At 41.6% G+C, this 72,089-nt stretch overlaps 1 protein-coding gene across 2 annotated transcripts; it reads right to left on the bottom strand.

Annotated features, from left to right (window-relative positions):
* Nucleotides 1-42,960: 42,960 nt before the first annotated feature.
* Nucleotides 42,961-69,640, bottom strand: LOC132820777 (T-cell surface antigen CD2-like). 2 transcript variants are annotated; one of them, XM_060833074.1, is made up of 5 exons: nt 69,450-69,640; nt 67,626-67,940; nt 53,502-53,747; nt 51,724-51,852; nt 42,961-43,692 (listed from the first exon to the last, which is right to left on the bottom strand). In XM_060833074.1, exons 1-5 carry the CDS (start codon nt 69,508-69,510, stop codon nt 43,241-43,243), a joined length of 1,203 nt encoding a protein of 400 aa, XP_060689057.1. In that variant the 5' UTR covers nt 69,511-69,640; the 3' UTR covers nt 42,961-43,240. The 2 variants fall into 2 exon arrangements, with proteins under 2 accessions (XP_060689057.1, XP_060689058.1); XM_060833075.1 differs by lacking the exon at nt 69,450-69,640 and adding an exon at nt 68,763-68,808.
* Nucleotides 69,641-72,089: the final 2,449 nt, after the last annotated feature.

The raw sequence follows: 72,089 nt of genomic DNA, 5'->3' as shown, positions 1-72,089 counted from the left end.
TCTCATTAGAGAGAAGAAGGTTGAGAGGTGACTTAATAGAGGGCATGCAAGATAATCAGAGGGTTAGAGAGGGTGGACAAGGAGAGCCTTTTCCAAGTATGGGGGCGGCAAACACGAGGAGGCACAACTTTAAAGTGAGGGGAGATAGGTATAAGACAGATGTCAGAGGTAGTTTTTTTACTCAGATAAGTAAGGGTATGGAATGCTTTGCCTGCAACGGTAGTGATTTGCCAAGTTTAAGCGCATTTAAGTCGTCATTGGACAGGCATATGGACGTACATGGAATAGTGTAGGTGGGATGGACTTCAGATTAGTATGACAGGGCGGCACAACATCAAGTATTGAAGGGCCTGTACTGCGCTGTTATGTTCTATGTTCTATATTCTATGAAGTTATGAGAGTTCCAGTGAAACACAAGAATCACAATGCAAGGAAACAAGTATCTTGTTTTGATCGTTAGCTGTGGCAAGTGGCCAATATCACAAAAGACACAATTGCTGAGGTTTTTCCAGTTGACTCAGACATATGGTTAACACCACCGGATCAGCCAGCATTGAAACAGGTTGTAGAAAGATATGTAGAGATTGTGAAGCAAGGTGACATTCGAAGTGTCAAGCCAGGCAGTCCGTTTCATCTTCTGTTTTGACACATGGCTAGACAATTTTCTATTCTCTTACAGAGTCACACAATAGTCCACAACATGTGCTCAAGTTACAAGTTTGTGTTCAATCATGATAATAGGACAAGTTTGCCTTGTAATGCTCAAAATTCAGCCCCAGTATGACCAATATATTCACTTCAAGTTTTGCTGTTTCTTTAACTTTCGTTTCTCTCCGCAAACCTGATATCAACAGCAAACTAAAGGAAAAGCAAGGCGAAGTGAAGATGAATTGTGATACATAAGGTATGAAATTTAGAAAGTTCAATGGTGCTCAGGAGGTCATAGTGACAAACTGTGAAACTGTTTTCTGTCCCAGTCAAAACCATCTGCCACTGAACACCACACAGGAAAGGGCACAAGATTCTGCCCTGAAATTGTGGCAGCGTAATCAATCAGTGAAGCAAACTGAGGCAGGGTCTTTGGTTAAGACAAATTAATGACTGACACTGTCCCAACCATTCAGTGGAGTTGGTAGTCAAGGTTAAAAGTAGAGGTTTGACACATTCCGGGAAATTCTTATCAGAACTTTGTTTTGTTTCATGTTTAGAATTCTTCCAGATAATCTTTGCAATATTTGCAAATTTTTTAATACTTTGCAATGAAACTCGGCATCTTTGTGGAAGCACTTCTTGTTAATGTTTTACAGAAGATGACAAAATTCACACATGAATTGTTGCAGAATGCAAAGCAAGGAAAGTATGAGTCTATTCTTTTCCCACAGAGGCAATGGAATAGCAGCTGAATTACTCATTACTATCTTTCTATATCCTTACCTTTCTCTATCTTTATCTTTCTATCTCTTTATCTATTTCTATTTCTATTTTTTGACCTTTCAATTGATCTTTCATTTTTATATTTAAGAATAACTGTGCTCAGGTAAAGAGACAATCTATTAAAGCATTCTATCCTGAGCTGGTCCCCACTCTCTATCCACTGTCACTTTTTCCACCAGTAACCACACACCGTTGGTCAGCAGCAGGAAGCTATGCTTGTTGGGAACTGTTGGGGAGAATACATCATCAGAGGGCCTAGAGTGGGGCTAGGGAGGGTAGCACTATTGCTACAGCAGACATTACCAGTTCCAGTCCCCAAACAGTTAATCACAGCCATGGGGGAGAACCTAGCAACTGCAGGGCTACCTGTCTGAAGCAACATTCCTCGCTGATTAGATCATGTCAGCCAGTATCAGACTGTCCCATTGAGAACTCATGACTAATAAAGGAACCGGTAACTGTCGAACGGTGTGAATTGCGCTATCGGAGTACATGATTGTTAAAGCATCTGTTAATGTACCTGCTAGAACGGATTCCCATCGAAACCCATGATGAATAATAATGCTTGTTAATTCGCTTGCGGAAAACCATTGACTCTGTTACGGAAAGCGCCTAGCCTGTCAGACACATAGTAATGAGATCGATACTCTGTACAATGGACTATTGATTGCAAGGTCGGAACTGCCGACCCCAGGATGGCTGTACCATTGTCCGGCACAGCGGGAGCTGGACAGGCACCTCGATGCGGCCAATAGAGGCACAGACCCCCTCGCTCTCAGGTGTACTGACCAATGAGGGGGACGAACGAGGGAGAACTGACCGGGAACTCCTGGCAGCGCGAAGTATAATTGAGCCAAGTCCGAAGGGGAAAGCAGAACGCCTTCTCCAACGAATTGCATGCTGTAGAATTCGTTGTATAGTTTGCCAGTTTTGATTCTGTAAATAAACGGTGTTCCGCTCCAAACGAAAGAAGCCGGTGTGGTCTCTCCTTCCAAGGACACGTGGCGACGGGACCCCCGAGGGTCTGTCCCAACATCTGGTGAGCCTGACGCGGGAAGGGAAGAGACAACAGCAAGTTGGCTACGTTGGCGGATCAAGGGGCAGACAAACCTTCGGCCGAAACTTTCAAAAGGTGAGGAAGCGCCTGTTAAATCTAAGACTTCCAGCAGATAATTTTTTTTCTTAGTTAGTCTTTGTCTGCTCATTGACCCTCACCAACCCAAAAAACTGATCAGTTTGGCAGCAGCATCGCAGAATCCTGACTGGTAAGCTACCACTAACCTTTTAACTAGTACCGGTTTGATTTCGCGTGGCTTTCGGAGCTGAGCGCGCCCCTGTTGTTTGATTTCGCGTGGCTTTCGGAGCTGAGCGCGCCCCTGTTGTTTGATTTCGCGTGGCTTTTGGAGCTGAGCGCGCCCCTTGTTGTCAGTCTAATCCGCGTGGCTTTCGGAGCCGAGCGCATCCCTTGTTGCCTGTTTAATCCGCGTGGCTTTCGGAGCCGAGCGCGTCCCTTGTTGCCTGTTTAGTCCGCGTGGCTTTCGGAGCCGAGCGCGTCCCTAGTTGCCTTTTATTCGCGTGGCTTTCGGAGCCGAGCGCGTCCCTAGTTGCCTTTTATTCGCGTGGCTTTCGGAGCCGAGCGCGTCCCTGAGATTACCTATTGCAGCGCTGACCGTACTTGACTGCTTGGATCCACGTTACAAAGCACTTAAGACCGACGAATCTTGCTATACACACTTGCTGCTAGCATCTACCAAACCCCGGGGTGACAGAGGTCGGATCTCATCTTCTGGACAGGGTTTGTCCGCACAGACGTCTGCCTTAGACCGGTTGTTAAGAGCAGAGATCTGCCACGCGAAGGTCAGGCTTTGAAAGACGCTCTGTACTTACAGCGGCACCCACCAGGGGAGATCCGGCATGAGGGACTTGAATTTTGGACCACCAAAACTAACTCACCTCAGGACAGCACGTCCCGAAGTGCCCTGGTGGCACCTCAGGGTGGGTACAGACGTAACTCTGCATGGTCAATTGCTGTTGGACAGTGTAGCCGTACAGAAAGCAAGCCTAGACCAGGTGTTTAACCAAGCGCCAGGTCAAAAGGAACTTATACCAACAAGACTGAAGGAGACCTTCACAAATACCGCATTAATGGTCAAAATACTAAACGGTCTCCATGGGTCACCACAATATCCGGTCCGTCAAACAATTGCGCTAGGGAAGCCCCCTACTGGCTGGGCGCCCCCGAGCACCGACAATTCCCTAGGGTGGAAAACGAAACTGCTCGTGACCCTTACCCCTCTTTGGCAAGGCGGCCAGTTCGCCTCCCCCACTGGCACAGCCGTCTCGGACACCTCCACCCGAGACCTGCATAATCTAACTGCAACTATCACCATCCCACCTGACGCATCCACCACCGAGTACACCCCAGTCCCAAAGACACCAGAATCACCACCACTTACTGGGAAGGTATTAGAGGAGATTAGGGCTCAGTTTAGGGAGAATAACACTGCCAAAGAGGCTCAGAGAAAACTCCGCAACCTGGACAGCAGTCTCAAGCTGTGGCGGAGCAAGGACTGGTTCCCTCAGGATGACTAACCCTACTTTGCAGCCGGGGATTTTGAAAAATTCCGGACCAACATCCAGACCTGTCTAAAAGAAAGAAAGGACGCGGCAAAGAAAGGTGTTTTCAATCTGTCCAAGCCGTCCACTAAAATAGAGGATGAAACTGTCTACCTACGGGAGCTCTTGGTAAGGTTCCAAACCCATTTGCCAACCCCGCCTGCTGACATACCAGTTACAGGTGAACAGGATCCCCTCCCAGAATACGAACCCGAATGGGTTCTCAGCCAGACTCCCCTCCACCCCCCTTCCCTCTATACACCCCCTATTCCGGAGCCGGTCCAAAACGATAGCCACAAGGGAAGCCCGCCGCCCCCCTACACCAGTCCACTGTCAGGGACACCTGGTCCCGAAGTACCCCCTATGACCCTGCCTGCAGTGAGCACCGCACCAGCGGCTCCATTTTCACCACGTCACGGGGGGCCGACTCTACAAGCCCCTGTCGTCAAGGTATTAGAAGGGAATTTCACATACGAGGACCCGGTCGCCGACCGCATGACGGAACGGTTAGAGAGCGTACTCAACAACCATGGACAGAAATTAAACGCCCTCACCAGAATGGTTGCAGCCGGGACAGGGATAGTACAGCCAGGCACCGACCTGTGTGACCTTGGCCAGCCAGATACCTTGCCACAAAAATGGGAAGTCCGGCCAGTGAAAGTCCAGGGGGACGGGTACACTCCTGCCCCAGGTCACGGCGGCCCCCCGGTGTCCCAATTTCCTTCTTTAGGAAGACATGACGAACTGACCATCATGAAAAATCACTCCATCAGGGCCGAACTGCTGCCCCATAGAGTTCACAAACCCCGACGGGGGTGTCCCCCCCCTCACTGCTGAGGACGACACTTTAATTGTCACAGGAGCCCACCTCCAGGGCAAACTTGTGAAGGGGGGAAGTAAGCTCGCCTCCCCACCCGACACTACCTCCTCGGACGACGAGGGTGAGATCCTGGGGGATTTCGATGAAGGGTCCTACACCTCACTCCCACGCGCTCACTGTAGCCCATTGCCAACAACCGCTGGCACTGCCCCACTCCTCCAGGCGCCCCTCCTCGCCACTAGTGTGGGGGTAGAGAAGTGCGTCCCTTGGTCACGAACAGACCTAGACGCCTTGGTCAGGAGGCTTCCCCCGATTACTTACGGAGCGTCTGCTTGGATAGCCACTTTCGAAAGGGAAACCTGTCATGAGAAACTGGCTCTAGCCGATTTCAGAACCATCATGGTGCACATCCGAGCTGAGGAGGCACTGATAAGGGCAGAGAGATTAGCCAGGTGCTCTAGGTCAGACGAGACTGCCTCTTTTGACCTTTTCCGAAACATAATATGGCGGTCCCTGCGGGACAGCTTCCCCACCAATTTTTCCCTCGATGCGCTCGGGACCCTCAGGCTAAAGGACGATGAGGACGTGCATGAATACCTAACAAGGGCCTGGGACCTGTGGGAGACTGGGACAGGTGAAAGGCCAGATAGCTCTCCATTGGCCACAGCGCACTTTCAGAAGGGTGTCACCGAGGGACTCCCTGCCCCAGTGCAAAGCAAATTGCGGGACCTGGTAGGGGTGGACTCAATGAAAGATGACTTATGGAGAAAACAAGTACATCATTTCCTGACAAGACACCGTACGTCTGAAAAAATGAAAGCCGAGGGGCAAGCCTCCAAGACGACGGTGCAGCTCATAGAACAATTTGGGAAGATTTTAGAGCAGGTGGGGGCAAAGACCGCGGCGCGAGACCTCGTCTCGCCCGCCACCCAGATGTACAGCTCTCAGCGACCTAGTTCACAAAGGGGCCCTGCCACATCCCACCCCTGACAAGGCAGATTTAGGGGCCCACGAGATGTTACCCCACGATAGGCAAGCACAGCTAACTGCAGGCGCACCTAGGCGATCCCGGGGGGGCCAGCAGCCTGATCGTTGCTGGATATGTAAAGAAACTGACCATCACTCCAATGACTGCGATCATAGGGTGAGGTGCTGGTCCTGTAACAAACCTGGACATTTTGCCCGAGAGTGTCGTACGCTCGGGGGGAACCACAGTATGACCCGATACCCGGCACGTCCTTCTGGAGAAAGAGACAGACGTGACCATGATGACGGACTCAGGGACACAGGTAGAAGGGGGGGCTGGGTTCAGACCAGAGACAGGAGGATGCAAGGGGTAGCACAGGGCGTAATGGCAAGGCACGACGGGGGGTACGGCTACTCCCAGTGGTACGAGGAAGAATACTGACGGTGCCCACGAGAATCTTGCAGTCCCCTGGCCTCCGAACCAACACCTCCCAATATGCCCCCTATGATTCGAGTATTGGTGTGTGGGGAGACCTTCCAATTTCTAGTTGACACAGGGGCATCTGCATCCACGATTAATAAATTGCCGAAGGGCCTGACCCTGTCAGGCATGGTGCAGGAGACTGTGGGATTCTCGAGGACGATTGAGCAACAGCCTTATACGGTGCCAGCCACAATAACCATAGGGGGACAAAAGATCACCCTGCCCCTGCTCCTAGCCCCAAAATGCCCAGTGAACCTACTGGCGCGAGATGCTCTCACTAAGCTAGGGGTCTACATCCACTGTTCAACTGGGGGGTTGCGACTCCTCTGGCCTGGGGACCACTCCCCGGATCTGGGGGGGAGGGGGACAATTTTTGCTCACCCCCACATCAGAGGACTCACGTTCCACATCTGTAGACATATATTGGATTCGCCTGCTGTACGCTTCGCAGGGCAAAGGCATAATTGCAGAATTTGAGGACTGGCTCCCGTCCATCCCAGCCTCCCAGACTTACCACCCCCCCCAAAGACCCCTACCACGTCACGTTAAATTATGTCACCCATTATGACCTTGAGTATGACGATCGTTTCAATGCCCACCTGAAGGATAGAAGGGACATGGTTAACGACACATATCTCATTGCCGGCAATGAGGGGATTGCCGCTGCGGTCCGTTTGCATCCGGACCAGGCGGAATGGTATCAGCTAGGAGAGCGGGCCGCCCCACATATCACACTCGCAGTAGCACCCACGTCCGAGGCCCGCAACCTGGGACCTATGGTCCTTGCCTCACTACAATATGAGTACCAAAAGATAGGGGAAGGCCCCGATGAAGTGTCCCTTGACGGACGGTTTCAGAGGCGACCTGTTAACATGTCAGAGGAAGGCATTTATGAAAAGATAGCTGTAGACAGGTCCCTCCTGTTAGACAATACCGACCACTGGAAAGCGGCACAACTGCTGCAGGATACGGACCCCGCCCTCTGGACAGTACACCCACAGGACACTGGTCGGTTGAAAGGGGCAGTTCATCTACAACTAAAGCCATCTGTGCAACACTGCATTTGGATAACACAATACCCCCTCACCGCTGAACAGAGAGAAGGGATTCGCCCAACAATCAAGGGGCTGCTAGAGGTGGGGGTTCTCAGGAAGATCAAGGGGGGAGTTACTTCACGCACTCGCGGTTGCTTCTGTGTACACTCCTCGAGTCGGCTTAACCTTGGCGGTTTCAACGATTTTTGCATCCTGCTCACCACTGCCGGTCAAACGCTCTCTCTAACGGCAAGGGGGACTATTGTTGTACTAATTCTAAAACAGTGCTCTTGCCTTGACTAATGTACACACATTGGCGACTACCTTTCATGCTCCTCTGTTCCGGACAGATAGCAGGGTTCTATCTGTATGTGTTTACTCCTACTCCTCCTACCCCATACTAACCCTTCAACCCCGCACCCTGGGGTGGGTCGGTCTGCTGTCCAGGGACCCCTTCCATCATTGGCAACATGCACACTAGCACTGTCTGCTACATGCCCGCATCAGGGAACACTGTGTGCCCCAGCGACTCGCCTAACCATCATAGCGCACGGCATTTATCAACGGATTCGCATACCGACCACAATGAACAACCACTGGCCACCACCCTGCGTTGTAAGGGTTAATGACTGGTTAGCCAAGGACGGGTGGGCCTCCTCGGATGAGAGGCTACCTAAAGCAGGCACAGTCACACCATGGGGCCCTACGTTCGAGTCGTACTCAACGCTCGCACCAATGTCTGCGACTCATGATGGTTCTATGAGACATTCTTCTCTGCACCAGACCCAGGCCACAGTACACCTGTTCGCTGCGTTTTGATTACTGCCGAGAACAAGACCGCTGCTAGTGTCCCATTTCATATCCCTCACAAATTTACACTTGGGTGTTCCGTGGACTGCAGACCTAAGCCCCCAGCCGATTTATTGCTCTTCTTTCTCCCCTCTAGAACTCTTCCGCCCGTTACTATACTAATCTGTGATACCTTCATACCTTCACCACTTCCCCGACCTCTGTCTGTCGTTTTACCATAATTGATTAATTTGTCCTTTTGTTAACTTTGCAGAGGAGCCCTCCCGGAGCGGGACCTTACTTTAGATTTGCATGTTTTTGTTTAATTCTCTGTATATACCTTGTTACGCGGGCATCACGATGGGGGGTGTGTGGCCTTTAAAAGAGGCCAAGGGAGGGAATGTTGGGGAGAATACATCATCAGAGGGCCTAGAGTGGGGCTAGGGAGGGTAGCACTATTGCTACAGCAGACATTACCAGTTCCAGTCCCCAAACAGTTAATCACAGCCATGGGGGAGAACCTAGCAACTGCAGGGCTACCTGTCTGAAGCAACATTCCTCGCTGATTAGATCATGTCAGCCAGTATCAGACTGTCCCATTGAGAACTCATGACTAATAAAGGAACCGGTAACTGTCGAACGGTGTGAATTGCGCTATCGGAGTACATGATTGTTAAAGCATCTGTTAATGTACCTGCTAAAACGGATTCCCATCGAAACCCATGATGAATAATAATGCTTGTTAATTCGCTTGCGGAAAACCATTGACTCTGTTACGGAAAGCGCCTAGCCTGTCAGACACATAGTAATGAGATCGATACTCTGTACAATGGACTATTGATTGCAAGGTCGGAACTGCCGACCCCAGGATAGCTGTACCATTGTCCGGCACAGCGGGAGCTGGACAGGCACCTCGATGCGGCCAATAGAGGCACAGACCCCCTCGCTCTCAGGTGTACTGACCAATGAGGGGGACGAACGAGGGAGAACTGACCGGGAACTCCTGGCAGCGCAAAGTATAATTGAGCCAAGTCCGAAGGGGAAAGCAGAACGCCTTCTCCAACGAATTGCATGCTGTAGAATTCGTTGTATAGTTTGCCAGTTTTGATTCTGTAAATAAACGGGGTTCCGCTCCAAACGAAAGAAGCCGGTGTGGTCTCTCCTTCCAAGGACACGTGGCGAAGGGACCCCCGAGGGTCTGTCCCAACAGAACTCCAACTCAGCAGATCCAAAAATGTCTCGCTAAGACTCAGCAATTTAGTACCAACTGGAGACTGAAGACTGAAACCTGAGATGCTTGGGTGATGTCATGTTCACGGTGGCATCAGGTAATTTATTTCAAGTCCTGGTGAACTACACTAGTAATTCTCTCAGGAGATCTTTAAAGCTCTTCTCTGCAGCAGTGGAATACAGACCAAAGTCTCATTTGACTTTTATAGAGGTTTTAGGGAGATTCGTGACAATAATCGCTAGTCTTCTCACCCCTGAGTCTAGACTGACATTGAAGTGCAGCACTGAAGAAATACTGCTGTGTTAGGTGAGACTAACAGAAGCCTCTTCTGCCCCTCTTGGCTGGTCATAAGAGCTCCCACGACGCAGATCAAAGACGAATTCTTGCTCAGTATTCAGCTCAAACTTTATCCAACGCCCAATATCACTGAATTGGTTAAGTGTTCATTATCCCATTGTGTTTGTGGTTCCTGCAGTGTAATTTTACCAGTGACTATATTCCAAACAGCCCACCTATTGAATCTTCAAGCATCAGAATGTACAGATTATACACTGGATTAATCAGTCATCTCAGACTACATTGAACTTTAGGGCGGCACGGCGGCACAGTGGTTAGCACTGCTGCTTCACAGCACCAGAGACCCGGATTCAATTCCTGACTCAGGCGACTGACTGTGTGGAGTTTGCACATTCTCCCCGTGTCTGCATAGGTTTCCTCCAGGTGCTCCGGTTTCCTCCCACAGTCCAAAGATGTGCAAGTCAGGTGAATTGGCCATGCTAAATTGCCCATAGTGTTAGGTAAGAGGCAAATGTATGGGTGGGTTTCGCTTCGGCGGGTCGGTGTGGACTTGTTGGGCCGAAGGGCCTGTTTCCACACTGTAAGTAATCTAATCTACAGTGCAAGCAAATCATAGTCAATCACAATGACTGGTAAGAAGGAGAGCTTCCAAAGTACTTTAAGGGTTTTAATAAAGTCACAAAGTAACGAAAAAGACATATAAAAAGATGTGTGTTTTCTTTGCTTCCTTCAATATACCATGTGTTTATCTTCTTTCCATTGGTATAATGATATATTAAGAAGTAATTATACAGAACATCATGCTAAAGATCTACATTTTAGCAGAGATTTTGGAATATACTTGCACAACAATTTTAATTTCTCAGACTTTATTTTGTCATACCTTATAGTATAAATACAGCATGATGTACACATCACAATGCATAAAAACATTGCACTGTTAAACATAAAATGTTTTTCCCTGTTGAGTCATGAATTTTTCCAATGAAGCAGGAAAATCAACAAAATGTTCCCAGGGAGTCACCGTGTTGGAAAGTTATCAAGAACATGAGAAACGGTCTCAGAGTCAAGAAAGGGACAGGTTGTCAATGGTCCACCGGATATGGATAAGGAAATAACAGCAAGCGGTGAATTGATAACAGGACAGGTGAGAGAACTTGTCGTGGCAGAGACACAATTTTCAGCTCGGGGTCAGTCAACAGATCAGGAAGGAGTAAAATAATAAACCAGAGACATGAATTGAAGTCTACTCAGTTTTTATTGCCAAGTTCATAGTTTACTTATGAACTGTTATAATTTCATTCTGTCACTATCGCTCTACAACAATAGGAGGCTGAGGCAAGTATAAAGCAGTGTTTATTACTGACAAAAAGAGAGCCAGTGCTGTTTTGTTGTTTTAAAACAGGATATATATTTCCAATATATGTAAATGCAATCATATCTCTGACTTTTAACTATGTAAGAACAGTTTATTCAGAAACAGCGTTCTCCTTTGCAGTCCAAGTCCTAGCATTTTTCTCAAAGATAAAGCAATCTAACTGAATCTATTCTTGCTGAATGGTCTGGTTGAATGTTTTCAAGATTATCCCCTAGCTGACAGACATAGAATCATAGAATTTTAAAGTACAGAAGGAGGCTGTTTGATCCATTGTGTCTGTACCACCTCCAGAAAAAGCCACCCACCTAATCCCATTCTCCAGCCCTATCTCTGTAACCCTCTAACTACATCACTTTCATCACATGTACACACAAGAAGGTCAGATAACTTATTCTATGATTGCAGGAGCCCATGATAAGACTGTCCCCAAGCCAAAAGTAAATGCAAATAATAGAATGGCATTGTTTATCCTACAGGAGAAATAAAATGTGGACCATTAAAAATGAATATTTCTGTTAATTAGATTCCTTGGGAAAGGTCCTTTGTGAAAATCTGGTACTCATTACTGTCGGACATGCCACAGATATCCCTTAAGTAAACTAAGAGATGAAATTGGAGTGAAAATGATTATCATCAGATGTTTATATTATAAAATAAAGTTAATTTTACTTTTGGTGATGTCCTAGTCCAACAGGGATGTAATATGCCTTGTTAGCAAGTCCCATGTACCTTTTAACTCTTGTATTTAGCAATGAAAATGCACAGTATTAAATAACCTATTTTCAGGGCTTTCCAGACAAACATTCAGTGCTTGAGAAGGATATGTGATGGAAATAAAGTCGCATGCCATATCAATAATTTAGCAGAATTGCGGCTCCAGAATGTATAGGTAGATTTTTAAAAAAAATCTTTGTTCAAAAGTGCATATGTTGGAAGAACAATTTTGGATTCATCTGTGATGTCTTCATGTCAAAAGTAGTTATCAACATCCTATGACTTAATAAGTTGTTGGATGGAATACCATCAGCAAAGGTCACTGCCTAATGAGGCAGAAAGCCTTGGAGAAATAACGATCAGATCTTAACATCCGCTTTTTGTTCCTATCGTATAAAATGAAATAAAAACCATGAGTGGGAGGAACAAATGTGCAATAAGAAGATTGGTTGTTGCTGTGTGAGTAGTCATGAGGAGTTAGGTGCACTGCTTTAGTAAAGAGGTCTCTGGAATCTGAGTCATTTTTATTGGAACTGTTCACATTCTAATAACAATATACTTAGATTCAGCAAGAAATCCAGACTTTCACTTCTCATTTCAGAGAATCTCCACCATCATACTCACATGATATATTATATTATTGCTGACACAGTTTTTCTATTGATTTGACTCCTGTACTGTACGCACATGAACCCACACAGCAGGAATCTTGATTCACAGCTGGTGTCTCGTCGGGTGCTATGTCTTTAAATTCTTTTGTGTTTTTATTTCAGGTGTTCAACTATTCATTTTTGCCCATTTTGATTGTTACCTTCTGCTGTCGGTCTTTTGAAAGTATTTCATCTATGTCTATCCAGCTCTATATTCTTTGAGCTGCATTTACCATCTGAATCATTTTAGCTTCTATAAGCAATGTGGATGCAGTAAAATGCAGTTCCTGGTCCAATTTGGAACCGCCTGAATGTAAATATAAAGAATCAAGAGCTTAAACGGGCAATTTCCTACAGTAATGATATTTTCTCAAAAGTTAGCAATTTATCACAATGGAGAAGAACCATTCTATCCAGACTTTCAAGGTAACATGGAATATAAATGAAGAACTGGAGATGTAAGAGGCTTTTGTATCAGAATGATAATGTGAAAGCTGCTCATTTAATGGCTGATAAATAGTGTTTTTAAATAATTCTGTTTCAGTAAATAATTCAATACAAATAATTTTCTTCAGAAATTTTTTACGTGGGTAAACTCAAAACTCAAAAATTACAAGTCCAGATAATAGCTCCAAGATACATTCAGAGCAGGGGAATGGTGTGTGATATCGGAAAGATATTCAGAAGGTTAGTCTGTGCCATATTAATACAGCCACCTCCAGGTAGGTATTACCTTGGCACATTTATCTGCCCATTAGGATAGTCAGAAGGTTCCTTCCTTGAAAAAAAGCCTAAATTGACCCCATAAGCCACCACCCAACCAAGGTATTTCTCCCTTTGAACATTGTTGATATAGTGGAAAGTGAAAAAGATTACCTAAGATGATGGAGCAATCTTGATCAATTGGGTCAATGGGCTGAGGAATGCCTATTAGAGTTTACTTTGGATAAATGTTTTGTGCGTTTTGGTAAAACAAACAAGGAGAGGACTTCTACAATGAATGGTAGGGCCCAGGATAGATTAGAGAGAACTAGGGGTCAAGATATATAATTTTTTAAAATTTGCATCACATGTAGATAAGGTGGCTATGAAGGTGTTTAACACACTTGCCTTCATTGCTCAGGCATTTGAGTATAGGAGTGGGATATCATGTTGAGGTTGTACAGGATGTGGTGAGGCCACTTCTGGAGTACTTTTAGAGTTCTGGCCATCCTGCTACAGGAAGGATATTCTTAAATTGGAGAAAGTTCAGAAAAGATCTACCAGAATGTTGTTGGGAATGGAGGATTTGCGTTATAAAAATAGATGAGGACTTCTCACTGGAGTATAGGAGGCTGAGGGGTAACCTTACAGAGAATTCTAAAGGTGACTGACAGGGTCTTTTCCATAAGGTAGAGGAGTTCAAAACTAGGTTGCACATTTTTAAAGTAAGAGGAGAAGGATTTAAAAAGGACATGGGGGCAATGTTTTTACACAGAGAGTGGTTTGTATGTGGAATGAAGTGCAAGTGGAAATGATGGATGCAGGTACAGTTACAGAGTTTAAGAGGCATTTGGATAAATACATGAATGAGAAAAGTTTAAAAGGTTCTGGGCCAAATGCAGGCAAATGAAACAAGTTTGGTTTGGGAATATGGTCAGCATGGAATTGTTGGACCAAAAAGTCTGTTTCCTTGCTGTTCACTCTGTGATTCTATACTACTTCACCTTTAACTTGTCTCACTTCCCCAAGAAGTGAAAATTAAAAACTAGAGGGCATAAGTTTAAGGTGAGAGGGGAAAGATTTAAGAAGGTCCTGAGGCCAACGTTTTCACACAGAGAGTCTGTGCATATATGGAATGGGCTACCAGAGAAAGTGGTTGAGGCAGGTACAATAGCAACATTTACAAAAACATTTTGGCAAGTACATAGATGGGAAGGGTTTAGAGGGATATAGATCAAATGTGGGCAATTGGGACTAGCTTAGTGGGCACCATGGACCAGTTTGGACCAAGCAGCCTGTTTCCATGCTGTATTACTGTATGACTCCATGACTGTCAGTCAAGGGTGTAGCAATGGCCTGGTGATATTATCACTGGATGGTTAATTCAAAGATTCAAACAATATTCTGGGGACCTGGATTCTAATCCAACCATGGACGATGGTAAAATTTGAATTTAATAGAAGAGAGGGAATTCAGAGTCTAATGAACACCATGAAACGATTGTCAATTGTTTTAAAATGCCAACTGGTTCACTAATATCCGTTAGCGAATGGAACTGTCATGCTTGCCTGGTCTGGCCTACATATGACTCCAGACCCACAGCAACGTGGTTGACTTTCAACGGAACTCTAGGCAATTAGGAATGGGCAATGAATGCTGGCCCAGCCAGTGATATCCACATCCAATGAATAAAAAAAACATGTGTACCCATTGTGCCTTCCAGCTATGTCTGTCTCTTCTTGGGGTATATGGAAAATCCCTTGCTCCAGTCCCACTCAGAACCCCAACTACAACTCTGTCTCCAATACATTGATGCTGTCTATGGTACTGCATTCTGTTCTCAAACAGGATTAGCATAGTTATAGAGTCATAGAGATGTACAGCACAGAAACAGACCTTTTGGTCCAACTTATCCATGCTAACCAGATGTCTGAAATTAATCCAGCCCCATTTGCCAGCATTTGGCCTACATCCTTCTAAGCCCTTCCTACTTATGTACCCATCCAGATGCTTTTTAAGTATTGTAATTGCATCAGCCTCTACTACTTCCTCTGGCAGTGCATTCCATACCGGCACCCCCTGTGTTAAAAAGTTGCCCCTTATGTCCCTTTTAAATCTTTCCCCTCTCAAATTTTGCTTCTAATTTCCATCCTTCTCTCATTTCCCCCAGTTGATCTTTGACTTTTCTTTCCCTTCCTTGACTTCACTGTTTTCGTTTCTGGGGATAGGTTGTCCACCAATATATTTTACAAACTCACTGATTCCCACAGTTACCTTGAATAAACTTCCTCACATGGCTGCTTCCTGTAGTTTCTCTGTCTTCATCAAATTGTTCTGATGAAGCCACCTTCCACTGGAATGTCTCTAACACCATCTCTTTTTTCCTCAAATGAGGATTTCTCAGCTGTGCCCACCCTGTCTCCCATGCCCTAACTCTTTTCCCTCCTTCTCAAAGCAATGAGATTGTCCTTGTCCTAACTTTCCATGCCACTAGTCTCCCTATTCAAAAGGTTATCCTTTTGGGCATAAGATTAACTTGCAAAATCAGAGGCTGTGCCTATGGATGGTCTTACAAAGCTGCTAGGTCTTGAGGGGAAATATGGATTCCCATTTAAGTGGTCACGGGGAGGGGGGGGGGGGGGGGTGGGGGGAGGGGGCTGTATTTTGGTGTATTCATTCCTCCAGTTCTGCATCAGTTGTTCAAAGCTAATTTTGTTCAATTATTTGACAAAATCAAACAAGACGTGCAAAGATGGGAGACGCATCCGGTCTCGTGGTTGGGTCAGATAGTGCTTATTAAGATGCATATTTTCCCCTGTTTGTTATACCCTATAGGGATGCTTCCCCTGATTTTTGATAAGCAAACGTTCAGGAGACTGAACGGCTGGTTCAGCTCTTTTACCCTGGCCCCTCATTAAATTAGCTAAACTGCAATTGCCTCACAGATTAGGGCGAGTGGATCTGTCAGACATTAAAAACTATCAGCTCAGCTCGCTTTTATCTTACGTGAGTGATTGGGCTTGTGGGGACCCCCTTTCAATATGGTTAGATATTGAAATCTCTCAGGCAGGTGCCCCCTTACTAGCTTGCTGTTTTTGGACAACATGAGGACAGTTATGGAATATTGCCATAACCCAATAGTTATCAATGCTGTTAAAGCATGGAGGGCAATTCAACTGAGGGAAGGCAATATTGGCAAATCATCTTCTCTTACACCTGTAGTGAGTATGCTGGGCTTTCAACAAGGAGTGATAGATTCAGGATTCAAAAATTGGGAAGCTAGAGGTGTGTCTTGCATGGGTGATTTATTTGAGGGACACAATGATGATCAATTAGCACAGAAATATGAACTATTTAACAGGGACCTCTTTAGTTTTTTTCAAGTTAAGGGATTTTATTCAAAAAAGACAACACTTTTGACTGATCCCTACAAATCTGACATAGAGAAGAGGGTGCTCAGTGCTAAGAGTACATGTTCTGTCAGCACTTAATATCATTTATTGGGGGGCGTGGCCTCAGATGAGTTTGATCGACTCTGCAGAGTGTGGGAGAGAGCTAGGCATTGAGAAATTTGATATTTGGGAAAACACAAGAAAGATATCTTGCAATAGGAACCCCGCTTTACAGTTGAAGATTCTCCACAAGGTCCACTTGACTCCAGATCGTTTATCAAAATCTAAACCAGGGGCATCTTCAATATGTCCTAAGTGCAAGGTTTGCACGGGCACCCATTGTCTATGGTCCTGTGGTAGACTTCAAACACACTGGAGTGCTGTGGTGGGTGCAATGGAGAGGAGTTTGGGTGTAAGGGTGGAGATGGACACAATCTCTCTTCTGCTTGGCATGCCCAGTGTGTCCCCTGCAGATGCACAAAAGAAAAAAACTTCCTAATATTCTCACTTTCTGCACAAAAAAGAATATCTTGTTAGGTTGGGTATCCGAAAACCCCCTGGCCTGTCGGGTTGGTGTAAGTTTGTTGTGTAGCATATCCCCTTAGATTTTCTTACAAGTATGGTACACCACAAGACTGAGAATTTTTATAAGACATAGTGGCACTTTTTGGAATACCTAGACACAGATTTATCTGCTACATTAATAAAAGCTTTTATATTGCTGTTGTGTTTTATGAGTTCAGTATCCAGAGAGGAATAACTGCAAACGTATGTGTGTTTTGTTTGGCTGAGCTGAGTTATTACTATTTATTAGTTTGTTGTTGGTTTTTATTTATTTAGTTAAGTAGTTAGTTGGGTTTTTTAACATATATTTTTCTACATATATTCATATATTTGTACATGAGGGCAGGTTGTTTTTTTTTACTTTTTTTGGCATTCTTTCATTGTATTGTTTTAAATTGTATTGTTTTGTATTTGTTGTAAATTTTAAAAACCTATTTTTCAATAAACTATATTTAAAAAAAGATTATCCATTCCCATTTCTTCCACATCCAGCAAGGAATCACTAGCCAAAATATCTTCACTGGTCCACTCTTTCATTATTCCGAATGTTCCTTCACTTCCCCATACAGTTGAAAAGGTGTATCACTTACCCTTTTAACTCCCCATTGTCCAAACCCACTAGTCAGTTGAAGCAGCATTTCATTTTATTTCTTTCAGTCTAACTTACTGTATTCACTGCTCACAATGCAGCCTCCCTATATTGGCAAGACTAAATCCAGACTGGGTGACTGCTTCACAGAACACCTCTGCTCTGACTGGAAAAACAGCTCTGATCTCCCACTTGCTTGTCATTTCAATAAACCATTGAGTTCTCATGCTGATATTATCCACCCTGGGCTTGCTTGCTGCAGTGTTCCAATCAAGCACAATGCAAGCTCAAGGGACAGCATCTTATTTTCCACTTTGGCACTTTACAGCCCCAAGGATTCAATATTGAGCTCAACAACTCCAGAGTGTGACCTCTGTACCCTCAAGTTTTCTTACATCCTTTAACTGCAACCAAACATTCCCTTACACGCACACAGACAGACACATAGACACACACACACACACACACACACACACACACAAAACCCAGTCACATACAACATAGACAGTACACATATTTGCACACACATATACGCATGAACATATATACACACACATCACATACACATAAAATTCCATGAACATATATATACACACATAGACACATACACACACATACACATGTATATATAAATGCACACAAACATACACACACTTCACACGTTATATATGTACATGAACGTATATTACATATACATAACAGACACATACACACACAACATAGACACACATACGCATGTACACACGCACATATATAGACACACATACACATGAACATATACATACACATGGACACATACACATATATATACACACCTACACATGAACATACACACACATGCACATAAACATATATACACACAGCATAAACGCATACACACATATATACACAAGGGTATGTATATACGCACACATACACACATGCTTACACACGAACACGATCACTCACATGTACACACACAGACACAAGTCATGTCTTGAATGGGTTTGATTGACTCTGCATTTAAAGAGTAGCCTCATTTTCTGCTCTTTGCATCTTCATTCACATGCTTTTTACATCTCCCTATCTTTCTTTTGCCACCATTAGCGATGCCTTTGTATTTGACTCTGAATGCTCTTAAACTTGTACTAGCTGCACCCCTTTCCCCCTCTGTCTAGAGCATTAAAACTTAATTTTCCAATCTCTTCCATTCTGAAAAGTCCTACCAGGTGTGAACCGTGAGTTCTTTTTCTCTTTTCCCAGATGCTTCCAGACCTGCTGAGTTTCTCCAGCATTCTTGGTGTTAGTTTCAGATCTCCAGCATCTGCAGTATTTTGCTTTTATCACTTGTGGATTTGGTTTCAATTTATTATGATGTTGTCCCACATGATGTAATCTCAACTGTGTAAAGGGCCATCTAAAAATGAAATTTGGACAAATAAGTGATTTGAACTAAGAGTGAAAGAAGTCTCATCCTTTTGGACTATCAGTGGCTGTGTCTTGATGAAAGGCTGCATTGTTTTATGTACTAGTTGCTGAAGCATGGGGTTGGATACAGCCTACTGTCTACTGCATGAGAGAAGGCCTGGCTGAACATTGTCAAGAAGACCAGCCCGAGGAAACATTGTACCATGATACCAGCTTCAGTGCTGGAGGTGTCTTCATGACTTGCAGGTCAAGAAAGGCAAGTCTGAGCTCCAGCATCTGCAGTCCTCTCCTTCTCCCAGGAAAGGTGAGTAGCTGTATATTGTACACTTCACCCTGAAATGACATGTTGCTTTCTCGTCAAGTTGAGTCCATCACATGGCACCCATGCTTTCTTTCCATATACTTCTTCCCCTGCCTTCCTTTCCTCATTCTCATTTCACTCATCTTCATTCCTGACAGTCCCTTTCATAATCACTGCAGAATTACCATTTTGCTCTCTTTCTCCTCATTAGAGTAGAGAGCAGAGCACAGTCAGGAAGGGGGAGAGAACAGCAGCTGCTCTCCAGAGACTGAAGTTGACAGCTGTGAATGAAGAAGGAATGGAAATTAGTGCCACTTCAGTGTCCCAGACCACCTGGGGCTGCAAGCTCATAGCTCTCTTGTCAAAAACGCTCAGTCACAGGGATTTGGTTTCAACAGCAGGTGAAATCTAACCATTTTCATAAAGCTGAGGCAGGGAAACAGAGAGAGGGGGGAACAGACAGAGGGAAAGCGAAACAGAAAAAGACAAGTTCAGAGACTGGGAAGTAGGGAGAATGAGAGAGTGAGATGATCAAAGACAGGGAAATAGAGAGGGAGGGGATTAGAGAGAGGGAAACAGGAGAGAGAGAGAGAAAAGCAAAGGGAATCAGAGAAAGGAAAATGGAGACAGAGAATTAGAGAAAGGTAAATAGAGAATCGGGGAATGGGATAGAGACAGGGAAACAAAGAGAGAGAGGGGATCAGAGAAAAGGATACAGAGAGGGAAAGAGAGAATTAGAGACTGAAAAACACAGAGAGAGAAGAAGAAAGAGAAAAGAGAGAGAGAAAGAGGATGGGACAGGGAAAGAGAGAATGCGAGTGTGAGTGGATCAGAGAAGAGTAAACACAGGGAATTACAGAGAGGAAAGGGGGATCAGATACATGAAAGAGAGGGAAAGGAGATCAGAGCCAGGAAAGCAAGCAGAGAGGATAAAATGTGTGGAATAGAGACAATTAATCGGAAAATAAAGACAAAATATAAAAAGGAAATTTACAAAATTATCCAGCTAATCTTCCAACTGCACCAATTATTGATTACTTAGACATTACTTGGTAGTAATGATTGTGATTGTTGGAGGTCAGTCATCTCGGCTCCAGGACACCACTGCAAGAGTTGCTCATAGTAGTGTCCTCAGCCCACCCATCTTCAGTTTCTTCATTAATAGCCTTCCCTCCATCATGAGGTCAGAAGTGGAGATGTTTACTGATGATTGCACAATGTTTAGCACCATTCACAACTCCTCAGATACTGAAACAGTCCATGTTGAAATACAGCAAGGCCTGGACAATATCTTGGCTTGTGCTGACAAGTGGCAAGTAACATTCTCACAACACCGAAGCCCAGCTATAACCATCACCAATAAGGGACAATCTAACCATTGCCACTTGACATTCAAAAGGGAATTCCCTCCCTAAGGGCATTGTGGGTCAATCAACAGCACATGGATTGCAGCGTTTCAAGGAGCAGCTCAAGGGTGGATAAACTAAAAAATAAAATTGGTTGAAGAGCAGCCAGTGAGGACCATTTCTAACCCAATTGCTCAGTGGGTGAGGTGGTTAACTTTCCTTTAAATTCTCCCCTAGGAACCTATTTGCAGTTAAACTTGAGAGAAGTAGAGGAACTACCAAATAGGATTCTACTGTCTTAACATCCTAGTGTTTTCTAACTTCTGCAAATGATAGGAAATAGACTATGTGGACACAGTAAAAAGCCTCTTAGTGAAAAGAGGAGAGCAACAACAGTTTGCATTCAAACGATATTTCCTCATGGATAACTGATAAGCCCAATTGGGTTGATTTACAATTTTTGTTTTTATTTCAAAAATATACTTTATTCATGACAAAAATCTCTTTGTATATATACATTGTCACAAAAGCAGCTCAGTACTGGACAGTTGCATATCAAGTAACAAAACATTGGACCCTGACTCTGTGCAAAAAACCCAAAGGCTATTAAACATACAATACTCTTAACGTACATATATTTGAGGCACTAGGAGGAGCCAATAACGGAACAGACACCCCCATTTACATTCAGCAGGAAGACCTCAGACAGTGGTCTCTCCCTGCTGAGTCTTGACTGTAGGCTACCCAGCCTTTAGTGCGTCCCGCAGCATGTAGTCGTGGACCTTGGAATGTGCCAGTCTTCATCAGTCAGTTGGGGTCAATTCCTTGTTCTAGAAGTTTCAGCCAGACCAAAGAAGGTCTTTCATCGAGATGATGATCCTCCAGGCACAGTTAATGTTTGTTTCGGTGTGCATCCCAGGGAACTGACTTACAGCACAGAGTCCCGCGTCACGGAGCTGTGCGGAGCGAACCTCAACAAAAACCACTGTGTCTTCCTCCAGACTCCCTTTGCAATGATACATTCCAGAAGAAGATGAGTGACAGTCTCAATCCCCTCGCAGCCACTTTGAGAGCAGTGTGCAGTGGTGTAGACTGACCAGGCATATGTAAAGGTCCTCACCACCAGCCAAGTGATGTTTTGGTGCTTGTTAGAAAGCTTTAATGATGAGGTATTCTGTCAAATGACTTTGACAGTCTGCTCAGGGAACCACATGACAGAATCCACCCTCTCCTTTTCCCTCAGGGTCTCGAGAACAATATGTGCTCACCACTTTCTGATAGACTAGTGGTCAAAGGTGCTTCTATTTGCAAATTTCTCGACAAAGGCAAGGAGATACAAGCAGTTCAATTATTTGGAGTGTTCCACAGCAGCGAGGCCAGTCCAATCCTTCGCAACACTGGGGACAGGTAGAACCTCAGTACATAGTGACCCTCAGTACCGAGGGTCTGTGCACAGTTTGATGCAGCCACACACAAAGATGGCCATCAGGCTGAGGGCAACATTGAGTACGTTCCTCCTTTTGTACATGGAGTCCCTGCAGACACAGTCTATCATAGGCTTCCAGATGAAATGGAAGATGGCTTGAGTGACTGAAACAATGCGGCTTCGGGGATGGGTCAGACCTGCACCAAGTACAACAGAGAGAGCACCTCATACCCGATGACCAGGTTTTTACTCTCAATGGAGAGGGAGCGGTGCCCCTAAAAGATCAGTTTCTGCTTCACTGTGGCATTCCTCCCAAGATTTTGCGCATGTCCGGCCCCTCTGAACCATATTCCCAGCACTTTCAGATAATCTGGCTTGACGGTGAAGGGGATAAAGGATTGGTCGGCCTATTTCCCAAAGCATATGACCTTGCTCTTGCCTTGATTTACCTTGGCTCCTGACACCAGTTTGAACTGGTCACAGATGTTCATGAGTGTGTGCACTGACAGTGGGATCCAGGCAAAAAAATGGCAATGTCATCATAATCCGATAAAGTCATATGGGAACTGGACAGGGTAGAGATGGAGAAACTGTTCCCACTCCTGAAAGGGTCAGGAAGAAGAATGCACAGTTAAGTAATTAGTCAAAGCAGCAATACTACCATGAGGAAACGATTTTTCATGCAGTATGGAGTTAAGGGTCTGGATCTGTGTGAACAAAATTCTGCAGTACAGACAAATTCACCTCCTAAAGCCCACAAAACACCAGGAAAAGTTCAATCGTGGTTAACCAATTAGAGAGAGGTCAATTCCCTCTCTCACCTACATGCATGAACGAGACAGAATCCAGGAGGTGCTGTTCATTCAGATACAGATTTTGTCTCTTTCAAACTACTGTCACAGATTCCCTTGTCCAAGAGACAGAATCAAAGGATGGTTCTGGGTGCAGAAGGAGGCTATTCATGCTAGTATATCTGGATTAACTCCACAAATGAGCATTATAACTCAGGGCTAATCTCTTGCCATGTCCCCAAACACATGAGCTTGCTTGTGTGAAATGACAGAATACAAATTTAGATAGACTGGGTCCCAAGGTCACAAGTTTTGAGATACTTCGCTTGTACATTATAACATAATTCGGATAGAAGGCACCAAAATTATGAACAATGAATCAAACAATTGTCTAATGCCATCTTCAATGCTTCAATTAAACCTGCCTCTGCCAACTTCCAGACATTGCATTCCAGATTTGAAGTACCCATGTGAAAAAGCTTTTTGCACATCATATCAGTTTCTTTTGCAAATAATTTAAAGTTTTTAAATCTTTTTTACGAGTGGGAAAAATTTCTCCTCAACCACTCTGCTCAGCCCCCTTGTGATTTTGAAAATCAACAAGGAGTCCAAAAGAATCTCTCACCCTTAAATATTTCTGGAATGAACTGCCTGATGATATGCTGGAGGGAAGATCAACTGAAGTACTAAAAAGGGAGTTAGACTACTTGTTGAAAGGAGCAATCTGCAGCTTTATGGGAAGAATTCAGGAGAATGACAATAAGTGAAATTGTCAATCAGGCCACAAATGGAGATTATCTTTTTCAACCTTAAGAATGAAAAGAAGCAAAAACACAGGGGGAGCCTACAAAATCGAGCATCAAACAGCCCTTATAAGGAAGGAATGATTGCATTGAAGCAAATGTGTTGCAAAGTATGAAACTGAAGCCAACTATCTTTTTGCCTCTAAAAAGCAGCTCAATCCAAAGTCCAGAATAGACTGGGTCCCAAGGTCTTTGGTTCTGAAATACTTCACTTGTATATTACAACTTGTAAAAGATACCAAAATTACGATCATGCTTTAAGCTGAAATTAAAAAGCAAAATATTATAAATGCTGGAAATTTGAAGTCAATTTAGAAGTCTGGAAACATAGCGCAAGGTCAGGCAGCATCTGCTAAGGAAGGACAAATGTCAGATCGTATTTATGTTTTTGACCTTTTGTATAAGAACCCAGAATGTGATAACGCTGTTTTGAGTAATCTTTAATAAGAAGCTGGAAAGAAACAAATCTATTACATAACGTTTCTGCAGAAATATGTTGCAGTTCTTTGAAACATGTGACAAAAAGGATGAGTGAACATTGACATTCAAGCTGAACTTGAAGAGTCACAGTTATTCTTTTGAAAATAATGCCCTTTTATATATGCGCCCACATGACCAGGTTGTAAATGAGAGCTAGTTTTGAAAGTTTGGCTCCATATACTTTCTGAAACAGGAATGAACGCCCACACTAGATGTTTGCTCTGTTGTGCTATTTGCAGAAACTATCATGCTGGGATTAAAACTAGTGCAAAACCTTTCAGATGCATAAAAGATAAATAACATAACTTTTCAGTTCTGAGTTACTGTCACCTTCTTATCATGGCAGCTGGATTCTAAATGATTGTAATTGCAGAATACATTTTTACAAATGAGAATGTTTTAATCAGTGATAATGTTGAAATGTTGCATGGTCCATACGTTAAATTCTTGTTGCAAGTGAATGGCAATGCATTAATTTAATTGAGAGGATTCAACTGTTTCATAAAACTTGAATGAAATTTCAATACTCTTGAAAATTGCCTAATGAAGTCTGGAATGAAGACTTTTACAACCAATAAGCTCTGCTTCACTAATTTTCACATACTTAACCTAATTTATTTACTTCCCTCATAGAAGATTCTGCTAACATCCTCCAGCCTGCCACCACATCCTATGATCTGATTAAAGTTTGTACATCCCTGTCCCTGTGCATTCACTTGTTGAGTAACCAATACCAACTCCCCACCCCTCCCTCCAAGAATCAGTCAGCAACCTCCCTCACCTCCTTAGCAACGTGGCAACTCATCATCTCCTGGCAAAATATCTGCTGGTGATACAATACTGCCCTCAATGCTTGAGGTATCAAGAAATAGATGAGTCAAAAATTTTCCAATCTAATATAAAGAAAAATAAAACCATTGGTTTCAATACCACCAAAACCTGTTTTTTTGCCACTGTGGTGTCGATATATCCCATAATTATAACATTGCAAGACGTCAATTGGCCCACATTTCTTTGCCACATGAACAGTAGTCCCAATCTAACATGCTCATGCTGTTTCTATATCCCTGTCTTCGGGTTCCTTCTGTACAGTCCCGCGATGGGGTTCTTTAATTTATTATGGTTCAAACTGCTGAGCCCCTGGGTGAGAAGGGGTACATTGGATCTGCTTGCTAATCCACCTTCACTTACTTACAAAAAGATTAATCTTTAAAGGACCCCTTCCTTGTGTATGTTATGATTTAAAAGAAGGCTTTCTTAAATTAGCAAAACTGAGAGTTTATTACTGACCAAATGCAAGAAGAAAACATAATGTAACACATTTTAGGAACAAGAGGTGAGTCCAAAGAGATAAAAAGCTGAAAGAAAAGAGAAACAGATTAGTATCTGAATTGTTTATTAACAGTATAAAATTGATCATAGTAATTGTTGCATTAAATGTTACCACTCAGCATTTATGCCTGTAGTTAAACAACCAATTTCAAATTTTTGAAGTTGTACATTGATTGAAACTCTTTGGTCCTGATTCTTGTTGCCAGTTGTGTCTGGCCACTGGATGGAAGAGAGATACCTCCTTTCTCTGCAGTGCAGGTGTGTTTAAATGACTGTTCTCAGAGCTATGCCCCATACACTAGTTCACACAGTAGGAGGTCAGATCACTAACTTGCACAATCTAGTGTCAAAAATTGTTTTTTAGAAGGCCAAAACACAAACATTCTGCTAAAGGTGGCTGATGTGGAAGAGATAGTCAACTCTCTCATTCTCTCTTCACCTCGGTCTGATGTTTCTCGAAATGTATGTTTCTTTGTCAGGCAGCAACTGAATTTACATTGACAATCTTTTTTGTAAACTGTCACTATTTCCTGGTACTTTGGGATTTTATTCTGTTCTCATATGAACTTCAATCATCTGCCTAATTTGTTCTTTGATGCTTACCTGGTCTCAAACTTAGACTTTAAGTCTAACGGTGTTCCTACTGTGATAAACAATGCTCTGTACCAACTTCATGTCTCTGATCTATTATTAAGTGAAGTTGCCACGAGGAGGAATCTCCAAAAGGAAACTGAAATGAATGCTGCAGCAAACAAAAAAGGCAAGAACAGAGTTAATGGGCCCAGAAAGCATCCTGAGAACAGCTGGAGCTTCGGTTCTGCACAGGCTGTTGTATATGGGTTTGAAATGGTTAATATTGAGGAATGCCATAAACATCACCCACTATGATGCAGACTTGTGAGGAGATGAAAGTGGGTCCTAGCATCCTGACTTCCTCAAAGGCTCTGGGTAACAATGACTATCTGACCAATGCAAGCTGTAATCATTTGTTAACGCATAATAAACTATATCTTATTGCCCACAGGAGATACTTCCAGTCAGACCAGTCAGTGGTTTTCATCTCTCACACTAGACAACATGGTAACATCTTGTGGGAAGGGATGCAAGGTTTGAAAGTATAACTACGTTCTGTAACACCTTTCGCAGACTTGAATTGTTAACACCACTTCCTGTGACAAAGCAACTAGTTTTAATTTGACCACTTGTCACATAGTCTGGCTATTACACTGGCACTGTGTGAAGGGAGCAGACTGGGGAACAAATGAGCTATGGATTGTCCCCGGAAAAGCAGTAGTCAATCATAACCTTGTCCCTTTCCTATGTTTGGGGCGCTGGGACATCGTAATACTTTGATCCAACTACATTTGATATAAATTAACAGTCCAAGGATCAAACCTGAAAACAACTAGGCAGTAAAGTCATGGAATTATACAGCATGGTGTCAGACACTTAACATTGAGATGGGATGGTCGCCCAATCCTTTTGAGTGAATGAGCCTCTTGACTGGAATTGGACCTAATTGGTACTTGATAAGACAGGTCTATCCTACACAGGGCTCTCACCAACACTCCAGCCAGTGCCAGAAGTGCATTTACCAACTGAGACACGAGGAAATCATAATACATTTTAATTATCGTTAATCCACCTGTTGGAATATGTTATGAATACTGGCTCAGGATGGGTGCCACGCCCTCTTTGCACTTTCCCAATGTCTGTGTAGGTCTACTTCCATTCTGGTGACCCATACTGTGTAGTGTCTGCTATTTTTGTCAATAACGTTCTGTTATGCTCTGGGGATTTTTGAAACATCGTCAGAAATCATATTTCCATTTCAGAAAACAGAATCACTTCTTGTTTCCATTTGAATATCAAAAGGTCAGTTCTTTATACATTGTTTTGTTGTGAAAATGTAGAGAAGTGTGCACGTTAACCTCAAACTGACAGTCGGATTTGTAATTTACACTCAGGTATACTTCACAAAGATTTCCACATCCTTTAATACTTTTCTGAATTTTACAGAGGCAGAGATTGAGATCTCACAGTACCTTTAAGAGGCTGGATGCACTGTGAGCTGACCATTTAGACTGCCTCTCATATCGCAAAGCCAAGGTAAGTCTGAAATAGGCTGGGTGAGAGAGGAAGAGAGCTGCCTACCCTAATGGGTGTGGAATATCGACAAGACCCCTGCAATTCCTACATGGGATCCACCCTCTGGCAAGGAGCCCAGAAAAACAGCCCCAACACACATTTTACAATATTCCAGAAACCAAGCAACAGACATCAGGAGCTTTTCTAAGACCCAATACAGGATCAATGTCTGTGGGGCAGCATCACAGGCCCAAATAATCTATGCTGGATCAGACCGGCTTGAGTGTTGGTGAGAGCCCTGTGTGGGATAGACCTGTCTTATCAAGTGCCAATTAGGTCCAATTCCAGCCAAGAGGCTCATTCATTCAAAAGGATTAGGCGACCATCCCATCCCAATGGTAAGTGTCTGACTCCATATTGTATTACTCCATGATTTTATGACCACAGCTGTTTTCAAATAGCAATTGAGGACATGTATGGCATCTCCCAATTCTTCACACGTAACCGTATCTGTGATGTAAACTATACCGTTTTGTCCACCTTCCCATCCTTCCTCCATGATGAGGAGAGTCAAGCAGCTTGGCATTGCATTTATCTATCATCGCTGGCTTCCCTGAGGGTCCAGGGCACAATGGATTGCACCAACATTGCTTTGGGAGCACCTTGACACTGACCTGTAGTGTTCAACAACAGAAAAGGCTTCCAGTCCATCAATATTCAACTTATACATGACCATTGATGCCAAAACTTAGAAGGAGATGTTCCAGATATACTGAGTCCTGCCATAAACTTTATATGCTAAAGACCTCCCAGGTTACTGTGTCCTTCCAAGCTCCTTGGACCATACAGGGATGGCCGCAGGAAACAAGGGCTACCCCCTCCAAACATGGTGTAACACTCAGATTGGTGCAGAATGAAGATATAATGCTGCTCACAATTCCATGAGGGTCACTGTGGAACAGACCATTGGTCTCTTTAAGATGAGATTTTAATGCCTGGATCGTTGCAGCAGGGCCTTGCATCATAACCCAGAAAGGGTGTGCCACCTCATTGTAGTGCCTCAAAACTGAAGCCAACAAAGGGAGAATGCACTGGATGCAGGAGAGTTGGAGCAGTGACAGCAATCTTCTGAGGATGAAGATAAGAATAATGATGAAACATTGATATGGAAGGCTGTCCAAAAAATTATGACAGAATAACGCATTGTTGACTAAGAGTCAGTGAGAAAAATCATTTCAGGCCATGGCAGACCAGGTGTTATGGTTCTCACTCAACAAAATACTTTAACTGAAAATGGGAAAATTCCGCCCTTATAGTTTTTAACATTTAGGTACCATCCCCTGCCACCAAAGTAAACCTGGATCCAAAATGGTCAGTGAGACAGAAACAGACATCTTTCTTTGTGGATAGAGTTTATTAAGTGCTCAATTTCACAGCTCCTTCCACACATCATTCCCAGCTTTATAGATGTTTCTAATCATTCTGTACAGACATTGTACGTTACACCTTTGGAACACGTGGGACTTGATCCGAGGTCTACTAAACCAGAGGACATTACCATTGCACCACAATAGCTCCAGTTCCATCTTTATCTATACATAGTCAATTAACCAATCCATTAACATAAATCATTTACTTACATATTTCCTAAATTAATCAGAGGCATTATGAATGTACATGCCCTTTAAACTTTGTAAGTGTTGATGACTGTCAACAAACCTGGTTTTCACTAGATATGGACAATTCTAATTGTGTTGGCTCAATTATACTGTTCTGAATAATTTTAGACTTTAGAACTATCATATCATAAATTAGATTTCTTTAAAAATTACTTTTCCTTGCTTTCTCTTTCTCTCTTGCCTAATCCTATTTTTATTTCATTTTTATTGCAGTGTACCTATGTATCATTTACTTCATCCTCTTTAGTTTACCCTTCTGCTCAACCCTTTTGCTGTTTATTTACCAATGACTTAGTCCTGTTGTTTAAAGAGATAGTCTATGAATGTAAAGGGTCAAGAACAATTCCAACTCACAGCAAATTTCATTAAATCCTAATTTGCACAAAGTTCTGTTCCTTAGTTTCATTTTCTGTTAAGGAAGCTTTATAAAGGAATTTTTCATGCATTTTGAAACAGAATATTGTGGCATATTGATCACATTTTTAGTGCTAAATAGACTATTTCCAAATATGTAAGCAGCTGTTTTCATGTTTTGCTTTTATGTATTCTGGTGACAAACCACAGATCACACAATGTCGATAGCAACCAGTTACATAGATTCAAGCACAGACCTGCTCACTTCGCAAGATCCGTGTGTATCAGACTGCACATTTCCTGTGTGGTGACTCAAACCTAAATTTTACCCTTTTATACAGCACTTTTGGCATTCAAACGGACGCCTTTTCTGAGGCAAAATGCAAACAGGGTTGTCATGGTTAAGATGGTGACAATGATAAGTTCTGCAGCTTTACAGCATGCTGTGCAGGAAGCCTCCTTTTTGGCAATTAAACCCTATTCCTACCAACACGTTTGGTTTCACCCCAGTTTCCTCCAGGTTAAGTGACAACAGATGAACTGAATATTTTGATGGATAGCAACCAGACTATTATTGAGCATGCATCACCTCCCCTCGCACATTGGAAGAAATGAACCCCTCCCTTACAGCAGTAACTCAGCAATGTAAATGTCATCTTACTGTGAGGCACCCTGTGTGAGAATCCAACAATGGAGAAATATTGCTGTGCTCTGATAGTAGTTACACAAAGATGAGAATCAGATCAGAAAACAGCAACACATGTCCTGAAATCAGCTCTGAATGTTCTGAAATTCAGAATCTGGGGGAGAACTTGAGTTCAGATTTTGAGGACAAAGATAACTGTGGGAGTGATCCTCCTCAAATCCCTGCAGGCATTGGCATTTAAGGAAGAAATCTGGTGGCTTTCTGGTTCTGTAAAATCTACATACAACACATGTTGGGGTCCTAATTAATGCAGACCAAAGGCTGCAACTTTCTAGGGACTTCCACTAACGGTCCAATTGGAGTTTGTTAGATGTGTAATTGGATCACATTTTGGATATAGTGGGTCTAAGCCTTATATCAAGTATTTGTCAGGTCCAATGAACAGTCTCACAAGCACACATCCAACCATCAAGTGGCATTTTTTTAAAAAAAAACTAGAGTAAAATGGGAAGACTGACCTTCATGCATTATCTCTTATCAAACATAATGTTGAAGGAATAGATGGTAAAACATGCAAATGGCACATACTGGTTTGTCTCATTTTGTATATTTCAAAATGGAGGCCCAATGCAGCTAGTTTGTCCATTTCCAATTCTAACAGTTTCTAAACAGGTTTTTAATCTCAAAAAGCCCTTTAAATTCAATGACATACTTATAAGTTTAGTCACTGCTGTAGGAAATATGGCTAAGACAAAAAAAAAATCCGTAGATGCTGGAATCCAAGACAGATAGGCAGGCAGCTGGAAGAACGTAGCAAGCCAGGCAGCATCAGGAGGAGGAGAAGTCGACGTTTCAGGTGTAACCCTTCTTCAGGATCCTTATAACATTTAGTCATTGCTGTAGGAAATTTGGCAGCCAATTTGAGCAAACCTTAACAAACAACAATGTGATGATGATGAGAAAAACTGTTTTTGTTATGTTGATTGAGGCCAGGATATTGACTGGGACAATGGGGATAATTCACTTGCTTTTATTTGAAATTATGCCATGGGTCAGAAATGGCTCTAGTTTAACATCTTATCCAAAAAACAGCAGAACTTAGCGTCATAGAGACATAGAGATGTATAGCATGAAAACAGATTCTTCAGTCCAACCGTCCATGCCGACCAGATATCCCAACCCAGTCTAGTCCCATCTGCCGGCACCCAGCCCATATCCCTCCAAACCCTTCCTATTCATATACCCATCCTGATGCCTTTTAAATGTTGCAATTGTACCAGCCTCCACCACTTCCTCTGGCAGCTCATTCCATTCATGTACCACCCACTGCGTGAAAAAGTTGCCCCTTAGGTCTTTTTTATGTCTTTCCCCTCTGACCCTAAACCTATGTCCTGTAGTTCTGGACCCCCCCCCCCCCCCCCCGCCGACCCCAGGGAAAAGACTTTGTCTATTTATCCTATCCATGCCCCTCATGATTTTACAAACCTCTATAAGGTCATGCCTTAGCCTCCGACGCTCCAGGGAAAACAGCCCCAGCCTATCCAACCTCTCCCTATAGCCCAAATCCTCCAACCCTGGCAATATCCTTGTAAATCTTTTCTGAGTCCTTTCAAGTTTCACAACATCTTTCTGATAGGAAGGAGACTAGAATTGTGCACAATATTCCAACAGTGGCCTAACCAATGTCCTGTACAGCCGCAACATGACCTCCCAACTCCTGTACTCAATACTCTGACCAATAAAGGAAAGCATACCAAACACTGCCTTCACTATCCTATCTACCTGTGACTCCACTTTCACGGAGCCATGAACCTGCACTCCAAGGTCTCTTTGTTCAGCAAAACTCCCTTGGACCTTGCCATTAAGTGTATAAATTCTGCTAATATTTGCCTTCTGAAAATGCAGCTCCTCGCATTTATCTGAACTAAACTCCACCTGCCACTTCTCAGCCCATTGGCCCATCTGATCAAAATCCCTTTGTAATCTGAGGTAACCTTCTTCACTGTCCACTACACCTCCAATTTTGGTGTCATCTGCAAACTTACTAACTATATCTCTTGTGCTCTCACCTAAATCATTTATATAAATACCTTATTGTGCATTCCCACATACCCTTGAGAAAATTATAGTGAGTTACTGTGCTGATACGTTGGAAGTTTCAGGACCTTGACTGGGTATCAGTGAAGGAATGGAAATATAGTCTCAAGTCAGAATGGTGAGCCTGAGGTGGGACACCATGGAGGTGGTGACATCCAATGCACTTGCTGCTAATCCTAACCCTTCTTGTTGATGACATTGCAAATTTGCAAGGTGCTGCCTCAGTGGTCCTAGAGAGCTGCTGCAGTGCATCCCTTAGATGGGGGAGGCCAGCAATGGAAGTTTTAGTGGCTGCTATTCTTAATCTTCATATTGTCAGTAGACCCTGCAGGATTTTCCAAGCATATAGCCTAAATGGGTAAGTGGGAAAGTTGGTGAAGATGGAGCCAGAGAATTGTAGATAGTAAGGTTCAGCTAATTCTTGACATTTAATTTTAAGCAATATTGAAATTGATGGTCTTGGTCAACAACATTGTACTTTTAGTATATGTGTGCAAGCTGACATCTTTGTGCAAGTTGTTTGTAAAGGAAATTTAGTAGAAACCAAAATAAAGAGCCAAAGATAGAACCATGAGATATCAAGCATGGGAGGGGAATTATTTGAGGAAATCTAATGCCTACTTCAAAGTATGATGTGGAGATGCGGTGTTGGACTGGGGTGGATAAAGTTAAAAATCACACAGCACCTGGTTATGGTCCAACAGGTTTATTTGGAAGCACTAGCTTTCAGAACGCTGCTCCTTCATCAGGTAACTAGTGGGGCAGGATCATGGGACACAGACTTTATCACAAAAGATTATCGTATCAGACAACTGATGCGATATATTGAATGAACCTTGGTTGTTGTTAAGTCTCTCAACCTTTTGAATGGGTTTCAGGTTTTGACTTATTAATATGTAAATCCCAAAACTTCTTTCAAGTCTCATTCCTAAGATAAATTTAAATTTTATTTAAGAAAGTGGTATTTCTGCTCAGTCAATGCATTAAAGGTGTGAGGTTAGAGTCTGTTTGTATTCCAAACTAGAGTCAGACTGGTTCTATTTCCAAAGTAGGAATTTATATATATATATATATAGACATGGATTATGAAAAATATTGACTGCATACAGATTGTGTGCTTTTTGAACAAAATAGAATGTATCTCCAAATACAATTCTGCAAATGCAAATTCACCACATAGAATTATATGTGTGTGCGTGCATGTGAGGGAGAAAGAGAGAGAGTGAGAGTGTGTGTGTGTGTGAGAAAGGGAGAGAGGGTGTGCATGTGTGTATGTGTATGCTTGATAGAGTGTGTGCATGAGTGTGATGGAGTAAATGCCTGTGAGAGGTTATATGCATGGGTGTGATTGTGGAGTGTATGTGTCTGCCTGAGAGACAGTGTGTGTATGAGAGAGGATACACACACTTTCTCTCAGGCATACACACACACACACACACACACACACACACACACACACACTGACAATCTCTCTCTCTCTCTGCCACCACCACCCCCCCCCACCTCACATGCTAGCGCACATACATATAAGTTTATAGGGTGAATTTGCATTTGCAGAATTGTATTTGCAGAAATATTCTTTTTTGTGCAAATAACACACAATCTATAAGCGGTCAATTTTTTAAATAATCCATGTGACAGTTTATAAATTCGTACGTTGGAAATAGAACAAGTCTGACTTAAGATTGGGATGTGTACAGACTCTAACCTCACACGTTAAATGCATTGTTTGAGCTGAGATGTCATTTTTAAATATATAAAACCTTAAGTTATCTCGGGAATGTGACTTGAAAGAAGTTCTGGGATTTACATATTAACTAATCCAAACCTGCAACCCATTCTAAAAGATGAACGACTTAAGAGCAATATAGGTTTATTCAATATATTGCATAAGTTGTCTGACACTATGATCTTTTGCTATAAATTCTGTGCCCTATGATCCTGCTCCACTGATCCTGCTACCTGACAAAGCAACTGTGTTCCGAAAGCTGTACTTCCATATAAGCCTACTGGTCAATAACCTGATACTGTGTGATCCCTACTTCAAAGCAGGTACAATGGAACAAAAGGGAAATAATATGGTGAAATTTTAGTAAAGTGATACAGAGGGAGATTAGGAATTGAAAGTAGAAATAAAACATATAGTCAAGAGAATAAGGAAGGTCATAGAACCAGGGCTGCATTCTAACAGGATATTATTTTTGACTTAAACTAATACTGTTCCACTGCTGTATGTTGATAGGAAATTAGATAGAATTATGATTAGACTTACAGTGTGGAAACAGGCCCTTCGGCCCAACAAGTCCACACCGACCCGCCGAAGCGCAACCCACCCATACCCCTACATTTACCCCTTACCTAACACTACGGGCAATTTAGCTTGGCCAATTCACCTGACCCGCACATCTTTGTGACTGTGGGAGGAAACCAGAGCACCCGGAGGAAACCCACGCAGACACGGGGAGAACGTGCAAACTCCACACAGTCAGTCGCCTGAGTCGGGAATTGAACCCGGGTCTACAGGCGCTGTGAGGCAGCAGTGCTAACCACTGTGCCACCGTGCCGCCCACCATTATCTTGAGAAAGAACTGATAAGAATGATTAGTATAGAACTATCAATTCAAGAAATATGGTAATGGTTAGAGCTTAGGCAGTATTTTGTGATCTATGTGTGTGAGGACTAGTATGAATGTTGCCAATTGGAAAATGTGTGTGAAGGATATGAAGAGTATTAAATCAAATTGAGATATCTGTCAGCAAGTTATCTGGACTGTGGTGAACCACAATCACTTTGTTTCAGGTTTGATCAATGATTTGGGTGAATTTCTTAGAGATTAATTTGATACAGGTTCCAAGTTCACAAGATTTTGAACATCTCTCGCAAGCTAATAAATGGTGAGGACTGAGATTAAGCTATTCATGGGTTTGTGAGGCATAGTTTTAACATGTGCCTTAGCATTACTGAGGTATATTAATATTGCATAACAATTTTCAATGTTGTCATTTTGGGTAAATGATCTGCATAGAACATAATATCATCTGGGGGACATTCACCATGTTATTAATACACTTACCGAGTAGGAACCTTGGAGTTGTGCAGAAGGAAGAGGAATTTATTGAATGATTGGCTCATCCCTTTAACAGTGCCTCTCCAAATGTTATGATGGCTTTTTAGGCAGTGCTTTTTGCAGATGTTAGTAAGAGATTAAGTGCTAGAACTCAGCTGTAAAAAAGTTGCTAGTTATTGTAATAAAAAGTAAATGCAGCAGCTGGGTTTACTGAGCTGCGATGGGGCTGTGAACTGGGTTATTTTGCACCTGTTGGAATCTAGGAAGATCTTCTCAACGCACCTGCCTGGTGACTGGGGGGAAAAGAAACTTGATAGAGATTGTTGTAAATTTCACATTAGATCCTAAAGTCAAATCAAGCAAAATAAGCAGATAAGTTGTGATAAAATACATGAGCTTTATGTCTTAGCATATTGAATGTAAATGGGTACAGTTCAGTAAATAAATTAATTTACAGTATAGTACAGATCCAAAATGATTATTCTTTCAAAGGAAGAAAAAGATTTGCTTGTATATTTCATGATCTCAGGACATCTCAACTTTCATCACTGTGAAAGAAGTACTTGTAGTTTCTGTAAGGAAATGAGGCCGTTATTTTAGGCACAAGTCAGGCGCTACACATGGCAATCCGGAAAATGACATTCGGTTTTTGTTCTGTTCAAAGGATAGGTAGTGCAAAGCCAAAGAAAATAAGAAGCACCCTATGACAGCTTCGGCTTCTGTGGAAATGAAATCATGAAAGTGCCTGGTTACACATTTCACATTAATGTCTAAGTGCAAAATTTCCTGCAGTTAGCTTAACAATCTCAGTTAAGACAGTTCCAGAAAACTTTCAGAACAAATGATTTCCTCATCTGTTATTAAATCATTTGACTTCAGGAAAAGTAATGAAACACATGCAGAAGATATGGATCTCCTCACATGATGGTTGCAGATTGTTATTATACAGTCATAGAGATGTACAGCATGGAAACAGACCCTTTGGTCCAACTCGTCCATGCCAACCAGGTATCCTAAACTAATCTCATCCCATTTGCCAGCATTTGGCTCATATCCCACTAAACCCTTCCTATTCATATACCCATCCAGATGCTTTTTAAATGTTATAATTGTACCAGCCTCCACCACTTCCTCTGGCAGCTCATTCCATATACACGCCATCCTCTGTGTGAAAAAGTTGCCCCTTAATTGCTATTACTCTGGGTTTCTTTCTACACACATGATGAGATATAAATCAGTGTAAGTTAACTCTGATAACAATGTATCCATTACTCACTGGAGTGACTGATTCCTCAGTACTTGAGACAGAATCTGCTGTAGAACTAAAATTACAACAAATGGGATGCCCTGAAGAATGATTACTTGGAATGACATTGTAATTTTTTTTCATTTCAGAATCACAATCAAACTTGTAGTGTTATTGTTGAATGTTATATTTTACTTCAAAGAGTCTTGTCTCCTAATTTGTATCAGGGATCACCTCATTATCGGACTCATGGTGACACTGGGGAGATTCAAGTATGGAGAATACCGTGGGATTGTAGGAGGAGGATGTAATATGGGAACGAAATAGAGATATCTGTGTGCAGAAAGAGACTGATGTGTAAGGATAGGTGTGAGTGCCAGGGCAAGAGCTGTCTGCAGAGCATTGATGGAAGTATTGCCCTGAATTGATAAGTGATTAGACAAAACCATTATGGGCTTTGCTAGCTTACAGACCCATGCCAGGCACATCATAAATATTTCTGAATAATCCTAACATACCAGAATGGCCTTCAGGCATCTTCCACAAAAAGTCACCTTAACCACCATATGGTCTCCTCTTTCCAATGATATTAGATTATCCTTCGGGGCGCAGTGTCCATATGGTGATGCTGTGGCTTCAAGAGATGTGCTTTGCCCTGGTTTCTTTTAGAGAAAGATTGGGGGACAGGTGCTGAGTAGTCTATGAGAAGAAACCTTGGGTGTGTTTTTTTTTAAAGCTGGAACAATAGAAGCAGCCTTAATGGTGTGGTCAAGCTCCCACCCACAGAACTAGGACTTTTAGTTATTAGTGTTTTCAGCAGTAGTTGCTGTTGGGGTCTTGAAGCAGTAGAAACCATTTTTCCACTCTTGACTACAGCCAAAACTGGGAGTTCTCTTCCTGGGCTGCTGGATTGCATGTGAAACAACATGTTTTCTAATTTCTTTGCCAAGGGTATGTCTATGGAATGTTACTATATTGGAGGAGTTAATTAGTGATAGTTACTGTTTCTGTTATTCTACTAACCTTTCCAATAGAGTTAAGATATTCCAAGTTATTTTCTTTGCATTTTAACTATAGTGTTTAAATAAATAGTATTTTGCTTAATGTTGAGTAGTTAGACACATTAAATTGCATCTGGAACACAGCAGCTGACATTTACCTTTAAAACAAGAAAAAGAATACGGTCTAGGCTATCATCTTAATACTTTTGAGGGTGTCTGGTCTGTTGTGATATCTGCAGACTTCAGACAGAATGCTGCCCTGATAATTTGGTGAAGCTAACCTCTAACCTATAAATCCTATTCACAGGTAATCCTATTTCACCTTCTGGGTGAAACCATTCACCTATTCCCTCTTCTCTGTCCAGATATCATTCTGTGTGTTGAATCCTTCAGCTAGTAGAATGGAGAACTTGCCCTGTTGCTGTGGATACTGAATTGGGCAAACTCAGTTTCTGCTCAGTGGTAGTTCCTACCTCAGACTATATAGAATACATGAGACAAAAGGACACAGCTTTAAAGACTCATAATGCCCTTTACCTCTCCACCTCACCTCGGCTATGAGTCAAAAAGTGCAGAGCTGGAAAAGCACAGCCAGTCAGGCAACATCTAAGAAGCAGGAGAGTCGACGTTTTGATCATAAGCTCTTCATCAAGAATGTTCCTCAGCTGATCAGCAGTGCTTTTCCAGAACCACACTTTTTGACTCTGTTCTCCAGCATCTGCAGTCCTCACTTTCTCCCTCTGTATTGCTGCAGTTTGTTTATCTTGTTGTAAACTATCCACGGTATTTTTTCCAAGAATTTACCACATTAGTGATAACTTTACACAAAAGCTGGGCAATTTATTACTACTCCTCATCTTTATAATGCAATAATAGTGGCTGTGTTATGTCAATGGCTTTCCACTGTGCATTCACCTCTTTTGTACAATGTGCAATCCATACACTATTGGGAAAAGGCACCTGTAAAGTGGATTTTTATTGACTTTTCTGACTGCATGTTTCATCTATGTGAGCTCTCAAAGAACTAACTGTCAATCCCAATGGAAAAAAATTGGATTACTGACCCGACATCTATTTCAGCAATTTCTGTCCATCCAACACTGCCCCCAAATGCCCAGGAAAATTCCATCTGAAACCTTTTACATCTGATTGTTTTAACATGTTTTGAACAGAGAAGAATAATGTGTTGAAAAACAGGATATGGTGCAAATTGTTTGCACGTGAGTATCGCTTCAAAGAAATGACAAATGTTAAAACCACCTCATCTCACTTCACTATTGAAGTGAAATGCCAGTTTACCAAATGTTGTAAAATTTTACATATCTTTTTATAAACATGTTTAATTTACAACTGTGGGCAGAAATCTCCCCTGTGAGTGTAGCTATGGTAAATATAATGAAGACATTTTCACATTGGAGTTATGAAGAAGGATCTTCACAGTTGCATTTTGACTTGCTGAACTCTGGGCTGAACAAGGAGTGGGAAGCTTTTTCATGTCTTCCTGCTTACAGTGATGCAGAATATAAGTGAGAAAAAAGGACTTATGATCTGGACAATGGATTAGGTCAGAGGCAAGGAAACCCCAGGAAACTATCTGAAATGAAGAAAAGATTTACAAGGATGTTGCCAGGGTTGGAGGATTTGAGCTATAGGGAGAGGTTGGACAGGCTGGGGCTGTTTTCCCTGGACTGTTGGAAGCTGAAGGGTGACCTTATAGAGGTTTACAAAATTTTGAGGGACATGGATAGGATAAATAGATAAAGTCTTTTCCCTGGGTTGGGGGAGTCCAGAACCAGAGGGTATAGGTTTAGGGTGAGAGGGGAAAGATGGAAAAGGAGGGCAGTGAAAATTTCTGGTGGCCACTTCAGAGAACAAAGTGGATTAATTGTTGAAACCCCTCTAACCTTAGGCATAATTAGGTATGGATTAAAGGAGACGCCAGTTCCACTGAATCCAATAGAATATCTATAGCAGGCCAGAAATTTGTAACTGTTGCAAATCATATTAAAATACATCAATTCCTCATGTACACAAACATTTCAAAAAAATATATTTATTATCCAGGATTTATTTGTTCCTAAACAAGCATAATACCATCTAGCAGTTGTTCAGGAAGACACTTCCCATTAATTCTAAAGGAATTCAGCAGAATAATGATACACGGTAGAAACAGGCCATTTGGCCCAGCTGCTCTATACTGACTATCATGTTCCACAGATGCCTCCCCCAGCCTCACTCATATAAATCCACTCTCATACTTTTCATACCCGTATATGTTTATGAAGTAACTTTATTTATTCTGTCATAGGGTGTGCACATCACTGGCCAGCATTTATTGCACAACCCTAGTTGCACTTAAGCTGCCTTCTTTAATCATTGTAGTACATGTGCTGGAGGGAGATGCACCCATTAAGAAGGGAATTCCAGGGTTTTGACCCAAAAACACTGAAGCAAAGGCAGGATAACTTGTGGTAAGGAGGGTCTAGTAGGTGGTGGCGTTCCCACATTTCTGTTGCCCTTGTCATTCATTATGGAAGTGGCTGTGAATTTGGAAGGTGTTGGCTGAGGAACCGTGGTGATTTTCTGCAGTTCAGTACACTTTGCTGCTACTGAGCAGCTGTGATGGAGGGAATGAAAATTTGTGGATATGGTGCCAATCAAGTGGGCTGCTTAATTGGTGTCAAGATTCTTGAATACTATTGGGGCTGTACTCATCCAGGCAAGAGGGGAGTATTCTCTCACACTGCCGACTTTTGTCTTGCCGATTGGATGGTAACAGGAAGCAGAGAGGAACAATAAATGTGCCCTTTTCAGGCAGGCAGAATGTTATGAGAGGTGTGCCACAGTGGGCCAATGCTGGGCCATTAATTCTTTACAACTTAAAATATTTGGTTGAACAGATTGATAGTAAATCAGCTAAACATGCTTCCTTTGACACAAAGATAGGTAGGAAAATGAATTGTGAAGAGGACATGAGGATCCTACAAAGCAATATAATGAGCGGAGAAAGCGAGGACTGCAGACACTGGAGATCAGAATCAAGAATGTGGTGCTGGAAAAGTACAGCAGGTCAGGCAGCATCTGAGGAGCAGTACAATCAATGTTTTGGACATAAGCCCTTCATCAGGAAGGGCTTCCCTTCGCTCTCTTCCTTTCTAATAAAGGGCTAATGCCGGAAACATCGATTCTCCTGCTCCTCGTATGCTGCCTGACCTGCTGTGCTTTTCCAGCACCACATTCTCAAATATAATGAGTGGGCAAAGAGCTGGAAAATAGACCATAATGTGGAAAAATGTAAAAATGTCAATTCTGGCAGAACGAATAAAAAATGAATAGGAAGCATTCAGAGGAATATGGGCTAAGTGCTGGCAAATACGACTAGATTAATTTAAAATATTTGTTTGGCATGGATGAGTTCGACGGAAGGGTCTGTTTCCATGCTGTACAGCTCTATGACTCTAAATGGTGACAGATTGTAGAGATCTGAGATGCAGAAAGATCTAGATGCTTTAGTGCATGCGTCACAGAAGGTTAGAATGCATACAGCAGGGAAACAGAAATGCTTATAGAATGGTTTATTGCATGGGGAATTGAATGTGAGACTAGAGAAACTATTCTTTAGATATACAGAGCATTGGTAACTGCATCTGAAATGCTGTGTACAGTATTTGTCACCATACTTACAGAAGGATGTTACTGCATTGGGAGCAGTTCAGAGAAAGTTTGCAAGACTAATAGTGGAAAGTGCTGATTCCCTTATGAAGAAAGGATAGATAGGCTAGACCTGTATCTTCTGGAGTACAGAAGAATCAGAGTTGATTTAATTGAATGATTTAAGATCCCAAGGGAATTTGATTGGGTAGGTATGGAAAGGGCATTTCCTCTTGTGTGAGAATAAGAAACACCTTCCCCTGCAACCGCAGGAAATGTAAAACTTGCGCCCACACCTCCACACTCGCTTCCCTCCAAGGCCCCAAGGGATCCTTCCATATCCGCCACAAGTTCACCTGTACCTCCACACACATCATCTATTGCATCCGCTGCACCCGATGTGGCCTCCTCTATATTGGTGAGACAGGCCGCTTACTTGCGGAACGCTTCAGAGAACACCTCTGGGCCGCCCGAACCAACCAACCCAATCACCCCGTGGCTCAACACTTTAACTCCCCCTCCCACTCCACCGAGGACATGCAGGTCCTTGAACTCCTCCACCGGCAGAACACAACTACACGACGGCTGGAGGAGGAGCGCCTCATCTTCCGCCTGGGAACCCTCCAACCACAAGGTATGAATTCAGATTTCTCCAGCTTCCTCATTTCCCCTCCCCCCACCTTGTCTCAGTCGGTTCCCTCAACTCAGCACCGCCCTCCTAACCTGCAATCCTCTTCCTGACCTCTCCACCCCCACCCCACTCCGGCCTATCACCCTCACCTTGACCTCCTTCCACCTATCCCACCTCCATCGCCCCTCCCCCTAGTCCCTCCTCCCTACCTTTTATCTCAGCCTGCTTGGCTCTCTCTCTCTTATTCCTGATGAAGGGCTTATGCTCGAAACGTCGAATTCTCTATTCCTGAGATGCTGCCTAACCTGCTGTGCTTTGACCAGCAACACATTTGCAGCTGTGAGAATAAGAGTCAAGGATCATAGTTTAAAAATAAGAAGTCATCCACTTAACACAGAGAGGAGGGGAAAAAAAATTCTCTCAGTGGGTTGTGCATCTCTGGAATTCTTTTTCTCAAAAGGCAGTGGTTGCAGAATCTTTAAGTATCTTTGAGGCAGAAGTAAATAGAATCTTGATACCAAGAGAGTGGAAGATTATCAGGGATTAGCAGGAATGTAAAGATAAGGTTAACATCAGATCAGCCATGATTTTATTGAATGCAAAGCAGGCTTGAAGGACCAAGTTGCCAACTCCTATTCCTTCTTTGTTTAATGCTGCAGCATAAAGATGTAAAGATGTAAAACAACAGCAGAAATTGCTGGAGAAAGGGAGCCTTCTTGGACTAGGGTTTTGAAACATTAAATCTGCTTTCTCTTCCACAGATGATGCCACATCACTCTGATTTTGTTTCAGTTTTCCAGCATCTACAGTTCTTTATTTAAAAATGAAAATCATGTTGCTGTTCCATCTTAGAAAATATTAAAATGAAGTAATTGTCAAATATTTGATTTTTTTTTAGCTGGGACTGCGATGAATACTATTCTGCAAAAGCAAACTCAAATTAATTATATACATTTATTCTTCTTGTTCAGAAAATTTTAATATTTATGAATACAGTTCAAAATATCTTAAATCAAGTTGCATACTAATGATTATTAAACTGTTGTATAAATAAATTATTGATTTAAGTCATCTATAGAAATTGCAATGCCATCACAGTAACAAAAAGACCAAGCATGGCTTACAAAATTTAAGGAGATACTGTTCCTATTTGTAGGAATGATTTTCTTTATAAATTGTTATTCTATAATTCTTTATAAATCTATTTCCCAAAAGCAATTTTGTTCGTCAGAATCAACGACTTTGTGGTGGGAGAGGCACTGGCCCTCTGTTTACTCTTAATTCTGGATGTTCTATTCTTTGCAATCTATCACCTTCCAGTGTCCTTTCTCCTCTCTGTCTCCTCTCTTTATACATTTTCTCTCCTTTTTCTCCTCTTTGTTCTCTCTCTGCTCTATGTGCTCTCTTTGCTCCTTGTGCTCTCTCTGCCCTCTGTGAATCATCTGCTCTCTGTGCCCTCTCCGCTCTCTCTTCCCTCCCTGTTCTCTGTGCCCTCTCAGCCCTTGCAGCTCTCTGTGCCCTCTCTTCTCCATCCATTCGTTCTGCTCCCTCCCTGGGTTTTCGGGGTTCTGCCCTTTGTCGTGGTACACTGTATTCTTCATTGTGTTTTCTAGGTCCTGGGATTGGTTGCCTTGATTGTTTCATTTGTTCTCTAAATTCCATGGGGACCTCCATCTCAGTGTCCACTATTGGACGGAAAGAAAAAAAAATCATTGTTGTAAATTATTCACACAAGTAAAATCAGCAAAATATGATACAAAGTAAAATCCATTCATCAACTGTCCTCAGGTCAGCAAAAGTCTTTTTTGTTAACATTACCAACAGGGCAATATATGCTCACCACACACCTACCTTCCAACACCTTTGTTTTAAGTGTAGATTCGTTATTTGGAGAACAGATTAAAACAAATCTTGGTTCTGCATTCACAGAAAAGTAGATAACCCCTCACTCCAAAGTTACGGGCAAAATTCAGAACTGTTTCAACAGCTTTAAATGTTGAGGACATAAAAGGTAGGTATTATAAATATGGGTGGCATGGTGGCTCAGTGGTTAGGACTGCTGTCTCACAGCACCAGGGTCCCAGGTTCAGTTCCAGCCTTGGGTGACTGTCTGTGTGGAGTTTGCACATTCTCCCCATATTTGCGTGTGTTTCCTCTCAGTCCAAAGATGTGCAGGTTAGGTGAATTGGCCATTCTAAAAATTGCCCATACTGTTAGGTGCATTAGTCAGAGGGAAATGGGTCTGGGTGGGTTACTCTTTGGAGAGTTGGTGTGGACTGGTTGGGCCAAAGGACCTGTTTCCACAGTGTAGGGAATCTAATCTAAAAGTGCTGACATTTGTGCAGAGATGATCAAAGGGTGCCTCTTGACAGATATAAGCAACTAATTCCTACATAGCATTGTTTGTTTGTTATAGAATATAAAATGTTCAGCTGTCTGTCTGTGACATTTACCAAATTACCTAAACTAGGTCAGTTTGGCTTTGTGTACATCTACCATACACTCCCATGTAGAGTCTCGGAGCACCAACAGTCTCTTTGTCTTCTGACACCACACTTCACTCCACCGCGCCCCTCACCACCCCTTGCCTTCTCTGCTCTGCTGAACGGTACTTTTCTGGGGTGATGGCTGCATCACACCATTCGGGTCTCTGGCACTTTGCATGTGCAAGGAATAGGATTTAAGGTTGGACAAATGCACTGTTGAAGCTGTTCCACCATTCAATAATACCATAGCTGATCCACTTTTCTGCCTTTCTGCCATATCATGTGATTCCCTCAGATAGCGTCATAGAGATGTACAGCACAGAAGCAGACCCTTCAGTCCAACCTGTCCATGCTGACCAGATATCCTAAACTAATCTAGTCCTATTTGCCAGCATTTGGCCCATATCCTTCTAAACCCTTCCTATTCATATACCCATCCAGATGCCTTTTAAATGCTGTAATTGTACCAGCCTCCACCACTTCCTCTGACAGCTCATTCCATAAATGCTCCTCTGCGTGAAAAAGTTGCCCCCTAAAACCCCTTTAAATATTTTCCCTCTCATTTTAAACCTATGGCCTCTAGTTTTGGACACCCCCACCCAGGGAAAAAAACCTTGCCTGTTTATCCCATCCATGGCCCTCAAGATTTTATAAACCTCTATAAGGTCATCCCTCAGCCTTCGACGCTCCAGGGAAAATCACCCTAGCCTATTCAACCGCTCCCTACAGCTCAAATCCTCCAACCCGAGCAACATTCTTGTGAATCTTTTCTGAACCCTTTCACATTTCACAACACCCTTATTATTGCAGGGAGACCAGAATTGCATGCAGTATTCCAAAAGTGGCCAAACCAATGTCCGGTTCAGCTGCAACGTGACCTCCCAACTCTTATATTCAATGCACTGACCAAAGATACCAAAGATCTATGTATTCACTATAGTTCTCTTGCCTTCTCAGTTCAATATTCCCATCAATCTGTGCATGCATTGCACACATAATCCCTAATCTGTGCTGATGTCTTCCTGGTAGGTCTGCTAGTTGTTGTTGGCTGTTCATCCAGCTGATAGTGTTTTGTCAGAGAGGGACGTTTCTAAGTTATTTGCTGTCGCTGTGTTGTCATTGTTGCTCTATTTCTGTTGTGTCCCTGTGAACCTCTGGTCTGGTGCATTGTGTGTAAATAACACATCCAATTCCTCCTGATCTGTCCCTAGCAGTTGGGGAACAGCTTCTGCAGTTGGGTGGATGTAACTGCAATTACGATGATATATCTGGTCATTCACTTCCATTGCATACTATTGAGGTGGCAACCACTCCATGCAGGTCTCAAGTTGCAATTTGGACTGGCTATTTTTGTTATTGCTGAGCACATTGAATATTTGTATTCTGATGGGCTCTCATACTTTATTTTGGTAATAGCTTGACAGGCTTATTGAAATGAAATTTGGCTTTCTGCAGTTTCAGCTTGATATTTTTCACTCACTTATTACTTCAGTGACTTATTTTGCTATTGGAAGAGTCATGTGTACACAGTGTGGTATCAGTCTTTGTACTTTCCATGGCTTTAAACTGCGTTTTTCTCTACTCGGGGACTGTCTTGCATCTTTGTGGGATTTATTTGATTTATTCATGATACTTTTATTAACTTTCAGTGTCATCTCAGCCTTTCCATTTGATCTGGGATAGTGTGGAGATGATGTGTTGGGTTGAATTTCCCAATCAATATGGAATTGATACTGGGCTAACTGAGGGTGAACCCAGTGGTAGTGAAGATCCAGATGAGGGCATTCATCACAAAGATAAACTACTGGGCTGGCATATTTGCCAGAAGGAATTAATGAGTAGAACAAAGTCATGATAGCAGGAAGAGCAGGAAAGGCTACAGGGAATTACAAAAACTGACTAAATGTGTATGATGAGGAGCAGAGTATCAGATCTCTGATTTGGAATGGAAGAAGGAAACTAATATAACTTTACAGAAGCTGATATATACTGGCACTCTTTATTTACATGTGGAGAGTCCTTGATACTGATACCAGCTCCCTCAGAGCCAGCTCTCAGAGTGAACAGAATCTCTGACAAAGTGGTGTGTTGCAGCATCCTGCGTTAGGTGCCAGTTTGCAAAGTGGGGTTCCAAACTCTTCAATTCTGCCCTGTCCAGACCAAGTGTAACAAACTGTGCAGGGCACCTCTGGGCTGACTGTGCTTGTTAGATACACAATGGTCTTATAAAAATTATGCCAGCAATGGAGAGGCCAGCCCATTACAGCAATTCCAGGCAGTGGAAGATCTTTCAGCCATGGCAATTGACGGAATCAGACTAACTTTGGAGAGGAGCGATGTAAGGGTGGACTCAGTGGTTAATGAGCTGACCTTAGGACAATAGCACAAGAAAATTGACAGGCGTCATGGAGAGAAACTCTCCATGAAATTCCACAAAATTGACACAGCCAAAAAAATGCAAGATATAAATTAGGAAGTTGTATTGGTTGGAGTAGAAATTATGGTTGGTGGTGTTCCCATGCATCTACTGCCCTGTTCTTCAAAGTAGTACAGGTTTTGATGATGCTATCAAAGGAGCCTAGTTTGGTGAATTACTGCAGTGCATCTGGTACATGGTCACTGAACATCAGTGGTGGAAGAGGTCAATGTTTGAGGTGGTGAATAGTGTGCCAATCAAGATACACTGCTTTGTCCTGGATGGTATCAAGATTCTTGAGTGTTGTTGGAACTGCTCTTAGCACTATGGCATGGGGGAAAGGTCTGTATTAGTTTATAAATTGCTTATTCTGCTTTTCTCAATAAATTAGCAGTTTTTGTGCAATTGCTCATGCTTCATGCGATTTTAAAAACAAGAAAGCACAAAATAATATGATAAGTCCAGGCGAGTGGAGACATTCCACCACACTCTTCGCTTGTGAGTGATACATGGTGGACAAGCACTGGGGAGTCAGGAGGTGAGTTATTCACTGTATAATACTTAGTCTTCATCTGCTCTTGTCGCCCAAGCATTTGTCTGGCTGAAGAATTGAGTTTCTGGTCATTGGTAACTGCAGGACGTTGAAAGTGGAGTATTCAGTGTTGGTAATGCCATTGAATATTAAAGGGAGATTGTTAGATTTGCTCTTGTTGGAGATTTCCTGGATCTTGGATGGTGTGAATTTTATTGTCACTTATCAGCCCAAGTCTGAATGTTGCCCATGGACTAGAATTGCTTCAGTACCTGACAAGTCTAAATGATGTTGAAAATTGTGTAGTTAGAGTTACAGCAAAGTAATCGACTCATAACTGCCCTCTGAAATGTTCTAGCAAGTCTTCAGTTGTGCGAAACTGCTACAAAGTTCAATGTCTGATAAGTCCCTACAAAACTTCTTTCTTGCCTCCCTGTGGTCTAGAGGTGAGCATGAGCCTGTGTTCTCTAATAATTTCAGCTTCTTCTCTCAACCTTTCACTGACGTATAAACACATTAAATCATCTCTAGCACAGGCTTCCTTTACAGGTTCAGAATTAACAGTGCCCTTAACAATTTACAGCCATCCATTTTGGATATACTGTGCATGAATGTCTACCAAGTGGAGCCTAGTTAAAATGATAAATAAAATGATGTTCAGTATGGGTGAAATGAATGATCAGCAGTATGGCATGTGGGCAGATCCGTAACAATTTATAAATACCTTATTTTACCTTTCTCAATAAATTGGTTATTTTTGTACAACTACTTGATCCAATCTTAAAACAGAAAAGCAGAAAATAATATGGTTAGTGCAGGCAGAGTGATAAAATATTGCAATAATTTAGTGTGGAGGGAAGATGTGAAACAGTGAACTGAGGAGATAAGCGAGGTAAATAACTGTTTGCAATCCACAGTCACTGTATTCCTCAAGAGTCTATTGTCTCATTGTTAAAAATCAGTGGATAGTCAGTCTGATTCTTACCACTTACATAACACCACATAATAAAATAGGAACACATAACCAGGAGTAGGCCACTCAGTATAATACCAAGCCTATTCTGCCATTCAGGACAATCATGGTTGGTCAGGCACTTCAATGCCTTTTATTCACAGTATCTCCATAACAATGACAAAAAAACCTTATCAACCTCTACTCTACTAAATGACTGTGCTTCCACGAAACTCTGCAATAGAAATTTCTAAATATTCGCCATCCTCTGGGTAAGAAGAAACATTCTCCTCATCTCTACTGCAAATAGCATCCCCCTTACTTTAAATTGTGTCCCCTGTGTCTGGACTCACTAACCAAGGGAAATGTCTTAGCTGCAGCTAATCTGTCCATCCCTTTAGGCATTTTGTAGGTTTCTTTGAGATCACATCCCATATTAGATGAAGAAACCAAAATTGCACTTACCTCCAAGTATGAACTAATCAAACTCCTATATCTCCTATATCTTACTGTACAATCACTTGCAGTTCTGAGGATAGGTATTATTCTAAATTTTGATATATGAGTATTAATTATAAATATCAACAGGGTTGTTGAATCAGTTGATGTGTATGAAGGGTGGAGGTTTGAAGGACAACAAGCAAAGCATTGAAATAATTCAGCTTGGAGGTGCTGAAGTCTGAGGCAGGGCCAGAGACAAAGAGCTAAACCTTGTTTTCTTGGATAAGTGCGAGTTGTGGCTATTTTTAGTGGGTTTTTCTTCGTGAGGCCTAGTGACTTTTCTCACCCTATCTCACCAGTTACCTCATCAACTGCCTATCCTTCCCCTTTGATGTCTCTCATGTCTGATTCCATTTCCATCTTACCACGAGCTGTTCCTGGAACATCCCACTATTTGTTGGGATATCCTCGAAGTTACTGGCATCCCTTGTGTCAATGCCATTTCTAAATGTCAGTTTTACTTCTGGAGAAACACTACCAATCCACAGTTCCCCGACACAATTCCTGACAATTACCCAGGACATGGCAGACGGGGGAAATTCAAGTCCCGTTTTAGCAGGCGGGGATCTGTATGTCCTATTGGATAGGGGAATGTAAAGCAGGACTTTTTCTTATCCCAGGCCAAGCAATACATGTATGGCATCATACCATGCCAGTTTTGTCTTAGGTTGGCACCTGGGTTAAAGCAGTCTCAGCTGTCTGGGGAAATTCCCAGCATAAGTATCACAATATTTTCTTCAATACCTTACACTTCCTCTATCTATGTTACTGTGCCTACCTCTGCTGCTCTCACTATTGCCTGCAACATCTTGCCTCACTCACTGTTTCCCACCCAAAACCCTTGCATGAACCCTACATACCCTCTGTGCTGCTTATTCACTTGCAGGGGACACCTCCTCAATTAGATGGAAAGCAATGTCTGTGCCACCACTTTCATGCATCTTTCTCATCCTAGGAGGAAAACAGCCACCAGAGACTCAGAATGAGACAAGACTGCTGATGAGCTGTCTGACATTCAGCTCCACCCCATATGTATAAAGCTTTCTAGTTCTGACATCCTCATGTGACTGACTGACTGTGGTCAAGCCTCTGGGCTGGTATTTGAGACTGCTCTAAACTGACTATGCCAGGGTCCCCTGACCAAAGACTATCTCCCTTGACTTGACTGAGGCCTGCTGATAATCATGTCGAGCTTCCTGTGTTTGTGTCTGGCAGGCCAGAAGTAAGGTGAGGCTGTTATCTCTGGCTGAAGGCACCGAGCACATAAAGCAAGGCAAGGATGCAGTGAGTATCCAGGTAGGCTCATTGTAAGTGAGTGCTATGACAGTGAGTGAAAAGCCTCTCAGCCCAATCCAGTCCATGAGCTTTGTGTGTGTCCCTGAATGCACAGTGGCCTTGCTACAACATTACAATGAGAGTTGCCACAATTGTCCAAGGTACAACATTGAAACCCAGTAGCATGATGTAACTGGATCAGAGATATGACATGAGTGTTCTTAGAGGCTGGTACATGTTGGATGCCAATGTCTGTGGGACGTAGGTGGCTGGTGCTTATGCAGCATACCCTAAGATATTGGTACTCAGTATCTGGCATGGACTAAGCAGCAAGCTGAAGTCCCCAGATACCTGCTGTGATTTCCATGCCGAGAATACTTGAGCTTGGATGGTTAGGTCATAGAGATAGCTAATTATTAATGAGGTGTTTAATCAGCATTGAACTTTATTAATTAGCAACTTACTACTGCTTAGTGAAAAACTCCTCACACCCATCATGAAAGGCATAAAAGAAGATGGAAGATTCTCCTGATACTGAGATGGGCCACGTTGGGTGTCTCATGTGATTCTGTTACAAATCGTGCCCCAGTTCACATTGTTCAGACCCTAAACCAAGGTATGGTTAGAAAGAATTACCTAGATTTGAGCACGCTTCAGGAGTGCATGAATAGAAAATGCCAGCATCAAAACTGTGGAACTCTCTGGTTCCCTCATGTTCTTTAGGGAAGGAAATCTGCCCTCTTTATCTGGTCTGGCCTCCATCTGACTCCAGATGCATAGTAACTTGGTTCACTCATAATACCCTTCTAGCAAGTAATTCAGCAAAATCAGGTCACCATTGTTCCTTTATCTACCATTTTCATATTGATACTGAAATTAGACTCATTTGTATAGTGTGCCACTACAAATGTTCTGAATAGGAGAGATTCCGAATACATCTAGCAGCTCAAAACTCTGCATTTTGGAGAGACAGGATCTGAAGAATTATATGCAAATAAAATGTGTGACATTGTGACCTGAATATCCCTCACTCTATTGTTATGATCAAACTGGAGGATCAACCCTACTTCAATGATATAGAAATTGTACCAGGAGCAGCACCAAATGTGCCCAAAAATTAGGTGTCAGCCTGTGAAACCTGCAAATGCATGATCAAGAGCATGCCCTAGACTGATTGAAGCAATACCAGAAACAACAATCAGACCACAATGTCTTCAGTTCTTCGAAACCATGTCATGAATAGCGATGAGCAATTAAATAATTAACCAGAAGAGTTTCCACAAACATCTCGAACTTCACTGAAATCTCGAGTCTTGGTTGTGACGATAGATACAGGACTTCTCTATGGCACCACTCTGATCTAAACACAGGATTTCTCTACGTAGAGTTTATCTTAAAGTCCATATTAACCCATTCCCTAGAAGATGACATGTAATCTTCAAGGTCATTTCTTTTTAATTACAACATTTATTGGGGCATTCGTGGTTGGTTGAAGAAGTCAGTCAATATTTTGTTGACAATTAATGTGTCTTACAGACTTATAAAATTACTTACCACTTTCCCTTTTCCGTCGACAACATCTTAGAATGCAATAAATCATGAGGATTATAAAGATAATTGCCACAGATATTCCTCCTGCTAGTATCATTAAAAAATAATTAACAATGGATTTGGCCTCTGTTTCTGTAAATAAAAAGGAATAATGGAAATATGAATAATATCCTTACAGGCATGCAGTAAAATGTAAGAGTACACATCCCATGTCAGAAATATAATATGGTAATTGCATTAAGATTATAACATAAAATGATACTAAAACATTTTATTTTGGTGATATACAAATATCTATGGAAATAATTATTGTTGTAAAAATTAAAATGTATGATTGGCTTAATCTTTGAATTCTAATCAGCTTTAACAAAACAATAAAGGGCTTAAAACAACTTCCAGTTCACCCAACAATAAGTTTATTAAAGACTCCACTACTGGGTTCGAGCACACCTGCCTGATATAATTGATAGACAGTTTCCCATGCGAATCAGAATCTTGGTGAGATAATTAGAATGAGAGTTACAAATTTAGGGGCACATGCAGACTCTCATGAGGAGCATCTTTTATGTAGAGCCAGAAGGTTCTCCTTCTGACTTCAACAAATTACAACAGAGCCATCCTCACGTGTCTTTGGAATCATGCCCCACCATTCACCATATCCACCTGGAGATCTTGATAAATGCAGCTCAACACCTCTGAGCTGGTACAGCAGCAAGGTGTATCAAGGATGGCATTGGAAGTTCACCTGCCAAACTCAAAAGAGACCTGGGCCAGATAATTATGATAGGTGTAATGATTGCAATGAGGTCACTCATGTGGACCTCATAGAACATGAGTTCCCTGATTGGGGCTTGTAATCTGGTGTAATCAGTGAGCTCTGGTAGACAGATATAAACAAATGTGTCAAAGCTTCTGCTCATCTGAGAGCTGGTTCTGAGGAAGCTGGATCAGTGTCAAGGACTCTCCACATGTAAATAAAGGGCGGATTGGTGATGGGATACCGGCATCTCTGGTGTTATTTCAGTAGGCAACTGCCAAATTCAGTGTGAGTGATGAGAGAATCTGAAAATATACCCAAGTTCATCAAAGGGAATGGCCATGTCCTCTCAATCAGGATCAGGGAATGTGTAAGACAATGCAAGGAGAAACTGAAAAAATAAGATCAACTTATAACATTATACTTTGAATTTTGATATTAAATTGATGTAAACTAACATTGTTTCCTCAAGGTGATTACATCCGAATGCCAGTGTGAAAATGACAAACTTCTTCACTGGCAACAGGTTATTTAACTCAAGATTTCAAGTGGAATTTTGGCTGATTTTTCATACTTGATGTCAGCTTTTAGTTCAGTTAGAGGAATTTGGGAGAATCAATGTTTGTTGCCAGTTCTTAACTGACTTGAGACAGTGGTGGCAAGCATATCAACAGAAAAAAAGAGAAAGGTCTTTTGTTTAAACAGCTGTCATTAAGTTGAAAATTTATTCTAATTGATTGATTAAGAGTTTCTGGCCAACTTAATGTAGAATTAACAAGATTCACTCAATCTGATGTCAGACCCTATCACATTTTCTATAAAACCTAGAGTTACTTATTTGGAAGTTTGTGAAATTAATTTTATCTGATCAGGAACCATTCCACTTTAATTCAATTCTGCATTAATCAGTTGCAGTTGAAAGCAGAGAAACAAGTTTTCTCAGTTTCCCATCATCAGAAAATAATTATAAAGACCATTGCAAGAGAAAGCCTATAATCACTCTAAGTTATTAAGCCATGTTTACCTGAGCACTCAATCACTCTTGAAGTATTGGCGCTGCTAATGTTGTTGCTAACAGTACAAACAAATTCCACATTTTCATTCATTCCCAAGATTTTGTTCACATTCAGATATTGATGACTGTGTGTCCTTGCTGTCAGTGAACCGCCAACTAAGCTCATAGTGAAATTAGTTCCGGTCTCCACTTCACAGGTTATATTGGCTTTTTGAGAGATACATTTAAAATTCAAAACTGGCTTTGAGACACTTTCTGAAAGAAATAAAGAAGTTGTCATATTAAACAAGTAACCTGCAACAGGAACAATGATAATAACACTTATGTAACTAGTTTAATGCAGTATAATCTGAACACTTCTCACAGGAATGTTCCTCAATAAAAACTGACACTGAGCCACGTAAATCAAGACTAGTTTAGATGATTAGTCAGTCAGATCGGTTTGGAGGGGAGTTGTATAGGACAAGAGAGAATTCGAGACTTTGAGAGTGCATAGCCCTCAAAGGAGATCAGAATTGGGGAAGTGAAAATATTTTGGAGGATGCACAGAGTGGAATTATTACATCACTGAAAGGAATTATCGGACTGGAGTAAAAATGAAACGGAATTTCAGGGCATAGATATAAAGTAATGTGTAAATGAAGCAAGGGTGATGCAAGAGAAATCTTTTTCACAGGAAGTGGAATGCACTGCCCAGAAATGTGGTGGAGGCAGGTTCAATTAAAGCATTAAAGAAGCCATTGGATAATAATTAGGGTAGAAATAGTATGCAAGGATAATGGAAACAGACAGGAAATTGGCACTAGGCTATGGAACTGTTGATAGAACAAAGATACGGTTAACGAAGGAATAAGAAACCAACATGTTGTCAAAAACGTTGGTGTGTTTTAAAGAGAAATTTAAAGAATAGGGAAATAGAATTGCTGAGGGAATCAGGCAATGGAAGGCATTGATATCAATGGTGGGTGATTGGGATGTATCAGTCTATAAAAAAACCAGTGTCAGAGGAACAAAACACCATGTAGTATGAGATAATTGTAGTAATTTATGTAAACAGGCATGAACAAGGACATACAGGGATGTACTCAGAAGAATGGGAAACATAAAATACAGTTGGTGGGCAACCAGGGACCATTGTAAGTGCGCAATCACAGAGGGCCAGGAAAAGGTATAGAAAGCAATGTTTTAGGTGAGCAAAGTTACTAAGAGTGGAAGACCTGGATGCACAATATAAAAGAATTGGAACCATTGAGGTGACAAAGACAAGGATGGAAGTTTCAGCATTAATTAAGTTATTATAAGAGTGGAGGAAGCAATCGTGTGGAAGTAGAAAAATGTGATCTGGGGTCAGAAGATCAGGTTGGAACCAGATAAGAGTGGGTCAGTGAACTCAGTGGTTAGCACTGCTGTCCCACAGTGTCAGGGCTCTGAGTTCCACCCTGGAGCGATTGTGCGGTGCTGATAAAATGCCTTTCGAAGATATATTTTGCCCTGCTCTGTTTTGAAGAGACGTTTTTAGGCAAAAGTAGCAAGTAGTCTACTCAGAGCCACTCGAGTAAACAGTTTATGAGGTTTGGGTTTTTGTTTTAAAAGTTGGAACAATAGAAGCAGCACAGATTCAGAAGTTTTAGTTTTTAGTTTTCAGTTGAAGTTGTTGCTGGTATTAAAGCTGGGCGAAAGCTGTAAAACATCAGTCCCTGCTACTCTCTCGCTCTCTCTCAAAATTGTCTCTTGATGTTTTCCTCCTGGACTGGAGAATTGTCTGTGAGACAATCTATTTTTTTGAACTTGCCTTTTGCCATGGGTACGTTTATGGGATGTTACTATATTGGAACGGTTAATTAGCAGGAGTTAATAATCTATTATTTTGTTAAGTTATTCCAATTTCTTCTTTCTTTTATCATATTTTAACTATAATGTATAAATAAAGTGCACTTTGCTTCATATCTGGTAGCTTGACCAATCAAATTGCATCTCAAACACAATGCCTGGCACTTTGCTTTCAAAATGAAAAGATGTTAGGTCTAGGCTACCTTCTTAATATGTTTTGAGTGGGGTTTGGTCTGGTCCAGAACAAACTGGGGACTTCTCCAGGATCAAATCTCTAATTTCAGGTTGGGTTTAGAATAATTGAGCTCAAAGGCAATGAATGGTAAGTGTTAGTGTTTTGTTAATTTTGTTAATTAGATGCACTCCGATGTCTAGTGATACATGAATTCAACAGCAAAGGCAATAACAGGCTCATTGATGTGTCAGTTAGCAGTATGAGTTTTTTTTTCTCTCTTTCTGTCTCTCTCTCTGTCCTGCACAGACCATGTGCTGCCTTTGTCTGTTCCTCTCCCTTTTAAAAGTGCCAGTTGGGATGTCATGTTGCAGCTGTACAGGACATTGGTTAGACCACTTTTGGAATATTGTGTGCAATTTTGGTCTCCTTCATATCGGAAGGATGTTGTGAAACTTGAAAGGGTTCAGAAAAGATTTAGAAGGATGTTGCCAGGGGTGGAGTATTTGAGCTATAGGGAGAGGCTGAATAGGCTAGGACTGTTTTCCCTGGAACATTAGAGGCTGAGAGGTGACCTTATAGAGGTTTATAAAATCATGAGGGGCATGGAGAGGGTAAATAAACAAGGTCTTTTCCCTGGGGTCAAGGAGTCCAGAACTAGAGGGCATAGGTTTAGAGTGAGACGGGAAAGATATAAAAGAGAGCTAAGGAGCAACTTTTTCATGCAAAGGGTGGTGCATGTGTCAATTTGGGTTGCCAGAGGAAGTGGTGGAGGCTGGTACAATTGCAACATTTAAAAGGCATCTGGATGGGTAAATGAATAGGAAGGATTGAGAGGGATATGGGTCAGGTGCTGGCAGGTGGGACTAGATTGGGGTGGGATATCTAGTCGGCATGGACGAGTTGGACCGACGGGCCTGTTTCCATGCTGTCATTTCTATAGAGTTACCTCTATGATTCTAGTGTCTTTATTTTGCGTGTTGAATTTAACTAGCACATACAGTGAGTAATAATGGCTCTTACAGTCACTAAGAGTTTCCTGGGGGTGGAAGAAGTCACTTTGAGTTTTACAGAAAGTGAGCAAAGGAAAGTTTTTGGAATTGACAGACAAACTGGAGTTGGGGGTTGCCTGTGTCTGTGAGGAAAGAGAAGATTATTGTGGTAATTGCGCAGCATTTACAATTACCAGGAATGCCAACAGAATCTTTGGAAATGGCTAAATGTAAAAGGAAATGAAGCAGCTTAAACATGAAAAGGAAATGAGACAGTTAGAATTATAATTAAAAGCAAAAGAAAACGAAAATAAAAAGAAGACCCGAGAAGGAGAAAGACAGAGAACAAAGAGAGAAAGGGAGAAAGAGAGAGAGAGAGTTGGAACTTCAGAGGTTGGAAATGAAAATTCAAAGTCAACTTAGAATGGTGGAGTTTGAGGTAGAAAGTAGGAGTAGTGATGAAGACAATGATGGATAGTTGTCCCTTTGTAGCCAGAGGACTGGTGGGAATTTGTTTAAATATGTCCAAGGATTGCCTATATTCAACGAGATGGATATAGAAGCCTTTTTAATTTCATTTGAGAAAGTGGCTAAACAAATGAAATGGCTGCTAACCGCGTGGGTATTGTTAATCCAAACACAGCTGATAGGTAAAACTAATGAGGTATTTGCTTCACTATCAGGTGATGTATCTGGGGAGTTTGTTGAGGTGAAAAAAAAAATCTTAAGTGCATATGAGCTAGTACCCAAAACCTTGGGAATCTAAGGAGGGAACCTGCTCAAACAAACATCAAGTTTGAAAGGGTCAAACAAAATAATTTTAATAGGTCGATGAAGGCATTGAAAATAGATAAAACATTTTCTAAGTGTGTCAAAAATCCACCAAATATTTGAACTTTGGAGGAGTTCAAAAATTCACTGCCTGACTTAATGAGAACTCATGTAGAAGAGCAGAGAGTTAAGACTGCAACATTAGGATTGGAAATGGCAGATGACTATAAGTTGGTGCATAAATGAGAAGTTTGGCTTCCAACAACAATTTCAATCTGTGAGGCAGAGAAATTGGGGAAAATCTAATCCTCAGATGGTAAGGGAAGAGGAGAGCTCACTGAAGATAGTAAAAAGAAACCCATGAGGGGAAAGAGAAATAAAAAAGGTCAGGTGTTTTCATTGTAATAAAGTAGGCTACATGAAGTCGGCGTGTTGGTGGTTTAGCAAAAACACTGGGAAGATGGGTATAGGAAAACAGGATAAGCCAGTGGGTTTTGTTGAAGTGGTAAAGGGAAGCACAGTGGAAACTAGAAAAGCTTCAAAAGAATGCATAACCTGGTCAGAGGTTGGTTGAGAAGAAAGTGCCAGATTTCTTTAAAGAATTTATTTGTAAGGTCAAGATTTATTTGTGAGGAGCAGGTAAAGAAAATAAAATTTTAAGAGATATGGGAGCAAATCAATCTTTGATGGTGAGAAATGAGAAGATATGTAATTCAGAAGGACTATTGCCAGCAAATGTAGTAATACGTGGAATCCATGGTGAGAAGAGTCATGTTCCATTACATAAAGTGAGGTTGAAGAGTCTGGTGAAAAGCGGAGAAATGGTGGTAGGTGTAATAGAAAAATTCTCAGTTCCTGGAATACAGTTTATCCTTGGTAATGACACAACTGGTTTACAGGTTGGAGTAATACCTATAGTGGTTGAAAGGCCAGTGGAACTGAAATGTTAACGGAAGTATATCCTGGATATTTCCTCATTGTGTGGTAACAAGGTCACAAAGCTACAGGTTGAAGCAGGAAGAGAAATCAAAAGTAGGGAAGCTGAAGTTCAATTATCAGGAACTATATTTGATCAGTTGAGAAAACAAGTGTAGAAGGGTTACACACTTTTTTTACTCAATACAGATTACCCACAGAAATACAATCAGATCAAGCATTACAATTTACATTAAAGTTATTCAAGGAAGTTATGTACAGGAATAAAACAATTAAAATCCATTCTGTACCATCCTGAATCGCAGAGAATGTTAGATTGGTGGCATCAATTTTTTTAAAATCATTTTAAGGGACTATAGTCAAGGCTAACAAGAGAATTGGGATAAAGGAATTCCATTTATACCATTTGAAATTAGGGATGCACCTAATGAATCTACTAAATTCACTCCAATTGAATTAGTTTTTGGGCGTGAGGTGAGAGGGCCAATGAAATTAATTTGGGAAAAATTGATGTGTCAAAGTTCAGTCATATTTGGATTATGTGTCAAAATTTAAGGAAAGATTAAATAGAGTAAGTGAGTTAGCTAGACAGAATTTAAATGTAGCACAGCATGTGATAAAACTGGAAGCAGATAAGAAATCAAATTCGCAATTTCACTAGAGAGGTTAAAGTGTTAGTGAACCTCCAAAGGCAAGGTTTAGTGGGCCTTATCAAATTGAAAGGAAATTGAGTGAGGTGAACTATTTAATAAGAATGCCAGGTAGAAAGAAATCTCACAGAGTATATCAAGTGGATTTGCTGAAAAGGTTTTTGATGGGGAAGGAAAGCAAAGGAGAATGTGTTTTGGTTACAACACAGAGGGAAGAACCAAGTTCAGGTGTTTCTGACTTGGACATTCCTCAAATTAAATTGGACAATAAAGAAGTTTTAAAATTAGGATAAATTATTGAGTTACCTTCCAGAGAAAAATCGACATGACCTGAAAGAATTATTACAATCACATGGGGAGATATGTGGGAATAAGTTGGGAAGTACTAATCTAATTATGCATGATGTAGATATAGGGAATAATCATCCAATTAAGCAACATCCTTATAGACTTAACCTTTTAAAGTTAGCGCAGATTCAAAAAGAGATTGAACACATACTCAAAGACAATGTAATGAAAATGAGTTGCAAAAAATGGAGTTCACTTCTCATAATGGTGACAAAACGAGATGGTACCCAACAATTATATGAGGATTATTGCAAAGTCAATGCAATTACAAAATCTGATTCATTTCCTATTCCAAATTTGGAAGTATTGAAAAGATGGGACCAGCAACTGATATTTCAAAGTTGGACTTACTCAGGGGATACTGGCAAGTACCTTTATCCGAAAGAGTGAAGGGTATTTTGGCTTTCTTAATACTGAATGGATTGTACCAGTTTAAAGTCATGCCATTTCATATGAAAAAGTGCCAACCACATTTCAACCACAATAAAGTCATTTTGGAACTGTGTTGTGTACATCGACAATCTGGTGATTTTTAGTTGCACATTGAAGGAATATTTGGGGTATCTAGCAGGATTATTTGATCAACTTCAGGAGTCAGGCTTGGTGATAAATCTGGCTAAGAGTGAATTCACAAAAGCTCAAGTCACATTCCTAGGTGATATTATTGGACATGGAAATTTGGCCCCAAGTGATGTGAAAACTTAGGTTATTGGGAGTTTCCCATACCATTGAGGAAGAAGGAAGAGCTTTTATTGTTTTTATCGGAAACTCATACCAAATTTTAGCAGTGTAGTTGCTCCACTGGCTGACTTATTGAAGTGAAAAACATTTCCATGGGCCAAAGAATGTCAGAAGCCATTTGACAGCTTGAAAGTTGTTGGCCACACCTAATTCACAAACTATTCAAGGTGGCTGTCAATGTGACTGATGTGGGTGTTGGTGCTGTGCACTTTCAAGAAGATAATGAAAAGATAGAAAGACCTTTTGGATACTTTGGCAGAAAATTGAATAGTCATCAATAGAAATATTCCACGATCGAGAAGGAAACCTTCAGCTTGGCGTTGGTATCGCAACATTTAAATATTTATATTGCCAGTAATGTGTCTGAGACAATCAGTATATACTGATCATAACCCTTTAAAATTTTAGAAAAAAATTAAAAACAAAAATTCCAGACTGTTTTGATGGAGCTTATCATTGCAGCCATTCAATTGAAAATTGTACGTCTGGCAGGACAAGAGAATTCTGAGGGATAGGATGTACATAGAACATAGAAAAATACAGTGCAGTACAGGCCCTTTGGCCCTCGATGTTGCGCCGATCCAAGCCCATATAACATACACTAGCCCTCTATCCTCCATATGTCTATCCAATGCCCGTTTAAATGCCTATAAAGAGGGAGAGTTCACCACTGCTACTGGCAGGGCATTCCATGAACTCACGACTCGCTGTATTTGGAAAGGCAAGGTCTGATTCGGGATAGTCAACATGGCTTTGTGCGAGGGAAATCATGTCTCACAAACTTGATTAAGTTTTTTGAAGAAGTAACGAAGAAGATTGATGAGGGCAGGGTGGTAGATGTGATCTATATGGACTTCAGTAAGGCATTCAACAGGGTTCCCCATGGGAGACTGATTAGCAAGGTTAGATCTCATGGAATACAGGGAGAACTAGCCTTTTGGATACAGAACTGGCTCAAAGGTAGAAGACAGAGGGTGGTGTTGGAGGGTTGTTTTTCAGACTGGAGGCCTATGACCAGTGGAGTGCCACAAGGATCAGTGTTGTGTCCTATACGTTTGTCATTTACATAAATGATTTGGATGCGAGCATAAGAGGTACAGTTAGTAAGTTTTCAGATGACACCAAAATTGGAGGTGTAGTGGACAGCGAAGAGGGTTACCTTAGATTACAACAGGATCTGGACTAGATGGGCCAATGGGCTAAGAAGTGGCAGATGGAATTTAATTCAGATAAATGCGACGTGCTGCATTTTGGAAAAGCAAATCTTAGCAGGACTTATACACTTAATGGTAAGGTCCTAGGGAGTGTTGCTGAACAAAGAGACCTTGGAGTGCAGGTTCATAGCTCCTTGAAAGTGGAGTCGCAGATAGATAGGATAGTGAAGAAGGGGTTTGGTATGCTTTCCTTTATCGGTCAGAGTATTGAGTACAGGAGTTGGGAGGTCATGTTGCGGCTGTACAGGACATTGGCTAAGCCACTATTGGAATATTGCGTGCAATTCTGGTCTCCTTCCTATCGGAAAGATGTTGTGAAACTTGAAAGGGTTCAGAAAAGGTTTACAGGATGTTGCCAGGGTTGGAGGATCTGAGCTGGAGGGAGAGGCTGAACAGGCTGGGGCTGTTTTCCCTGGAGCGTCGGAGGCTGACGGGTGACCTTATAGAGGTTTAAAAAATTATAAGGGGCATGGATAGGAAAAATAGACAAAGTCTGTTCCCTGGGGTCAGGAGTCCAGAACTAGAGGGCATAGGTTTAGGGTGAGGGGGAAAGACATAAAAGAGACCTAAAGGGCAACTTTTTCATGCAGAGGATGGTACGTGTATGGAATGTGCTGTCAGAGGATGTGGTGGAGGCTGGTACAATTGCAACATTAAAGAGGCTTTTGGATATGTATATGAATAGGAGAAAGTGAGGACTGCAGATGCTGGAGATCACAACTGAAAATGTGTTGCTGGAAAAGCGCAGCAGGTCAGGCAGCATCCAAGGAGCAGGAGAATCGACGTTTCGGGCATGAGCCCTTCTTCAGGAGGGCTCATGTCTGAAACGTCGATTTTCCATTCCTGAAGAAGAGCTCATGCCCGAAACATCGATTCTCCTGCTCCTTGGATGCTGCCTGACCTGGTGCGCTTTTCCAGCAACACATTTTCAGCTCTAGGTATATGAATAGGAAGGGTTTGGAGGAATATGGGCCAGATGCTGGCAGGTGGGATTAGATTGGGTTGGGATATCTGGTGAGCATGGATGGGTTGGAACAAAGGGTCTATTTCCATGCTATACATCTCTATGATGCTATGTCGGGATTCTATGATTCAATGACCATGCTAGTGCTACAAATGATCCGGATCAACCTGAGATGATAGATTGAATTAAATCCATTGCAAAGATTAGTCAGAGGGTTTGAGCACTATGCTTTCAGTCTTCCAAATATTTAACTGGGGACACTGCAGCTTCTTCAGCATTGGTCCCATAATGGATAGGATTGTAAGGTTGATCTATCGACGCCTATAAATAGGAAGAAGTTGATGACGGGAAATAATACACCATGGGTACAGTCACAGATCAATTCCATTCTAAGGATTATTTGGGGTTGTGATAGGATCTGAGAGTTGATTGAATAAGACTGGAACATGAAGTAATGTGATAAAAAAGCCCAAATTTGAGAAGTGACAACATATTCATGAATCCTTTGGAGGAAAGGGAGAGTGAAATAGTGAAATAGTAGTTTCCAAAAACAGAAAGAGCAAGGTGTTTTTTGATGAAGCAAGGGGCTATTGGTCATTTCAAAGGGAGAGGACAATGTTCTTTAACATAGGGCCAAGAAAATGAAACTGGGTGGTTCACAATTTAACACGAACGGCCCTGGAAAGCACGAAGACATGATCATCTTGGAGGGGGTATAAGGGGTGATAACTTCGAAAGTAAGCAAATATTAAAGTGTGGGGAGGGTGGAGTCAGGCTTGGTGATAATGTTATTTTGGGGATATCTAATTGTGTACATCGACAATCTGGTGTTGTCTCATACTCTCATGAGAGAGTATGTAAAGGTTCTGCTGAGGTAAGGGCAGCAAAGATGGAGGTCAGCGGGAGATTAATCAGATTGGTAACTACGCAGGAATTATTAAAAATTGGGGACAAAATTGAGGGGTTTGAAGCCACTGTTGTAAGTTACTTGAAGGAAGATTTTCCACTTTCAGATGTGGATCAAAGAAGAAATAAACTTATAAGGGAATATGTGTGATGACAGATACAAATAAGTGATTATTTTCAATTATTTTCTTGCTTATTATCAAGGCCACAGGAGAATAGCAGGCTGTAGAGATGGCACACTTCAGAAGTTGGCCATACTATGGGTCACAAGTTTCCAAGAAGGGGTAAGTACATGGGCATAGAAAGTAATTGTATTTTGAAAAGAGACAGCAAGGGAAGTTTAAATACAGATCTTGAATGCAGAAGCTGTGGAATGAAAGAATGGAGGATGTATTCATTATAGAGCCATGGTAGTGATGTGATTGACCAGAATAATGTCATTCATCTCAAAGTCCTTGTTTGCACATGAATAGATTTTTCTGGAAGAAGAAATTGATGAGGGGAAGCTTCATTGATCTTTTGGTGCTCCATTATTTTTAGCAAAATTTAAGAAACTATGCACCTACATCAGACCTCTAGAATATATATGACCTTATTGAATGTTGAAACATGTTTGAGGGACCGAATGACCTACTTGTGTTCTAATGGTAGAAAATTGAAGGTAAATGGAATGGGGTAAACCTAACAGAAAGGAGTTTGGCAAGATTAACCTGGAGAGAAATCCCGCAAGAAAGAAGAATGGGAGAGGGTTTGTTATTCTTGTAAGTCTCACAGTTCAGAGAAAGTTTGACCTTATAGATAATTTTTATATTTGGAAGCAGACCATAAGTGTGATGTTGTTGTGGTGATTAACTGCAGGGCTGGGGAATGGTGAGGGAGTAGTAAGTTCCCTTTGTTTTTAATACCACTCTGGTTTCACATCATTAGCCAGGGATCATCTGTAAGAGGATAGCCTCTAAACGGGGCAGTTTGAAACAAGCAGGGAGAGAGAGCATCTGCTAGTAGCCGGAATAAGGAGTACAGGGTGTTTCAACACTCTACACCAGTGTCCCCCACAATGATGGCATCACTGCAACAGCCTCAGTACTCAATATCACCAACTGCCAATCTCCAGGCATCACCCTACAACTCATCGGCTTCATCCTCGACCACAACGTCTTCACACTTCTTCATCTAGACACAGGAACAGCCATGGGGACCACATTTTCATCTAAATATGCTGACATTTTAATGCACAATTTCGAACAAGACTTCTTTGCTGCACAGAACCTCCGACCAGATATATTGATGTTATTTTCTTCCTCTGAACCCATGGCAAGGAGTCACTGAAACAACTGCACAGTGATATCAACAAGTTTTATCCCACCATCAGACTTACCATGGACTACTCTTTAGAATTAGTTTCATTCTTGGACACACCCATCTCCATCAAGGACAGGCACCTCAGTACTGCAAGGCCATAGATAATCTCATGATGCTGCATGTCTTGAGGTTCCACCATAAACATATTAAAACAGCCATTCCCTACAGACAAGCCCTATGCATACACAGGATCTGTTCAGATGAGGAGGAACATGACGGACACCTGGAAGTGCTGAAAAACAGCCACCAACGAAAGGAGCAGTACTCCAAAAGCTTGTATTCCAAATAAACCTGTTGGAATATAACCTGGTGTTCTGTAATTTTTAACTATATAATTGCAGCAAGATATCCTTGCTCCTGTACATGACTTCTCTCACCATGACTAGTATATTTGCTTTTTCGTCGCCTTCTGCACCTGCCCATTTACTGTCAGCGACTAGTATATAGGGACACTCAAGTCTTGTCGCACCTCCCCCTTTCCTAGTCCATTCCCATTGTTATTTCAGTGACAGCAGAAAGCTTCCAAAAAGAAGAAGCAAAGGCCAATTAAAATGTAAAAGAAAACTTCCTCAAACTCATGGTATTATGGCTGGTATTATTGCAGCTGGAAATGAAAGTTAGACACGTTAACTGGTTTTAGTAAAAAAAGTTTGAAGTTTACACTCTACCATTGATAATCTGTTAAGGCAATAGGCATTTTTTTAAAAAGTGGAGCAAATTAAGTTTTCCATCTCTTATCCACAACAAGAAGTTAAATGGTGCTCAGTGATCAATTCATGTAAAAGTAACACTGGAAATAGATGCCACCCTATATTGCAGAATGTATGACATAGAAGATCAAATAACACAGAATAAGCCTAAGGAAGTAATTTAATTTCACACTACTGATGTTTATCATGTTTAACTACTTTAGTTTTCTGATTCTAGCTAACATTAGGGATCCCTCTGATTTAGCTCTATATATTCCTTGTCAATTGCTTCCCGTGTTTTTTAGGATTTTTAGGACAATTGTAACTCTGTAACTCATAATTTTCTGTGATACATATGTTAACAAATGAAGAAAACCTAGCAGAAATTTGAAATCCATGTTTCATATAAATAACAGTTTTGGACTGTGCGAAATCTGAAAAAAGTGGAAGTACAAAGTATCTCCATTTGATACACCAATAAAAAAAAGTCAGAAAGTGTGGCACTGGAAAAGCACAGCAGGAGCATGAGAGTTAACATTTCGGGCATAAGCCCTTCATCAGAAATAATGTCAGCTCTTCTGCTCCTCAGATGCTGCCTGACCTGCTGTGCTTTTACAGCACCACACTTTTCGACTCTGACTTTCCAGCATCTGCAGTCCTACTATATCCCACTAAAGAAGAAGGACTAAGCTTAATTTCAAGAATGACATTTTGACAGAACAGGAGACAGTTATCATTTTCCTTCAAATGTTGATTTTTATAGTTTGATTTTTCATATGTATTCCCAGTACTTTGCTTAGTAGCACTTGATCAATTTACAGTAAATGACAGTGCAGCTGTGGTTTCTTGATAAACAACGCACAGCCTACAAGGTGGTTTGACATGAGTAGAAGGGCTAATGAAAATGTTCTCCCGTCTTTGTTTCTTCAACCTTGGCAAACAGATTTGCACAGTGATATGAAATTTGACAAATAAAAAAGCTGGCACTAGTCTCCAATGTGTAACAAATCTTTTGGGGTATAAACAGCATTGAAGAAAATGCAGTGACAAAATCAATTAATATAAAATTATGAAAAACAAACTGGACATCTTATTGACCATTCTGGAAGTGTTGCTAATGTGAGAATGATTCATTTAAATTACATCTTCTAAAGGTTTTACATCTTCCCTAGTATTGTTATACGTAGAACAACTGAACAAGTGTGGTTCTTTAACATGGAAAATTTCAAATTTAATAATTTTAATTATCTAAGACAAACCATTCATTCAATTACAGCAAATTGAAAGAAAGAAATAGCTTTGTACAATTTACTAAAACAATTCTGAGGAAGAACCATTTAGATATCCAGTTAACATAATGTAGAACAGATTAGTTTATGAATTAGACATCCTAGACTGAAATCGGAGTTATGTGATTTCCAATTAAATTGTACATTATGGGACAACAGCTTTGCATTTTGCTCCTGGTTTATAGTAACTATTCTGAATTGCTTATAACTCATTCTAAAGAGACAAGTTTTTAAAACACTTAATTTATTTTTGCCTAGAAACCAGTAAATGTCTCCTCATTTAGGATTTAATTTCCTATGATTTATTGTGATGACAAATATTACTAAGATCTGCTTTATACTGTGCATACCAATCATGCTTAGACTCTTTTGTTTTTCATGTCATACTGGACAGGAATGTTGTAGCTCTGGGGCATGACCATCCAAAATAGCAAAAAATATCAGAGTGCAAGCCCAGTATCATACACAGACAGTATCTGCAGGACAAACGTGATGACAGTACCAGGACAGTTACAAGACCAATCTAGCACCAATCTAAGGGTGATATTTTTTCAAACCTCTATCAATGCCAATTCCAATTCCACACCTTTACCAGAATCATGCTAATATCTAGTGCTTACAGCAGAGTTGCAACAATTTGTTACAATTCCAGATCAATAGGAGACTTGCACCCTTATATTAAAATTGCATTTAAATTGCACTCACAGTGAAAATTTATATCACATCAATTTGCAATTCCATTGATTCAGACAATGTTCAGGTGGTACCAATGCAGTTATCTTGCACTCTTCCTGCTCACAGAGTGCAACTTTACACAAAGTGCAAAGAATCAGTCCAAAAATGTGCAGATTGGGTGAATTGGCCATGCTAAATTGCCCATAGTGTTTAGGTGAAGGGGTGAATGTAGGGGAATGGGTCTGGGTGGGTTGTGCTTTGGCAGGTCGGGGTGGACTTGTTGGGCCGAAGGGCCTGTTTCCACACTGTAAGTAATCTAATCTAACCTAATTAATAGCATGCACTCTATGTGTAAGATCATGTAGATAGGCTCATGTTACAGCTGATACTTCATGATTCAGAAGAATTTGTAGCTTCGACAGAGCGCTGCTAAATTTTAATCAGGACTTGGATAATATTTCCTGAAATGCCTGAACTACCTGGAGTAAATTCTTTATTCAAGCAATTTAGAATTCCATATCTTTACCCAAAAAATTTGACTCAAAGCTTTAGGCAATACTCTAATGAAAAATGGTTTAAAAGAAGCACACTCACCAAGTATATGCAGTTGAGTGCTTTGGAGAGATTTTAGCTTTCCATCTGTACCGTATATTTCACAGTGATATGTTCCTTCATTGCTCTTCATAATTTTAAATGTCAGGGTCCCATTTGGATAAACTTTAATTCCATCGTAATCACGCCGATAGGATTTAGGAGTTTGATTTTTATATCGTGCAATCATTACATCTCCTTTCATCCATTTAATGTCATCAGTTTTAGAGCTTTCACTTTTAGCATGTAAAAATACCGACTTTCCAATTTCTCCATAAACATCTGTTGTCTCACCTTTGCTTTCTGCAAGAAACAAACCTGTAAATTGAAAGATAAAACTGTTTAAATGTATTCATTTGTTTTTGGTCAATTTTGTCTCTGCCATACAAGGAAACCCATCGTCAAGTTTGAGTATCTAATCCAAGATACTAAAGAATATCAGTTAGCCTTTGATAGTTGCAGACATTAGGAATGTAACCTATCCAAGAGGTTTTGGCTGAGCATGACAGATCCAAGGCATAGAGAACTCAAAATATGCACAGAATTAATTACTGCTCAAGTTTAAGCAGCTAAATCTCAGAGTCTGAGAGCACAAAGCACTGGCAAGTTCACACTACTTGTCCAGCTTGGACTAAGGACATTAGTTTATATGGTTACCTGCAACTGATTGAGAAAATTCCCAGGTGCCATAATGGTTTCACCATTTTAGAATGAATTATTAATAGTAGCTAAGATCCTGTCAAATCTGCTTACAATAGATCAGATATTACACCATTAGACCTGCCCCAGTGTATTGACTTGTTTCCAAGAAGGACAAGTTGGCAAAACTGTTGTGTCAGTGATATTTTCATCAGAAATCAGTATTATTAATGTCCAAAAGTAAAAATTGCAATTGTTATAATCTCTTAGAAGTAATTAATCTAAAATTTTGAATGAAACATTGAATGTGAAGGAATTTATATTAAGAAGATATAATTAATGTATCTTTTGCCCACACACATCTTTGTGAATATTGGCTATTTTAGCTTTTGGACATGCACTCACAACATAGAATGTACTACAGCATTGTCAATAACAGCAAAAGATACAAAATAAATATTTGATTAAATATAATAAATATTCATAGCAGCAACAACATACCTAATTTACAATTAATTAAATGAACTCTTGTGGGCGGCATGGTGGCACAGTGGTTAGCACTGCTGCCTCACAGCGCCTGAGACCCGGGTTCAATTCCCGACTCAGGCGACTGACAGTGTGGAGTTTGCACGTTCTCCCCGCGTCTGCGTGGGTGTCCTCCGGGTGCTCCGGTTTCCTCCCCCAGTCACAAAGATGTGCGGGTCAGGTGAATTGGCCATGCTAAATTGCCCGTAGTGTTAGGTAAGGGGTAAATGTAGGGGTATGGGTGGGTTGCGCTTCGGTGGGTCGGTGTGGACTTGTTGGGCCGAAGGGCCTGTTTCCACACTGTAAGTAATCTAATCTAATTTCCAGAGTTTATTTGGAAGTTAAATATATAAGGGAAAATTTTTCCCTATTGTTAGGCTAGAGTGTCTGGGTTCAAGACTCATCTGCCTTGGAGGTGTGTCATGACAAATGAGAAGAGGATTGATTAAACATAATGTATAAGAATAATTTAACATTTTGATGATTACCCACAGCCATGGATGTCAAAGCAGCTGTCCATTGAGTTAAATGTAATGAAAAATCAGGTGCTGGTATAATGGTTAACTGAACAGTACCACCTGCTTATACTTTGAAAAAGTTAAGAATATCCCCATAGAACTGAATACATAAAGTTAAAAATGCATGGAAATCAAATATCCTTACCTGAAATAGCTAGAAGAAAAATTACATCAAACTGTAGTGAGCATTTTCGATGACAAAGCATTTTGACTGAATTTTTGCTTGTTATGCCAGTGTTTAAAACAGGTTTACTTCAACAAGGAGTCTTTTACAATAAAGAAATTGATGTAAGTAGCTCACTTCTGGGTGGGAGGGGAAAAGGAAACAGATGGATATATTAGGCGGTTCTGAGTGGAAGGGAGGCAGCTCTGAATGGTAGGAAAGGGTTCGAACTGCTTTGTATGTTAAAGCTAGATTTGTGACATGTAACACTAAGCAGAAGGGGAGGGGAAGGAACTGAACAGATCTGCGTCAGCAAGAGGGGTCATATGTAGCATATAGTTCTTTGTAGACGTGGAGAGTTTGGCAGGCGTCAGTGCTCAACAGAGGAAAAGGAAAACAGATAAGGAAGAAAATGATTTCACTACTGTATTTTCAAAGTACTTTTTTACTATGCACACTGAATTTCCAGGGAATCAGTCATCTTCCTCACCCACATGTTGGAGGAGAAAGTGAGGACTGCAGATGCCGGAGATCAGAGCTGAAAATGTGTTGCTGGAAAAGCGCAGCAGGTCAGGCATCTTGTAGAGGGAGGAAGAGAGCTTCTTCAAGGAAGGCATCCTTGCAAGAGGATCCTTGCAAGATCCTTGCCTGACCTGCTGCGCTTTTCCAGCAACACATTTTCAGCTCACCCACATGTTGCCAATTATTCACAGGCATAGGGACACTCTTGCAGACTTGCTGCTGACACTCAGATATTCCTCTGCAACAATTTGCCTCTGTGGCATTAGGGTACTGCTCTGAAATCTGGCACCGAATCCTGTAGGGAACTGAGCTGCATGGACTATGATGGGGTTTGAGACAGAGTCAGAGAAGAAGTCTGACAATGTCCATCTCAATGCTGGGTGCTTTCACTTTTTTCATTTTTTTGACAAATGATGAAGTGAGTTTCTCATTAGGCCGACTAAGGGGGATTACTCTTCATTAGATAGCCCAAATTACCTCATTAATATTCAGCATTCTTACTTGCCAAACTTGCTAAACAAGGTAGATGTCAAGAAAGCTTGAAATGGAAAACAGCAGGTACCTGGCAGATTCAGATCACCACTCGCTCCATGTCACTTAAGACTAAATTGTGGCTCAGGGCGTGATTCACGAGAACCAGCTCCACATACCCCTTACCCACAGACATTGCCATCTGGCACCTACCCTACTCTGTGACCATCAGGACACCTCATCAATACACCAGCAGGATGTTGAGGAAGCACAGACTCCATTGTTTCATTTGAAGCACACACCAGACGTTAGTATTTAATGGTTGCACCAAGGATACTTTGGATACTGACCTCCAACAATGGTGGCATGGTGACTCAGTGGTTAGCACTGCTGCCACACAGTGCCAAGGACCTGGGTTCTATTCCAGCCTTGGATCACTGTCTGTGTGGAGTTTGCACATTCTCCCCGTGTCTGCGTGGGTTTCCTCCGGATGCTCCAGTTTTCTCCCACAGTCCAAAGATGTGCAGGTCAGGTGAATTAGCCATGCTAGATTTACCATAGTGTTTGGTACATTAGTCAGAGGGAAATGGGTCTGGGTGGGTTACTCTTCAGAGGGTCGGTGTAGACTTGTTGGGCCAAAGGGCCTGTTTCTACACTGTAGGGAATCTAATCCAATCAGATACATCTGTCATGACAGTGTTGGGAAGAGTGATCACTGCGCAGAATTTATAGAGATGAAGTGCCATCTTCACATTGAGAATACCGTCCATCATGTTGTGTGGCACTATCACTGTGCTAAATTTGACAGGCTTTGAATGGATCCAGCAACTCAAGGCTGGGTATCTATGAAGCTCAACAACAACAGAATTAAACTACAACACAATCTGTAACCTCATGGCCTGGCATATCCTCACTTCAACTATTTCCCTCAAGCCAGGGGATCAACCATGGTTTGACAGGGAGTGCAGGAGGGCATGCCGGGGCAGCACCAAGCATATCAAAAATGAGGTGTCAGCCTAGTGAATCCACCAAGCGTACATGTCAAACAGCATAAGCAGCAAGTGATAGAGCTAAGCGATCCCACAACCAACAGATCAAATTAAAGCACTGCAGTCCCACATATCCAGTCATGAATGGTAGTGGACAATTAAACAGTACTGGAGGAGGAGACTCCATAAATATCCCCATCCCCAAGGATAGAAGAACCCAGTACATCAGTGCAAAAGATAAGGTTGAAGCTCTTGCAGCAATCTTCAGCCAGAAGCGCCGAGTGGATGATCCATCATGGCCTCCTCCAGTGGCCCCCAGCATGTCAGATGCTGGTCTTTACCAATTCAATTCACTCCACGTAATATCAAGAAATGTTTGCATTATAAGAAATGCATTATACACTGCAATATATATGTACCTGACATCATTCTGCCAATAGCACTGAAGACTTGTGCTCCCCCAGCCAGGTTGTTCCAATACAGTTACAAAACTGGGATCCACCTGACAATGTGGAAAATTGCTCAGGTATATCCTGTACACTAAAAGCAGGGCAAATCCAATCTGGACAGTTACCAGTCTATTCTCAATCATCAGTAAAGCGAGGAAAAGTGCCATTAACAGTGCTATCAAGCAGCACTG

The sequence above is a fragment of the Hemiscyllium ocellatum genome, chromosome 12 (assembly GCF_020745735.1).
Source record: "Hemiscyllium ocellatum isolate sHemOce1 chromosome 12, sHemOce1.pat.X.cur, whole genome shotgun sequence".
NCBI lineage: Eukaryota > Metazoa > Chordata > Chondrichthyes > Orectolobiformes > Hemiscylliidae > Hemiscyllium > Hemiscyllium ocellatum.
Note: the sequence above shows the minus strand (reverse complement) of the source record. Positions and strands in the feature narration are given on the sequence as shown.

Bases quoted from the DNA above. Each gene is read 5' to 3' on its own strand.
- LOC132820777 (XM_060833074.1), bottom strand. From the start codon at position 69,510: ATGCTTTGTCATCGAAAATGCTCACTACAGTTTGATGTAATTTTTCTT. The intron at 53,748-67,625 runs GTGAGTGTGCTT...TATTTCTTTCAG, and splicing joins CACTCAACTGCATATACTTG to AAAGTGTCTCAAAGCCAGTT. The intron at 51,853-53,501 runs GTAAACATGGCT...TTTTATTTACAG, and splicing joins AAGAGTGATTGAGTGCTCAG to AAACAGAGGCCAAATCCATT.